The sequence below is a fragment of the Oryza sativa genome, chromosome 7 (genome assembly GCF_034140825.1).
Source record: "Oryza sativa Japonica Group chromosome 7, ASM3414082v1".
NCBI classification, from domain to species: Eukaryota; Viridiplantae; Streptophyta; class Magnoliopsida; order Poales; family Poaceae; genus Oryza; species Oryza sativa.
The window spans coordinates 4,966,786-5,027,733 of record NC_089041.1 but is presented as its reverse complement, the minus strand read 5'-3'; the positions used below and the strand labels follow the sequence as shown (position 1 = coordinate 5,027,733).

General features: G+C 42.2%; 6 protein-coding genes and 1 long non-coding RNA gene across 8 annotated transcripts; 1 reads left to right on the top strand and 6 right to left on the bottom strand.

Annotated features, from left to right (window-relative positions):
• Positions 1 to 3,410: 3,410 nt before the first annotated feature.
• Positions 3,411 to 16,745, bottom strand: LOC4342624 (tRNA ligase 1). The gene is made up of 27 exons (XM_015791934.3): positions 16,474 to 16,745; positions 16,002 to 16,385; positions 15,176 to 15,226; positions 14,984 to 15,066; positions 14,808 to 14,907; positions 14,237 to 14,315; positions 13,645 to 13,768; positions 13,014 to 13,120; positions 12,787 to 12,915; positions 11,636 to 11,700; positions 11,358 to 11,525; positions 11,088 to 11,248; positions 10,973 to 11,004; positions 10,678 to 10,859; positions 10,260 to 10,339; positions 9,775 to 9,840; positions 9,376 to 9,665; positions 8,185 to 8,292; positions 7,107 to 7,204; positions 6,943 to 7,003; positions 6,380 to 6,456; positions 6,205 to 6,276; positions 6,055 to 6,131; positions 5,736 to 5,816; positions 5,333 to 5,435; positions 4,233 to 4,391; positions 3,411 to 4,029 (listed from the first exon to the last, which is right to left on the bottom strand). Exons 1-27 carry the CDS (start codon positions 16,633 to 16,635, stop codon positions 3,640 to 3,642), a joined length of 3,489 nt encoding a protein of 1,162 aa, XP_015647420.1. The 5' UTR covers positions 16,636 to 16,745; the 3' UTR covers positions 3,411 to 3,639.
• Positions 16,746 to 17,926: 1,181 nt separating this feature from the next.
• On the bottom strand, positions 17,927 to 19,163 carry LOC9268037 (protein CYSTEINE-RICH TRANSMEMBRANE MODULE 11). Its single transcript, XM_015790243.3, has 3 exons — positions 18,794 to 19,163; positions 18,565 to 18,685; positions 17,927 to 18,403 (listed from the first exon to the last, which is right to left on the bottom strand). Exons 1-3 carry the CDS (start codon positions 18,831 to 18,833, stop codon positions 18,331 to 18,333), a joined length of 234 nt encoding a protein of 77 aa, XP_015645729.1. The 5' UTR covers positions 18,834 to 19,163; the 3' UTR covers positions 17,927 to 18,330.
• Positions 19,164 to 19,966: 803 nt separating this feature from the next.
• Positions 19,967 to 23,646, bottom strand: LOC107275309 (ABC transporter G family member STR2). The gene is made up of 2 exons (XM_015789468.3): positions 21,037 to 23,646; positions 19,967 to 20,542 (listed from the first exon to the last, which is right to left on the bottom strand). The coding sequence occupies exons 1-2, from the start codon at positions 22,773 to 22,775 to the stop codon at positions 20,197 to 20,199; spliced, it is 2,085 nt and encodes a 694-aa protein (XP_015644954.1). The 5' UTR covers positions 22,776 to 23,646; the 3' UTR covers positions 19,967 to 20,196.
• Positions 23,647 to 23,853: 207 nt separating this feature from the next.
• LOC9272142 (uncharacterized) lies at positions 23,854 to 25,984 on the bottom strand. Its single transcript, XM_015789473.3, has 3 exons — positions 25,080 to 25,984; positions 24,679 to 24,967; positions 23,854 to 24,094 (listed from the first exon to the last, which is right to left on the bottom strand). The coding sequence occupies exons 1-3, from the start codon at positions 25,770 to 25,772 to the stop codon at positions 24,075 to 24,077; spliced, it is 1,002 nt and encodes a 333-aa protein (XP_015644959.1). The 5' UTR covers positions 25,773 to 25,984; the 3' UTR covers positions 23,854 to 24,074.
• A 2,704-nt stretch (positions 25,985 to 28,688) lies between these two features.
• LOC4342622 (pentatricopeptide repeat-containing protein At1g59720, chloroplastic/mitochondrial) lies at positions 28,689 to 30,758 on the bottom strand. The gene has a single exon (XM_015789472.3). The coding sequence runs from the start codon at positions 30,634 to 30,636 to the stop codon at positions 28,984 to 28,986; it is 1,653 nt and encodes a 550-aa protein (XP_015644958.1). The 5' UTR covers positions 30,637 to 30,758; the 3' UTR covers positions 28,689 to 28,983.
• An 8,824-nt stretch (positions 30,759 to 39,582) lies between these two features.
• On the top strand, positions 39,583 to 41,413 carry LOC112939615 (uncharacterized). Of its 2 annotated transcripts, XR_003243383.2 has the most exons (4): positions 39,583 to 39,846; positions 40,068 to 40,150; positions 40,245 to 40,397; positions 40,489 to 41,413. It is a non-coding gene; the product is annotated as an uncharacterized lncRNA (long non-coding RNA). The 2 variants fall into 2 exon arrangements; XR_003243384.2 differs by lacking the exon at positions 40,489 to 41,413 and having other exon boundaries at positions 39,590 to 39,846; positions 40,030 to 40,150; positions 40,245 to 40,458.
• A 4,506-nt stretch (positions 41,414 to 45,919) lies between these two features.
• LOC4342621 (plasma membrane ATPase 1) lies at positions 45,920 to 51,917 on the bottom strand. The gene is made up of 21 exons (XM_015791529.2): positions 51,735 to 51,917; positions 51,027 to 51,146; positions 50,807 to 50,905; positions 50,550 to 50,687; positions 50,323 to 50,457; positions 50,045 to 50,224; positions 49,749 to 49,955; positions 49,545 to 49,664; positions 49,334 to 49,453; positions 49,126 to 49,248; positions 48,913 to 49,017; positions 48,685 to 48,829; positions 48,224 to 48,388; positions 47,866 to 48,104; positions 47,754 to 47,786; positions 47,562 to 47,643; positions 47,251 to 47,411; positions 46,974 to 47,159; positions 46,666 to 46,848; positions 46,378 to 46,559; positions 45,920 to 46,264 (listed from the first exon to the last, which is right to left on the bottom strand). The coding sequence occupies exons 1-21, from the start codon at positions 51,786 to 51,788 to the stop codon at positions 46,168 to 46,170; spliced, it is 2,874 nt and encodes a 957-aa protein (XP_015647015.1). The 5' UTR covers positions 51,789 to 51,917; the 3' UTR covers positions 45,920 to 46,167.
• Positions 51,918 to 60,948: the final 9,031 nt, after the last annotated feature.

The window sequence follows — 60,948 nt, the reverse complement described above, 5'->3', positions numbered from 1 at the left end:
GAGAAATAAATATATCTTTGAAGAATTTAACCTCCCTATAAAAGGAATCCACAAAGAAAAAATGTTGTATGATTTAGTTCAACTGGACGCGAGTGTATTTGAACATTGTTGCTCTCTGGATCAATGATATGGGTGTAGTATGTCAATTTCTCGTTAAGTGACACCTTTCACCTTTTTTTTTTGTCTTTTAAATGAAACTATTTTTTGTTGTAATATGCTTTTGAAGTATCATCAATCATAATATGGTGAATTACCAAAGTATATTTGGAGACGAAAACCTATAATCATATAACAGCTTGCCTATGCGTAAATCAAAAAATTAGTTGAATATGACAGTTATATGTATGTGTTACAAACAAATCCAAATCTCAAAGTGATGCCCTTCTCTTTTCTTTATTTGCCACTAATTATCTATTTTCCCTCGTTGTACCATTATATCCTTGTCGACGAGAGAAACCAACTCCACCTACCACCCTCGCTACTTCTGTTTTCCGCAATCTATAAGCTTTGTCGAATTCACCTCCACCACCCATGTCGTAATCATCATCTGCCTCTCAAATGAAATGGAAATGGTAATATTGGTCGTAATAGTGATGACACCTTGGAGAAGAAGAAAAAGAAGAGGAGACTGAGCACATGGTAGAAGAACAAGAATAAACTTTTTATGAAAGGGGAAACAAGCAGACAAAATAATAAGAAAAAAGAGGGTGGTTTGAAGACCAAGTGGAATCCACGCAGATGATGTGCATCCATGCATGCTTTGGATATTTCAGGAGGATAAAACAATGTGACAGTTGGATCGGCATGGAAAAGGTGCTGTGTACTTCGCATGGAAGATTGGTTCGGATGCTAAATGTTTTTTGTCACGGACTCACGGTTAATTAACTTTTTCATTCATAAGATAATCTCATGGATCGTAGCTTACTTTGCACGCGTCGTTTTCTGCTAAACACCTTTTCTTTGCTTTAGTTTTGTCAGGATACAACAAACCCCAGCAAGCTCTCCTGCATCTTTCCCAGAAAAAAATAATTTATTTTCTTTTCAGTTGGAATACGATGCCTGAAGAAATGTTACTCGAGAGGGTTGCCAGGTAGCACCACAAATGCATTAGCGCAATTCAAAACTTCACACAATTTTTCATCGTCGTGATATTACTCTACTATTTTTCACCCATAGGGCGTGTTTGGAAAATAAGTTAGGGGAGGTGGGATTGAGAAATAGAAATAAATGAAGAGATATAATGAAATGGGGTGAGAAAAATGAATGGCTAAGATTAAAACTTACCCTTTGAGAAGTGGGAAATCATATCCCAAACCCATTTTTCAAATACAACCATAGTATCTCAACTGTCGTCTACCACCTCCAACATTCCAGCTTTCCTGCATAATCCCCCATGTCTTTGTCCTTCTATTCTATTTCCTTCGTCCTAAAATATAAGAAATATTTTTTTTAGTACTACGAATCTGGATAGACAGTCTAAGAAATATTTCACTTGATTCTAAGTTATTATATTTTAGAATTTAGAGAGTACATTAGTTAGAAAGTAAAGCGAGTAGCAACCACCATGCAAACAAATGAGGAGAGGAAGAAGGGTAGAAAGACAATTTGATGTGCGATCATGGAGATGATATTTTCACACACATGCATCGTCATCGACCACCTTAATTAGCCATTTCATCGGCGTGTCACGTCCTCGACCTATACATACAAAATGGTCGGACTTTCGTGGAAAGGTGATACTCTGTAGTGTACTTTCTCCGAAGCGATCTCAATCAAGTCTATTTCAGTCTGCATTCTCCGTCAAAAGGGTCGGCTCACACTTTCAGATTCGGTCTTGGCCAATGACCGGTAATTGGGGTTTAGCCATGTGATTATAGACAGATGACATGATTAAACTATACGGTGGTGGCCATGGACGCGTATATGGTGTCACTGTACACGTCAACTAAACCTTGATTATCTGCTCTTCTTTCTGCTTGCTTTTGTCAGGCTAGTCGTGTGGGTCGACAAACTATCCCGTTCTTTTCCATTTAATATGTAAATTTCTTTTCTCGATTTTCGTTAGCAAGTTTTTTAAACTGTTAAACGGTATATATTTTAGAGAAAAATATCAAATAAATCTATTTTTAAGTTTGTAAAAAATAAAACAAATTAATTATACATTAATAATTTTCTTGTTTTATGTGCCCTTACTTAATCCTCTTCTTCATCAATTTCAAGCACGGCCATCTTAACTTGTGATCTTTGCAGTTTCCTCCGAAATTTCTGCTTGTCAAATAGAAAATTGGTGGATGTAGTTTCTTTTTCTCGTTATATCACACCCAAGGGTGTGGCCTAGTATGGTTCATGGGTACTCGTATATAACATAGGAGTATGCATTAGCCCCGGAAAAAAAAAGTATGCATTAGGTATTTATGTCATTATTGGATCTAAATATAGCTTTGTTTCCATACCAAATCAGCAATTTCGACCAATTCAAAGCACGTATGGTACTTCAATTTTCACTACATGAACATTCACATCTTCAACGAGTCTAAGCACTCGTATACGAACTTTGGCTGTATCTCTCCTTTTATAAGGGGCTGAATCTAAGAACTATTATAGTTTGGTTGGTTGTGTACATCTGTCTCATGATGTAGAGGCCAGTTATCCTATTTTCTAAAAAAAAAAACTGAACGATAGTATGTGCTCGGAATAAAAAAGAAAAACAATAGCGATAGTATCATATATTTGTCCTAGATGATAGTATATGAACACATCAGCGATTGTGTTTCTAACACGCGTTTAGCATAGAGGATAAATTACCACTAAAATACACCCATACGGGGCTCCAACCTTATCTTCTGTTTACATGTCCCACACTCCCATGTGCCTACCGATACTCACATAATCGAAATTTAATCACTCACACAGTCACACCTCACACGTCGCATTAGCTCCTGAACGCGCATGTAATGGCTGGTGTCACCATGTCGCTTACTTAGTCCCACATCGAGATTGTAAATTAGGAGTACAAAAGCCATATACAACTGCAGTTTGGCGGATTTTGCATTAGGAAACCGAAAGTGCAGTTGCTGTACCTCCATGGCTCCATCCATGATCCATAAATGTGTAGTTAAATCTTCAACTATTAAGCCACTAAATAAATATATGAAGAATATTAAGATTTGATATGCAACGCAAAGAAAAATAAATACTAGTAGATGTAGTACATTTTATATTTTCTACGAATTTATGACTAGAAAATGATCACACATGTGCATCAGAAACCGTGTTTAAGATGGCAGGTAGCGAAAGAACATCTCGATACTTTAAATGCTGAGTCACGCATGATCAATCATCAACTACTGAGATTAGATCTTGTGCCCTTGCCTATCCATGTCTACTCAGTAATTAAGCTAGCTCGGATATGCCCGTAGACAGCAGTTAAATAATTTTATTTATACTGCAGCATATACTCCTATATTTCATTTTTCACCAAATTCAAACATAAAAAACAATACCTCGACCTGTCCTGTAATCCCCGAAAAAACAAGAGCCCTCCAACTCGATGCATCTACAAAGCTATCGCCGTTACCACTTGTTAGTAATGTTCAACCTCTAGGCCACCAGAAAATAAAGAAAAAAGAGGGTGGTCGGTCAGTAGAAGTCCAGCACTCCTGATATGGTGATGGGAGGGTCTATGGCCACCCGCTTCGCCTTCCCTTCCGTGACTAGCTGCGGCAGCGTGTTTGCCTCCTTCGGCGCAACGCCTGGGGCGGTCCACAGGGTGGCGTGCGGCCAGTCGTTCCGGGACGCGATCTTCTCGCCGTTCACCGTCCCGAGCTCCACCTCGAGGGCGGCCATCTTGTCGGAGAAGAGGAAGGCGTTGAAGATGACAGGGACTTGATGGTTCTGGTAGACACCGTAGCTTGAGACCGCGGCTACGCCATGGGCTCTTTTGTGGGCAAGGGTGACATGAGCCTTGGTCAGGTTATCCGCGAGTTTTGTGTTGTTGAGGAACTTGTTGGCGTCGGTGTCCTCTGCTAGCTGTTACAATTATGGAATGTACAGGGAATGATTTAGAATTATAAAATTGTTCAAGTCTGCTTCATAATGAAAATTAAGCACCACTGCAGCAGGAGAAAGCATTGCTACCAGTGGAGATTCAACCAAATACGCCTCATGGGAGTCCTCGAATTCAACTGAAACTGGATTTTTTTAAAGACTGAGGCCGATTATAGAATTCTTACCTTTGGGAGAGCACCCAATATATCTGCTGGGGGTAACGTAACAGCAGCGAAGACAATATTGCCAAACTTCCGCTTCGCGGTATCAGGCGTTTTAAGATCACCTTTCGCAACAGACTTCAACTGCTCCAATACTTCTTTCACTGCAAAGTCAAATGGAACCTACAAAACAAATTTAGGTTTTATGCCTCATGTCCAGATACGTTGTCCTAGTATAGGTCTCATCCCATGACCCATCCTAGGTACTACATTATGGGACGGAGGGGGTAAATTAGAGGCTAGATACGTAGAAATGCTCGATAGGTTGCCCATTGCCCTCTTGTTTGTTCACTCATACAAGAACTTTTGTTTAAATAAATAAATGCTAAAAAGGGACAATTTTACCATCATGAAGGCAAAATAGTGCTCACAGGGCAGAGGGCAGGACTGGGATTTGAGTTAAAATTCATCTTTGCTTAGTCTAGTAAGATATCATTTTTTTGCCTTCCCTTTATACATAGACCCTAACAGTCTAACAGATGCACGAAACTAGAAGTGTAGAACAATGTCCAAATTTATAAGACAAGCACATATTTCAAAATACAATATTTGCAAGTTTTGACCCAAGATTAATCTTATATTTATGTTAAGATGGTACCAATAGATCCATAGTTGAAAGTTCTCCGATCAGATATAGGTTTTATAGCTATTAACAACATATCATATCATAAATTAATGGTCAAAGTCTAATTTTGATGACCATGCTAAGACCGCGCCTTACAAAATATAGGAGGGGCTAAGGGGGCGTAACTATGTGTATATGGAATATAATATCTGATAGAATGGAGGCCAACTAAACTTATCACCTAACTGCCCCTGGCTAGGGAAAGCTTTCTAGGCTATGGCCCTTGTTCGCCATCACATGGGCCCCAATAGCTTACACATGATAGGTGCGTCATCTTTTAATGAGGTTGTATGATCAATGTAGTTCTTATTGTGGTTTGAAGTGGGAAGGATCAAGTGTATATCATAACATGTAATGCACACAGCATTAATGAACTATAAAATGTATCTTGTTGCTATTGTTAAATCAGACTATCAATGTACAAATGAATTATGATTACCTGGATAGAGTTGAGATAGTCTTTGTTCGCAAACAAAACCTGGCGCAACCTTTTCTCCCACTGTGCCCATTCTTTAGCATATGCACCTTTTGATGGCTCCGCTCTGATTTGGCATTGTTTTGTGAAAATTAGGTAGTATATGAGGAATTATGAAATTTAAAATACAATACTGATTATGCCACCAATGTCAGGCATAGCAACAGTGGAATTGAAATCAAATGTGTTTGTGGCTCAACTTCCTAAGTATGGCATGTCACACTCACTAAGCATTTGAGAAGTATGATGGAACAGGGTCCTTTTCATATCAATAGGGTTTCCTCCACAACTCATCATGAGATTCATTGTTCACAATATACTTAGAATGACGGAGGTAAAACATCAAAACTGGTTGGCAATTCCATACCTTCCATGTCTGCTTTGATGCAGTCTGAACAAGCTGATCCCTTCATCTAAAATAGCTTTCACTTCATCAGGCAGCGGGGCTCTGCAATTAGTAAAATTCAAGTACCATTTTTAGTGAATATAGCAAACAAATTTACGACATGTAAGACACTCCCAACTGCACAAAGCAGGAAAAAAAAAGAATTGAAAACCAGCCCCATCACACCGTGTTTGTGTTTTCCGCACATAATATGGAAGTTTGCAAAAAATTACTTTACATGTATTAAACATGATGATTCGTAAAATGGGGATGCAGTATAGCTATATGTGAAAAATCATACCTATCTGGCTTTAATAGTGGCATCTTAACCAAGGATCCAAAACGCTCATATAGTTCACTTTCAAATTCTCTTCGACTCTGAAGTGCATGCTTCTTCAATGAATGGCACATTTCAAAAGGGAGAAGAAATGTTCTCATGAAATGCACATACCTTGCCATCGTAGAGGTTGTAAAACATTAACAGAACATAGCCAGCATTTGGTGATGCCTTGTCCAGATTACCCTTTAGACGAAATTATAAAATGTTAGCCAGATTACAATAACAGTGATTAGCCAATTTAACAGTAACCATATACATTTCTGTCTAAGAGATATCACCAACATACAGGATGATTGTCCCGTTGAAGTACACGAAACATGAAGACAGCAAGAGCATCAAGAGAAAATGGATTTGAATCTGTGCCTACATATTCAAAACAAGAAAGAAAAATAAATATAACTTCAGGATACAAAAAAAAAGGGCATCAACACTCATAGATAAACATAAGTAGATGAACAAATCAGTTTAGAACCTGCACAATCTCCTCAACATATATAAACTTAACCTATTATTGCATGAAGTCAGAAAAGACATTGTACAACTTTGTACTGTCAAAGTAGCACATTCTTGAGATTTTTGTTAAGAGTGCCATGTTGGGTGTTTTATGCATTTCCTTGCATATAGTGGCTATTGGCCCATCTATAAATAGCTATAACCCAAGCTACCAGTATTCAAGCCTACATGTGCTCTAACTTGCGATCTTCAGATACTTACATTTGAGCATTTCTGTCATAAATACAAACAGTGACTTCTTTCCAAATATTTATTTGACGTTTTTCTTGTCTTGAACTCCTTGTGTAGTCAGGAAAAGGAACAACTAAAGATGAGAAACAATGGAGCATAGGTTACCTTCAGAATCAGGAATAACAGGAACAGCAGCAGCCTTTGTTGTCCTACACATATCCTCAATCTGGAAGAGATGATCTCTCAGTTTGTTATAAAACCTATAGGACTAAACAAGGGAAAAAGAGACAACGCAGGTTTTGTCAACCCATCAAATATAGTAACCTTACCTGCCTCCACACTTCTTCGTTTGGTGCATTTTTGTCAGCAAGGGTTATTCGAAATGGTTTCTTTTTTCGTTCATCCGCAACTTTTTGCCAGTACCTTCCTGTAAGGACAATTAATAAAATGGTCAAAACATGCTCACACGAGAAGCTTATAAGCACCGAAGTTATAGTTTTATACTTATGGACTTAAAAAATATTGTGGATGAAAAAACATGCTAGAACATGTATGTGCACCTGCAACATCTTATGCAAAAATATGGTCATCTATAAACAGTACATAAAAGACAGGTTGTACACAAAAAAAAAAAACTCCCTCATTCCCTAAATGTTTGACGCTGTTGACTTTTTTAAACATGTTTGACCGTTCGTCTTATTCAAAAACCTTTGTGAAATGTGTAAAACTATATGTATACATAAAAGTATATTTAACAATAAATCAAATGATAAGAAAAGAATTAATACTTACTTAAATTTTTTAAATAAGACAAACAGTCAAACATTTTTAAAAAAAGTCAACGGCGCCAAACATTTTGGGATGGAGGGAGTAACATATTGTAATGTAATTGCCTTTAATAACAATGGAGATATGAGATCATCTTTTCATACAGACTTCTATGGAGGCACATGTTCTAACTTCTAACATGTTATACATCTATGCTTTCATCAATTACTGAAACAGAAGTACAGAACCTTTACATTTAAAAACCAAACCTAAAAACAATTTTAGCAATGGAAAGCAAAATGGTACTAGCACAATGTACTGGCATAGTCCTTCGAAATATAATATAACGCCAAAAGAAAAGTTCATATCAGTTGCTATCCCAAAGCAGCGTATAGTAATGCTCAGACACAACTTAGTGGGAGCAAGTCAATTATTATGTCTGTGAACAACAGAAAGATATAAAGATCAAATGAATGACTACATCCTACAGGTGTATTTTCATACATGTAAATTGCATGAATTCCTTTTTTCATTGTGTAGGTGGAAAAGATCTAAGCAAAATGCCTTACTGTTGAAGTGTTGTTTGGCCCAATGAACACTACCACAAAAAAGTTACTGAACGTGCCTAATGTTCCATACCTTTAATAAGATCTCCCATCAAACTATGAAGAGGACGATTATCACCTAGGCCACCAGGAGTGGTTAATATCTCCTTACATAGAGCTGACTTTGCACAGCCAGGTATACCTGTAAAAAGAAGTAAGCATGATGAAGTGCAGAACATGAAGGGAACCAGGAATCCAAGTTAAAAATAATAATAATAGGATGAAGATTTACAGCAACTTTATTATGTGGTGAAGTCTATAGTGTCAGAATATGATAATGGGATTGACACACGAAGTATAATCACATCCCCTTGTTTGCTGTAGAGAAGGCATAGATTTGGGATTGGAGAAAAAAAATAAAATGCCTTTTGTAACAGGTGTATAATAATTTATGATGGCCAGGCACCCTTGTGGCCTTGTTGTTTGTCTCATTACCTTTCTGACCTCATATCCATGGGTCTGCTCTCGATAGTAAGGAATACAATACGTTTACGGTACAGGTGCAGTAACCACTGAGTATCTGTGCATCATGTAATCCACTCATATGACCATTTGGTAGTCCGCCCAGAGTGGCACCTTAGTTGCTAGTTAGAAATCAAGGATATATAAGTGCTAAACAAGTGTAGGTGGGTTACTGGGTTCTTTGTTGATTTTCAGGGATTTGATCCTGTGACACCTGGATTTGTTTTTTCAATTTTTCCTGTGCCCATTATGGCAATCTCTATCTGTGCTACTGTGTTTAGATGCTTTGGTGATCCAATTATAAGATTATTGCATTCCAAAACGATGTAAACATTGTGAGATGCAGCAGTTAGCATATTTTTTTCTAAGCTCAAATTGATTTTAAAACAGACTATAATGATCATATATTTACATGTCTACAGAAGCTCCAAGCAATAAGCACAGTAACTGCAAACTGAACCTTAATACAGCTGTATTATTAACCGATTCTCCCTACTCCAACTCCATGTAAATGCTGAGATCAGGATAAAAAATCTGGGTACGTACATAACAGTAGATATCAGATAATTTAAGAAAAATGAATGTTCTAGCATCTGATAAATACCCCTTATGTCTTCTGACAACTTTTAACATTCCCAAGTAACAGCGAAACACCAAATTTTATCACACATTATAACCATGAACAGAGAAAAATATCATCAGCGTCTCAGTTATTCTAATGCTGAAAGGCAACTCCAATCATGTGAACAGAAGAAAAAATTACCAGGAAAGAAGACAATCAAGCCTTCGGCTTTCGGAACTACATCCAAGGATGTTGATGTAGGACTAGGTGGTGCAGTACCACGTTCAGCCTGAAGATCACCCTCTTCATCTCTCTTTGCCTCAAGTATCGCCAAGAAATTTTCTGTCTGAACCAAGTCACCAGCTGCCCCTATCAAAGCCTGGTTTTCAGGGCTGCGCTTAGCATACTGTTCAAGGAAAGGCTCAGCTTCACTAAGATATGTTGAGGATGAAAGTGGCTTATTCCCATACTTCCTTCTAATATAGACAGCCCTGGAATGGGAAATCCAAATTAAATTGGAAGAAGGGACATACACAGTTTCATAAAGAAGAAACTAAAAGATAGCTCCTGTCAAGAGAGAAACAAATTGTTATAATATACCATTCATCCAGCAATTTGCTAAGTTCTTTCTGTTTACTTGCTGATGTTCCCCAGTTCTTCATCTGCCTAATTACATATTCAACAAGATTAATACAGCAGCACCAACAAAAGAAGAATAGTCATATACAAGTGTCAACTCAACCATGTTAAACTTAAATCATCATTGGATGTAAGAGAACATCAGGTCAGAAAAGGTTATCCTACACCTGTATGGACACTTTTAAAAATTGTTCATTGATATTTAGACATACATAACTAATATATTACAACCTTGATAGAGATCTATAGGAAGTTATAACACTGCTTTTCCTAATGCCATATAAATTCTGGATAAGACTTAACTAAAGAATTAAAATCATTAATAATGCAAAGTTGGGAAAGTAAAGATTCTCTTGTTCGAATTCTCCTTAATTACCCAATTAATTACTGAAAAATAGTGTGAAAACTGAAGCTTGAGAACATAAGATTGGGATTAGACGTCATACCTCAGGTAGTAAGTTTTATAAGCAGAAGGACCGTCTTTGAAAAGTGTAGACAGACCATTTCGAATTAAAAAAGTGCGTAGCTGTCAGGTTGATATAGGAAAATTGTTAGAGATACATATTCATCAAAGTTAAAACTGCATGGTCCTAGTCCTTTCCCTCATGCAAGAATACAATAGCTTCAACAGAAAAGGAAATCCATGCAGTGATACCAAATAAATAATAAATGGAAGTAGCAAGAACATTGTACTGTAACAAAAAAAAACTTAAGAGCACACCAAAATGAAAGTAACTACAGAGTAAATAGTATTACCATTGGATATTCAACACAGATTAAATAGTGTTACCATTGGAAATTCAAACAGTGACCAATGAACACATATATATAGCTGGAAGACAGGGAATAATGGTAGTGAAGTACCTTATATGTCAGGAATTTTAGCTTCACCATCAGATTTGAATCCTCATCAGCCAGACCATCCTTAGCTGACGAATTTGAATCCAAGGCACCATTGATATTTTTCAGTGAGGTGTCAATGTCTTCCGAAGGTATGGAAGATTTCATATTATTAACCTTGAACAGGTTTACATCAACAAAGAAACCTAACAATGAAACATAGGTCAGTCTATGGTGTCATAATAAATGTATGAATAGTAAGAAATATGACCTTATTATTTTGAGGGAAGATAATTGAGTAACAGAAGGCTAATCTCACCCCTATACAGTGGCCACAACCCTTGATTTCTCCTGAAAATAATGCGGCATTCTTTTAGAGCTAACAAATTAGGGAAACATAAAAGTGAGACATAAGGTCGACTTTACATGCTCACCTCATCTCTTGCTGATAGCGTCTAAAAACAGAATCACTGAGCACATGGATGACCATTTTGTAATACAAGCTGTCATTCGATAGAGAGTCAATTTTGTGGTAGTTCCAATAACATTTAAAAGCTGCAGGGAAATTCCTCTGCTTCATCACACGAATCATCTCCTGTAACAATACGTTGGGACTAAATTATCCTCTGACAAAAGCAGATACAGAAGTATTACAGCATAAAAAAAAATCTATTGCTGACCAAGAACCAATCAAAGATGCCAACCTGCAGTTTCTTAGTTGTGTAGTCTGTAGGATGTGCTTGCAAAAACTTAGTGACGACCGATCTGTTAGCACTTGGAGACTGATGATCATCAAGGCCACTACATCCAAACCAATCAGAATGGTCTGGACACATTGAAGGTCCAACATTTTCAAGAAGTGCTTTAATTTGCTGGCCATGTCAAAGTAGTTAGATGTTTAAATAAACAGGATGAGAACAATGCAAAGTCAAGGAAAATAAAAAACGATCAAAAAATAAAACTTAACAACATTGAATTATACCTGCTTTTCATCTGATCTATTAGCAGCACATATTTCTCGCAGACTTGGTCCTAAATCAGAGCCAACTGCATAGGAAAAAAGAACTTCTGAATAAATGATAAAAGATGCAGTATTTACCACTTCACAACTCAAACATATCCAAAAAGAAAACCTAGGACATACTTCCTCCAGCCCTAAATACATTCCTAGCATGCAAAGCACATAATAGTAGGGATTGAATGTAAAATGTTGCTTATACCCCTTATTAAATGAGTGCCAGTTGGGAGTGAAAAAGTAGTTAAGGGTAAAATGGGAAGAAATTTGAAAGGAATGTGGTTGGAGGGAAAGGTAGCAGGCTAGAAATGCACTCTTTGTGGGACAAAAGTAGTAAGTAGGCTAGAAGTGTGCCTATTATGGAACAGAGGTAGTACTTAAATGCACCCAAAAGAATTTGAATAAAAGCAAATTATACCAACATCATGGTTCACAGATCTATACACAATTGCAAAAGTGAATGTTCTCCTTTTTATGTAATCCATGTGGTTGGGCACGATTCAAGAAAAAATGCTTTACTTGTGGGTTTATATGACATTCTAAATGAGAAAAAGTCCCAAACGCGTCCAAAGTTATCATAACCAAAGAATATAATTGCAGTATTTTTCAATTCCGCCTTCTGTCATTTTTCTAATACAAGTGCATAAAAATAATTTTCTTATGATTCTCTTACAATGATATGGTTCGATCATTCACTTACCGAGAGGTTAGCAACAGAATAACACGAGTAGTATTTCCATAGTTTCTTGTCCAAAAAAAAAAGTATTTCCATAGTAGAAGTATGAAAATAATTGGTCCATTTGTTCTAATGAGAATATCTTAGTATGCATATTCGAAAAAAAAAAAGAAGAAAAGAATACTTATTAGTATTAGGGATGGGTCTGGGTCTGGATCAAACAATACTCTAGTGGGTAACCCACCGTAGTTCAACTAAATCAACTTTGCAGCTTTTCTAGTTCATGCTGGGTAAGTAGTTCATTTCGTTGAATTTAAATGGGCCTATGGGTACCGGTAGATTGGCACATAGCACCACAGCTCACTCCCATCCCCACTTAGTATTGATATGTATACTGATCATTAAAGTAAACTGAAACAACTCATTTATTTTAGCAACTTACCTCCATCTAATGGAGGCAGGGGATAGTTCCTCAAGACTTCTTCTATTTGCACTGAACTTTCACGGCTAACAATACGGGCAACCAGGCCTTCAAGTATCTCACCCTGCACCTTTACATGATCCTTTGACCCTAGAAATTACATAATAGTAAGTACTATGAGGAAACGAGATGAAAGGATACCAGTTCAGTCTACAAAGCAGTAAGACAATGATTCAAGATAAGTATACCTGGTACAGCTACATCAGCTATCTCATCTAGGGCTTTGCAAACAGATGTTGCTGTCCCCTCTTCACATAGAGCGTCATATGCAGCAAAAAATGACGAGGCAGATTTCCTAGTAAAAGATACATCAAACATAGTAATGTTACGATCATCAGACCCAATCACGGATATATATGCATGCTCTGAGGTTGAGTGAAAAATAATATATACAAGTCTGATGGATAGGAGTTGAACAGAAAATGAACACAGAGTAGCTTCAAAGCTACGATTATCTACACCATAGGGATGCAAATCAATGAATATAAGACGTTCTTAGAATGGAGACATCAATTTCTGTACAAGCATACATTGGCATAAGCCTAGTGATCAAATCAACTCAGTGATCAGTTGATATCAGAAATAAAAAATAAATAACACAAAAAATGGATATATTTCTGACGAGGGAAATAGTTTCAATAAAATAGAAGTCATGGTTGGTAATTTTACCATCAGGAGTTTAGGAATTTTAGTCCTATGTAAAGCTCTACAGATCTATTATATTAAACTGATGGCACCAAAACCTTTCACATTTAATATGAATGTAGAACACACAAGTATGATGGAATGCAAGGCTTCCAAATATCATCAGATGAGCACCTTGTCGAAAATAGCCAGACATGGTTTGTAGGTAGACGCCATTTCCGACAAAACTCAATTACCTCTGGAGTAGAATAAAATTTTGGCTTGCCATGACCCAACTCAGTCACAGCAGTAATCACAGCTGCACAAATGCCAAATAAGATGATAAATAATGCATTTCATATATACAATAAATAATGCTGAAAGTGAAAATTGGAGTGAACACAGCTAGTGAACTCAAAGTACAGTGGCAAAAGTAGTTTCCTCCAAATTATACCATCCAAGTATCAGCACTACCATGGCAAGTAGAGTAACAAAAAAAAGGGCATATCAAAGCAGGCTGGTTCACATTTAATAATTAGAATTTCCCAAACATATCATGGATAAAATGTAATTTCAGGATCCAGAATATGAGATGGCTAGGCTGTATAATAAACACAGCCTACAGAATTTTGGTGTACAAAATGCGAGCCACTTGCCAGAAAAGTTGTCAAAAAATCAATGTTCATAAGAAGACCTTCTAGACATACTTTTTTATGGCACTGGAACAAATAGCAATTACAAGGGTGCAAATGAAACAGAACGAAGGTCAGAAAAGGAAATGACGTACCATAATCATCCTTTGGCCTTTGACCATGGTCTCCTAACACAGCAGTGACAAGTTCCATTGAAATGCTTATGCATTTTTTCTATAAGGGCAGCGCAAAACAGGATGGTATCAGTACTCTCAAGAAAATGCAGATCCAGACACCCTCTACTAGTGAAACCACAATGCATCGAGCACGCTTGATGTGTGCTTAATTCCAGCAAAGTATGACTTGGAAAGCAATTGAGCATAGCTACAAAGATTACCTTTAATGTGGTTGTAATTTAACTGGTGAACACTAGATAATAGCAAAAAGCCCTCCTTTGGGTTCCTAAGCTACTCTAATATATCCTAAAAGGCACAAGGGCATACCAAATTAAGGAGCTATGCTCAATAGGACTAAAATGCAACAGAGTAAAGGCAAAATAATATTCACTCACCTAGTTCCCTGCACAACTAGTATATCCTAAAGGAATACTTCAGGTACCAAGTACTAATAGCTGCATATATGATATACGACAAGCACAGAAACATGCATAATACAAAACTCAATGTAAGGAGTACCAAGAAAAGTTGTGCGGGGCATGGCATATACCTCAAGAAAAACATTGAATTCCTCTTGCATTCTAGGTGCTTCCTTCCCCCAAGCTTCACGAAACAATCGTCCCAGAACAAAAACGCCCACAGCTGTGTAACTACAGGCAGAAACTTGGCCTTCAGTCATAGCATAAATAGATTGAGAAAAATTCAACACAAATTACCACAACATACATATTTCCAAAGCTGTTCTTGGCATATGCACCACCATGGTGGCCAGCATACATGAAAAGAGACCCTGAATGTTTGAGCGTAACCTGGAGGAAACAAAAATATCTTAGAAGAAAAAACACAATAAACCATCAAACTAATTACTTATTGTGTTTCCTGCAATTAAAAGCCAAAAACCATGTATCAGCAATATACCTCCAAGGTAGCTAAGCCATGTGACACCATCTCAATCATCCGGGTTCTAGTCTGCCATCATGAAAGTGAGGGAAACACATCAGTAAAACTCTAAATAATTAAATTTATTGAAAGGAAATCCAAATTGACTAGAAAACTCCATTGCTACAAGCATTTACTGTATAGTCAATTCAATAACATATCTTTGTAAGAGCACCTAAATGAGGTACTATGAAACACATTAAGAGCTCATAGCTACCAAAAAAAACAAATGAGTAAAAACGCCAATGCATTGTCTCCAAGGAGAAAGGTAAGTCGCAAAATCATCCATCAAGTCAACTCATGTTAAAAGTCATGAAAAAAATTGTGAAATTACTCCAGAAGTTATAGTGCGATAACATGCTAACGCATCCAACGGTTAAATGTATTGCAAGTGCGCAGCAACTAATTCCACTCAATTTAACGAGTTATTACAGCCACAATGGATGGAAACATAGAGCAATTAAGCAATGGATTATTGGAAATTAGCCGTGCCTAGAAAAAGACATGGACGGCCTCACTGCCCCAAGGCCATTGACTGATTCGAATAGGATCAAACAATGGCTACCAAAAACTTCTTTAACTAACCATCTCACCCTACAATTATGACTCAAAATGTGGAAGTAACATCTAGACAATCAGATGATCATCAGTTCGGAAACAACCAAATTCCCCAAAACGATCATGGAGCATCGAGGGGTTAGGAACTCCCGCCAAAGTGATTCACATAACACTTGCATTGCCACAACGCGATCAAAACAACGAGCGATCGAATGACACGGGGGAAAGGGGGAAACCAAGCACGCACCTCCTGATCGGATTTCTCGTTCTCGAACTTGGGGTAGAAGGTGGCCCTGATCTGCGACTGGATGAACGTGTTGTTGTCCACCTCGAAGTTCGGGGCGGCCTTGAACACCCTGGAGAGCTTTTCAGCGTCGATGCGCTGCTCAGCCGCCGCCGCCGACGAGGAGGAGGAGGACGACGACGCCGAGGTCGCGTACCCCCTGGGCACCCACACCTGCGACGCCCCTCCCTGCGGGGACGGGGAGATGGTCATCCTCTCGACCCCCCCGGCGAAATCAGCGGAAGAGGACGTCGACGACGCGGGTGAGGATGCCGCCGCCACCACAGCCGGCGCCGCGGCCGCGGGGTCCGTGGCCTTGGGCTTCCACTGCTGCTGCGGCTGCTTGCCCTGCGAGAGAGAGAGAGAGACACACACACACACACTCGTGAGTCGTGGGCGATGATGCCGGAGAAGAGGAGAGGGGAGGAAGGCGTACGTGGTGGCGGTCGCGGCGGGGAGGCATTGCAGCGGCAGCGGCGGCGGCGGAGGAGGAGGAGGAGAGGCGGAGAGGGAGGAGGAGGGGGAGGAGGCGCCTAGGGTTGCCGCGTGGGGAGAGGAGGAGGAGGAGGGAGGAGGTGGAGGTGGAGGAGAGCGACATATAAGTGCGGGGGCGAGGCGGCGCCGGAGTTGGTGGGTTTAGAGGGGCGGCGCCGCCGTGCGTGGCACGGCGGAGTCTGGAGGGTTCGGCGGAGAGAGGGGAGAATGGGTAGGGAGGAGGGGGTTTGTGCGGGGTTTGGATTGGACCACAATGAGCGTGGGCCCCACGTCGCGCGGGTTCGGGTACTGGGCTTTGGGCCTACTGGAAGTGGGCTCCACGTCGTCCGGGTTGGGTGCTTGGGCTGGGCCGCTAATTTCTCTGGGCCTCGGTTTCGCATGGGCTTGGAGGTTGTGAGCCGCTACTAAAATTTTGAATTTTAAAGTTGATTTTAAGGTTTAATTATTGTAATTTATTTTCTATGTTGGATATAAAAAATATACCTATAAATTATTCTTTAAGCTGTTGATAAGTCGTTTTATGACTTGTCAGGTTTAGGCGAAACAATGGGCACTGCTGCTGCAGAATCCAGAGCTTGGAGGGAAAACAGGTGAAATGCATATTATACTTTTAAAACTTTTGTTACTAATTTGTTGGAAACATTTTTATAGTGGGCATATATGAATGGTTTAATATATCCATCATCGGAAGCGTTTGTCTAGAATACATGGTATCTATCATCAAAGAATTCAAAACATATCCTCTGTCGTTAGTGGTGCACTATGTAAAAAAAAAAGAATGTCAACATTTTAATATTTAGAGAAGAAGAATGCCAGGGGAAATGTATGTTTATTTAAGATACAAAAGAGAAGAATCTAGGAAACTATTTTGGTGGTAATATTTACTAGAATCAGCTGCTTGCGTATTGGCATTATAGGAAATATAGCATATGGAATATATGCTAATTCGTAGCCCATTGGAGTTATTATCTAACACTTATATCTTCCCCCCCAAAAATAAAAGTTATATATGTATTCTCCAATATATGCATAGGCATAATAATATTTTGCTGCGATATTATGCTCATAAATGGGCTATATGTTATGCTATCTAAATGGTCATTAGGAGTCACTTTCAGATAGTGTATATGAGTGCCAGCATCTGTGCTTCAAAATTAAAAATTGACTTGTAGAATTAAAATCCCTCCGTAACTTTATTCCTCATAAAGCTTCCACTTGCTTTATTCCTAGAACCAATCATATTATCCATTCTTCCTCATTAACTCGAGCTTTTGGATGAACTTTAAACAAAATTGACAGCATGAGTGAAAAAATGGGACACCCAAATCCCTCACCGAAGTTCGACCAAACTTCGCACCAAACACAATCTATCAGATTTCCTAAAAAATTGCAGCTCATCAAAACACCACCATACATGCTCACTTCCAAAAAAAAAACATACATGATCTCCATCTCATACAACTGCCACAATAGTATTGCTGAATCGATACACAAATTGATTTGTAGTAGTAAATACTCCCTCCGTCCAATAAAAAAACAACTTCTAGCTACGAATTTAAACTCGGACGTAGCCTAAGTCCAGATTCATACTTCAGAATTTAGTTTTTTATAGAACGGAGATAGTAGGCAAGAAGAAAGAAAAAAAATAGAGGAGAAAACAACTGAACAAAGATAGGCAAGCTACAAGCAACTGAACAACCAAGCATCAACTAATCGACCTTGTACACTGCAGACATATTAACATGGACGAAATCAGCTAAGCCTCCCATCTTCTTCTTCCTCGTCGCCGTCGTCGTCTTCAGGTGACGAATATGACGGAGGGGTCGCAGCAGCACTCGTCGAGCAAGCAGCAGCAGCAGAGGGCGGCGAGGCTGATGAAGAAATCAAGAAACACAAAACACGATCGATCAGCGAATATTCAGTCCGAGAAATTGCTGAATTCCAACTTTCCGAGACCTTGGCCATAGACGACGACGACGACGACGACATAGATAGATAGATAGATAGATAGATAGATAGATAGATACCGTACCATCCCTCGAGGAAGCCCGGCTGCCGCGGCGGCGGTGGCGGCTGCGCGTACTGGTACTGGTACTGCGCGTGCGGCGGCGCCATCACCGGCGGCCCCTGGTACGGCCCCTGGTTGTAATAACCTTCAAAACTCACACCAACCAATCAATCGAATTAAGCTATATATAATCCCATAATTCATTCATAGATCGATTCATGGATCGATCAGTAGCTCAGTGCTAGATGCTTACCTTGAGAAGGGTACGGGTAGGCGTACCTGGGATCGCTCATCTCGATCCCCCCAAGAACAGCTAGCTAGCTAGGTAGACCAAGCTCTCGCGCGCGAAGAAGAAGAAGAAGAAGAAGCTGAGTGGTAGTGGTAGTAGACGCAAGCACACAGCGCGGCGCGGGCGTATTTAGCTGGCAGCGCCATGGCTGGCAAAGTTGCAAGTTGCGCTAGGGAGTGTAGGGCTTACGCCTCCGCGGCTGGAAAAGCGGAGGATTTGATGAAAAACAATGGAACGCGGCAGAGCGGCAACCATGCAAAAGGAGAGGGAGAGATACTTTTGATCGAAATGCTTTCTCTTTGAAGATTTGAAGGAATAGGATTCCATGCTTTCAAGAGTTCAAAATGCATTATTAGTTAGCAGCAAACCGGTGTGTTCGTTTCAGAATATGCAAATTAATTGACAAGAGAACAATCCAGGAGGGCTAGCACAAGCACAACCAGAGCGGGCTTTAGTCGCTTTACGCTTAGGTTGTCAAAATCTCGACTCTGTTATACAATTTTATTGACCTAATTAGGTAGAATATATGATTTTACCATTAGGTAGAATATACGATTTTACCATTTTGATCCTACTTAGGATGACTGATATGATAGCGATATTAACTAATCCCTCCGTATTAAGTTATAAGAAGTCAAACTGCTTTAAGTTTGACCAAGTTTATAAAAAAATAGTAATATTTGCGATCCAAGATAAATTTATTATAAAAATATATTTAATTATTAACTTAATAAAACTTTGGTAAAATAAATATCACTATATTTATCTATAAACTTGGTTAAACTTAAAACAGTTTGGCTTTGACCAAAGTCCACATCTTATAATCTGAAACGAAGAAGTACCTTGCTTTAGACTATTTTTTTGGCACTTTTCCATATTATAATCCAAAGCAATTTTTATTTTTTAAGTTTGTTTTCGGATAATAGTTTTGGGCAGTACTTTTACTTCTCTTCTTAGTAGTATATTTTTAAAGAAAAATGAATTGGGTGACAAAAGTGATGAAGAAAATCCCTAAAACCATAAAAGATCAAAGCTTAAAATTTAAATTCAGCTCTGGATGGTGGATGAAACTGACTTTATGAAAATTATTGGACGGCACAAACGAGTAATCCATTAGCTGAAAAAGCACACTCTGAGTAAGGGTAAAATATTTCCAAAACTTATAAGAACAAATTCACAACATCCTCAGCTCAAATCTCGTGGTTAATCAAGTCTTGGGGGATGCTCCCGATCTATCCAAACATAAATTAAAATTTTAAAACATTCATTAACCAAATTTGAAGTGCGTCCTATATCCAGTTTAGTTTTGTAATCGACTAAATATAATCACCTCCACTTGCATTGCATAGCCTCCATGGGCATCATCATCACTTCCTCTTGTTCTTGGAGGCGAAGCGGAGGACGAGGTAGAAGAGGACACGGTAGAAGACGGCCCATCCCATGAGGTACAGCACCATCCACCACTTGCGATCCTCCGCCGTGCTGATCTTCAGGTGCTCGAGGATGACATCGCCGGTGAGCGGCGGCGCCGGCGGCGGGTGCGACGAGAACACCCTCCCTCCCTGGAACTCGTTCATCAGGAGCCCCTCGTAAGGGTACTTCATCGTGGAAATAGTGTTCATCCACTTCCACCCCACCGGGATGCTGTGGCTGTCCAGGAAGTAGCCGCAGAAGAGGAAGAATAGCGCCGTGAATGCGATCACCGCCGCATACCTGCACAAGTGTACACTGTTTAGAGAAGCTTATGATTCTAAGAAATTAGCTAGCTTCTAACAATCTAGGAAAGCTAGGAAACATTTCTCTTTTCTAGTTCATTTTTCTGAATTTTATAACTACAAATTCTCATAAGCCATATGAGAATCTGAAGTATTTAGGAAAGCTAGAGATTCTGGGAGAAGCCGCAACTTTTAGAAGCTCCTCTCCAGTAGGGCCTAGGTCAATTGTACTATGCCCTTACTTATCGGTTTAGAGCAATTTTAAGGCTCTTGAGGAGGTACCATGAGGTACCAAAAATTTAGTGTAAAATTTAATACCTCATAGTACCTCGATGTCAAGAGATACCAAATTTACAATAGAAAAAGTGGTACCTCATGGTACTTTCTTAAGAACTATAAAATTGCTCATCGGTTTAAGTTTTTGAGTTGAACTGGTTTGTACATGTGACTCGGTAGGATTGAGTGAGGTGAGGTGAGAGTTGTGTTGCTTACCCAAGGATGAAGTTGGGGACGACGGAGCTGATGAAGACGACGAAGGAGTTGGTGGAGAGGAGGGAGGCGTAGACCATGACGAGGAAGTAGAGGAACTGGCCGTGGAGGCGGAGGGCGAACCAGACGATGGCGGCGTAGGCGGCGGACTGGAGGAGGAGGAACGGGAGGTATGTGACGACGCCGGCGACGACGTAGGCCGAGGCGCGGTACGCGTTGTGCGACGTCTCCCTGATGAAGATGAACCTCTCCTGGATGAACGCCGGCACGGCGTCGTTGGAGGAGAAGAAGAGGACGCACACGGTGAAGACGAAGAAGCTCAGCCTCTCCGTCACCCCCTGGTCGTCGTCCCTCGGCTTGGTGAACATGGTCGCCATGAGGACGCCCATGGCGACGAGCACCATCAGCCGCGACAGGAACAGCTCCGGCGTGCGCCAGATGTTGGTGAAGTTGCGCCGCATCAGCACCCACACCTCGCCGCCGTAGGTGTTTGCGAACTTGCCGCGGTGGCCGCCGAGGGTGGTGACGGCGGCGGCGTGGCGTGGTGGTGGCGGCGTGCGGTAGTCGCCCTCGCTCAGCGTGTACGCGCTCATGCTCAGTGGCGTCGGCGTGCCCATCACGATCTCCGGGTGGTCCTTCTTGGGGCGGCGGGACGGCGTGAACTGGGTCGCGGCGGCGGCGGCAGCGGCGCTCCATGGCGACCTGGAGTGCTGGCTCCGGAGGCTATGGTCGAAGTCCTCCTCGCCGGCGAGGAGTGGCGTCGGAGGGATGCTGGAGACGGTGGAGATGCCGTCGGCGGCGAGCTTGGGCGGCTTGAGGCCGGTGAGGCAGAACTCGGCGAGGGCGGCGACGCCGAACTCGGACTGGTCGTACTCCTGGATGACGTCGAGGAGGTGTTCGATGGAGCTCTCCCCCTTGGGAACGCGGCGGCCCATGCGGCCGAGGTGGGCGGCGACCTCCCGTGGCGCGCCGCTGTACATGAGCTGCCCACGCGCGAGAATGACGAGGTGGTCGAGCAGCTGCAGGATGCGCGACGACGGCTGGTGGATGGTGAGCACGACGGTGCTCCCGGCGCAGGCGATGTCGCGCACCTTCTCGACCACGCTGTGCGCGCTCGTGGAGTCCAGACCGGACGTCGGCTCGTCGAGGAACAGCAGCGCGGGGCCATGGATGATGTCCACGCCGATCGACACACGCCGCCGCTCGCCGCCGGACACGCCCCGGGTCCCCTCGTCGCCGATGTACGTGTTCCCGGACGCCGCGAGGCCGAGCTGGTCGATGAGGGCGTCGACGCGGCGGCGCTTGTCGGCGGCGGGGACGGAGGCGCCGAGGCGGAGGTCGGCGGCGAACATGAGGGTCTCGCGGACGGTGAGCATGGGGAAGAGGCGGTCGTCCTGCATGACGTAGGCGGAGCAGCGCTTGACGAGGCCGGGGCTCACCTCCACGCCGTCGAGCGCGACGCGGCCGCCGAGGCGGGCGGCGATGCGGCCGGCGAGCGCGTCGAGGAGCGTCGACTTGCCGGCGCCGCTGGGGCCCATCACGGCGGTGACGCAGCCCTTGGGGGCGTACCCGGTGACCTCGTGCAGCAGGTCCACCTCCTTCTTCTCCCACTCGCCGCCGGCGCCGCGCTGCTTCTTGGTCACCGTGTACGTCAGCCCGGTGAACTCCAGGCCGCCGGTGAACCCGAACCGGCCGCCGCCGTACGCCGCCGCCTCCAGGTCGCCGACGTGCCGGTGCGCCATGGCGAGCAGTGGGTGAGTGTCTCTAGCTTGTGTGCAAATGCTTACGCATATAAAGTGGCTTTGTGATGTTATTGCATGGGACTAACAGCTTCGTGATTTTGGAAGGTTGGTAGATACAAGTGTTGGGGCGACAGAAATGAGGGTGAAGAGTGTAACGTGTCATCGGAGTGAACGTCTTGTAAGGTCAGTTTTTTTTGGTTGTTTTCTCCTACGTCTAGAAGCATAGAACAGCAGTGAACGAGCTCCAATATCCATGAATTTGGAGAAAGGAAATCCTAAGGATTATCCCATCTTGTTGGTAAAAGCAAAACGAATTGGGATTTCCCCCCATTGAATTCTATAAAATTTTGTGGGAAATCATTAGATCTGATTTGAAATAATTAATTGATGACTTCCATGATGGTAGAATTGATATTGCAAGGTTAAACTATGGTATCATTACCTTGATTCCGAAATGTAAAGATGCATCCACAATTCAAAAAATTCGGCCTATTTGTTTATTGAAGGTAAGTTTTTAAAAAAATCAGCTGAACTGTAAGGCCTTGCTTGTTGTGCCCCGGCACATTCGCCTATAGGAAAGGCTGGGTTCGGATCATTCCGAACAAGGCCTGAAAGCTTCATCAACATTGGATCGAATTTGCTATATATTTATCGACAAATTTTCTAATAAAAATTTGACAGATGTAATTATATGTAACTTGTAGTGTAATGACCGTTAAAATAAAAAAGGTCTCAAGCAAAATACCAGCATAGTCCCCTCAACAATTCTCATCGCGTACTGAGGAAGGTCGAGTTGAAGCCATGCATGTCAAAACAGACCCCATGGTCCCAGACCATTGAAATTGCCCCAGAAGTTAGATCGGTTGTTCATGCTAAGAACATATATGGGATTAATCTACAAATATGAAATAAGTTTCTGGTTTTTCTGCAGTAATATACCTTCACGGGTAATTAATTAACAATGACATTCTGATTTTATGTATTAAAATCAAAATGGAAAAGGAGAACAAGTGGATTTCCTAGAGAATAGTTTATTCTATAGAACTGAGGAATGACAGGATAGGCATTTTGAAGGGTCTTTAGCTACCAGAGATCACTCTACCTGTTGAATAAATGATAAAAAAGTTGACAGAAGCAAATACTTACAAGAATGAGATCTCCTGAAGATGGAAGAATAATACTTGATTATGGTAGCCAGTGGAACTGATAATAAACAGGGATTACAATATATACAACAGATGCACAGTTCTTGCTTGATTTGAGTCGCTGACACCACCCTCTTCAAATTTTACCACATGGTCATGGAAATGATTTTGCCACTGAAAGATAAAACATTTCTATCAGAGTAAGAAATAAGAACAAAATCGTAGTGTTAGTCACTAAAACGTCCTAACTTGAAAATTTTAACTTTACACAAAATCGATATCTTATCAATATGCATTTTAGCTTCCATTTTCCGCCAAGTATATTTGATGGTCAGTAAATATGATAAGGTCATGGCATGCCACAATATTATTGTGTTGCAGCTATTTCAATAAAGGAATTTAAACTAGCATCTACTATACAGGATTTAGCAAATGTTTAGGGGATGTTGGCTCAGTGTGCATTGACTAAATAACGACAAATATCTGCATAACCAAAAACTCAACTTAAAATGTTAGCATTCTGAATTAACCTATTTTTATGTTTGAAGTTCACCATTTTATACACAGTTGAGCACTTCAGCTAACACTGAAGAAAGGATGGTATATTGTGCTTATAGGAGGCCTATCAAGTATCAATCTAATGGTATATAGAAATTTAGTAGGTATCGTTAAATTCCATGATTCAACATATCATGTTCCACCGGTGTGAAATGTGAATCTAATGGTATGAGCAATAACTGATGAAAAGAAAAGCCCACCTTTTGATGACTCACGCACGAGCACGATATGCATGGCGGCGTTGTTGGGCGGCAGCTGCAAGCGGAGGGGCATGAGCTTCCCATTGATCGGGCTACGAGAGCAGATAATCACGTCGTTGAGCCCCGTCTCCTCCTGCAACCTCTCCAAAAGCTCCTCCAGGCTAGTCCCGTTGAACGTGAATGAGTGTCCTTCCTGATCATCGCCGATGTCGCCGTTGTCATCCCCAATGTGGTAGTGGATCGCCCGCCCATCCACCTTGTGCAGCGGCAGCGAGAAGGATTCTGTGGACTAAAATGGCAAAATGCGTCCGCAACAACAATAAGCACTTGGCATTTTCATCTAACATCCCTGTTGGGCTGTACAATTCGTCGAGCAGATGGCGGGCGTGGAAAGTACGGACCTCAATTCTCGCCAGGGTGGGCTCCGGTGGAGGTGGCTCGATGTATCCCTGTGGTGGCTCGATGTAGCCCGGTGGCGGCGGCGGTGGCCGCGCTAAGTACGAAGGTGGGCTCGCCGGACGGTGCCGCGGCGGCGAAGCAGGCGCCAGCGCCGGCGTCGGCACGGGAGAGGGCCCGCGAGAAGGTGTCTTGTAATGCGGCGCGGCGGGGTCGTCGTCGGAGGCGATGGGGGCGGGGACGAGGGATTCCGGGAGGACCTCGACGACCTCGACGGTCCAGAGGATCCACCCGGCGTGGCGGTGGGGGACGTCGTGGGTGACGGAGTTGCGCCACGGCGGGAGGCCGCCGTTGGCGCGGAGGTAGTTGCCGTAGCGGGTGCGGAGGCGGGCGTGGGCGCCGTCGCGGACGGGGACCCACTCGACGGAGGAGTCGAGGCGGTGGGGGAGGGCCTGGAGGACCTTGCGGCCGGTGACGCCGAGGAGGAAGGGCTCGTTGGAGGCGGAGAGGTAGCGGCCGTAGTGGCTGCGGAGGCGGAGGACGCCGGGGGCGTGGGGGACCGGCTCGACGGACCACCGCGCGTTCGGGGACGAGGCGCTCCGGTCCTGGGAGACGCGCGACTCGTCCTCCTCCGCGTACAGGTACTTGTCATGGTGGCCGCGCAGCCGCACCGTCCTCGCGCGCTCGAACAGCTCCATCGATCCGCCGCGGCGCGGGCGGGCGGCGAGGCGGGTGATCTCTCTCTCCCCCCGGGGCAGCCTCTCCTCCTTGCGTCGGCCTCGCGCGCGTGCGAGGCTTGGCGTTGCTTTTGTGTGTTGGGGGCTGGGGTGGCGCGCCGCGCGCGACGGCGCTGGTGCGCGCGACGGGCGGGCGTTGCGGCGTTGCGCGCGGGGTGGCTGTGGCTATTCTCGGACGCGCCGTGGCGCGCGGGGAGAGTTTTGCGTTGTTGGTGCCTTGGTGGTTGGGGTTTTAGAAGTGTCAGTAATATGAAATTATTTCCTTTTAACAAAGAGTGATGTGCTATGATATTTTGTTGGTGATATATTCGAAGAGTGTAGTACATGAACGGTCTCTAAAATTGTACGAGTGTGCTATAGGCTATCTTTAACATTTATTGTCGGATTACCGAAATTGTCATTAGTGTCATATGGAACAAACGGGTTTCAGCTCAACTGATGTGGCATGCCATGGTGATTGGTGACACCCATGAGTAAGTGAGACCCATATAGAAAGAATTTAAAACATCTTTTTATCCTCTGTCTCCTCTCTTTTTCATTTTGTTTTTTTAAAATTATTTCTTTTTTCTCATCTCTCTTTTTTTTTCTATATGACTGGCATGTGGGTCCCACTAACATGTAGGTACCACCGTGGAATACCATATTAATGTACGAAATCAGCTGAGGCCCATTTGAACCTATATGACATCCGGAATAAGTTCAAAGATCTAAAATGCATTTTGAGAGTTCATGAATCTAGGTGACACACCTACAAGTTTAGAGATCGTTGTGTGTTTCACTCTATATTTGAATTGAAAGCAGAAATGGATTCTAATCACTCCCCTCGTAGTTTTTTCCCTCTCAAATTCAATGTAAATAATTGTAAAAAAAATGACAATGTAGAGTGCAATGGCATCTATCACTCCACCAAATCAAGCTCAAATTCGATCTGCATATTGAGAAAAAAAAGATAAATTCAGTGTGAATAGTAACAATATTGTTTAGGCATTGGATTTGTCTTTTTTATTTTTAATGTGTCAGCTAAGTTTTGACTTAAGATTTTGTTGAGTGGCCACGCTGTCGGAGGGTGAACTCCTCAAGCGGGGGACAGTGAGGCCCCTCTCATTGGTTTGGCCGGGGGGCAGCGAGTGAGATTCGAGAACTTAGCGAAAAAAAACGAAGTAGAGAGGGTCGGGCCTCTCGAGAACGATGAGATAAAAGGGATTATACAGGTTCAGGCCGCTGAGAAGCGTAATACCCTACTCCTGTGCTATGCTAATCGGGTGAGAAATTACAAGATCTCCTTGTTGGAGTAGAAGATGTTGATGATGAGGGGCACCAAATTCGTCTAGTAAAAAAGGGCTCATCTTCCCCTAAGTAGGCATGGAACTCCTTTTATACCTCAAGGGGTTACCACATGGGCCCACTGAGCCTATTCAGGGAGGATAATCACATTAAATGCATGTCTTGTTGCTTGTCCTGGAAGTCTCTGGCACTCCTTGTTGTGGTGTGGGGCCTGTCAAATCCATCCGACTGACACGGGGGGACACACACGTCATTTGACATTTAATGGGAGAAGACCTTTGGGTCTTCTCTTGCGCTGGGAAATGGAAACCCTACCCTGACCAGGTTAGGCAAACCGTCTCCGGCTGTGATGAGGGGTTGAGCAGCCTCTCATCATCACGATGTGACAGGGGGTGCACGCCGCCTGACAAGCAACCAGTGTGCAAGCACACTACCTCGGTCACACTGGTCATTCGACCGGTTGCAGATCAGTCACAGACCGGTCAGGCGCACCACGCGCCGCATTTAATGCAGCGTGGCGTGCCCGCTCAAGCCGCCTTAAATGCGGTTAGGTGGGCGCTGGGGGCGCCCACCTAACGCAGCACATGCGGCACCGCGCGGAGGAGGTCGGGCGGGCATGTAGGGGGCGGCGCCGCCTTGCCTCAGGCCTAACCCCCCTCGGGGGGAGGGCCACGTGGCCACCGGGAGCAGTCTCCTCCCTATGGTCTTGATACCCCCGGGTTCATATCACCGACACATGCCGACTGATTTGTAACAAAATTGTGAAATTACCGGTCCTCTTGGATAGCCGGATTAGCTCAAAGTTCATGCAATATTTATCTTTACCTTTTTATTTACTGTTTGAGTGGAAATCAATCTAGTCTCTTCATCCAGAGTAAATAAAAATTACAGGCATGAGAGTGTAAAAACAATAAATAAAATAAAGACTAACTAGAATCTTAGCTGCTAGTTAATTATTTCTTTTCTCAATGATATGAGTTGTTGCAATTCCATACTTCCATATTGTAAGAAGAACTAGAATGTGCTTGGGTTCTCATGTTTTGATATCATCTTATCAGTTGTTGCCAAAGTTAAACAAAAACCTTGCAGTGCAAGGATATACTCCGTCCGTCCCAAAAAAAATCCATTCCTAGCATCCCAAGGTGGAATGGGTGGAGATGGAGAATGACAAAAATGCCCATAATCATTGAAAAAAGTAGTAAGAGTGATAGGTAGGTAAAGGGTTTTGAAGGGATAAAACTTCTCGTTTTAAGTGCCGAGGGAAAAGTAGTAAGAGTGATAAGTAAGCAAAGGGTTTTGAAGGGATAAAACTTCTCGTTTTAAGTGCCGAGGGTAGGTAGGATGATAGAAGTTGATTTTTTGTGGGACAAAATTCAAACTCTAGAAGTTGAATTATTTTGGAACGGAGGGAGTAGATCAGATCATACTGCAAAACTCGAAAATTCCACAAAAGAAACAATCAAATGGTTCTTACTTATTAGTTGTGCATAGCTTTGGTTGCATGTAATTTTCTGTTTGGTTAGATCATGACGAGCACAAGAAGTTACCCTGAACACAGAAGAATTGTCATTTATCTCAGATTTTTCTGCAAGATGAAGTGAACATAGTTGTTCATATAGACATAGTTGTTCATATAGACACAGTCGTGATTCAGAGTAATTAGAATATTTACCTTGATGGCTCAAGAAGAAAATGAGATTGAATATATTATACAATGTCCTGTTTCTCTAATCAATCTGCTAATGTTCATCTGTCCTAGAAAAAAAATATGAAAGGCTGTAGTCAGCATTGAACATCCCATTTCACCTTGGCTTGGAGGCAAGAGGCGCTTCTAACACACCAAAGGGATCTCTACTGGTAGCATCAGACGTTATGGCTCATGATGTGATCACCAGTAATCTTTGCAAGAACATGACCCATCCTTGAAATGATGGAATCGAATTCGATCCCTCACGATGATCTCCACGCCATAGAGCTTCGATATGAGCTTGCTGATTGTGTGACAGTCCTTGCAAACTCTCAGGTTCTTCAGAATCCGGATAGGTGCCCCAGGCGTCGCGTTGAGCAGACCAAACGATATGGCCAGACGCTCGCTGTGCAACCGGAGGGCGGCGCCCTTGGCATTGTCAATACTAGCAACCAAAGGAGCCTCTGATAAATCTGGCTTGTATCCAGCAGATGTGAGCTTCAGCTGAATTTCATCCAGTTTTTCATATATCGCCTCAGATTGTGGATGCGAAGTATCGCCCGCGACGAACTGATGAACCAAGCCATCCATTTCAATGGAACTGAACCCTGGCTCCTTCTTGACGCCCTCTTCCACCATCAACCGCCGCACCATGCCCACATCGTTCCACCGCTGCGCGGATGCATAAACCCTCGAAAGCAATACATACACACCGCTCACAGCATCATCAGGAACCTCCAGTGCTAGCTTGGCCATGGCCTCAGTAAGCTCCAATCCGGCATTCTTCTTGCAGCATGCATCAAGTAGGCTTCTCCAGATGATGGCGTCGGGCCGACAGTTCATTCCAGCCACGATATCGAGAGCTTCCTCGATGAACCCTGCTCGTGCCAAGAGATCGACCATGCACCCATAGTGTTCGATCCTAGGCTTGATTCTGTACTGATCAACCATCATTGCAAAATATCTCCTGCCCTCCTCCACTAGCCCACCATGGTTGCACGCGCTGAGCACCGCGACGAACGTGATGGCATTCGGAGCCATCTTCTCCACCTGAGTCATCCGATCGAACAGCTCCACCGACTCACAGACACGACCGTGGTTGGCCAGCGTGAGGATCATCACGTTCCAAGACGCGAGGTCCCGCGCGGGCATTCTGTCGAACACCTGCTGCGCGAGCTCCAGCGCCCCGCACTTCCCGTACAGATCCACCAGCGAGTTGTTGATCAGCATGTCGCGGGACACCGCCTCGCCGTCGCCGTCACCCCCGAGCTCCCTGAGCAGCAACGCGTGCGCGTAGACGCCGAGCGAGAGCGCGCCGGCGCCGGCGCACGCGCCGAGGACGCTCTGCACGGTGTACGCGTCGGGCGCGAGCTCCGTGTCCCGCTGCATCTCCCGGAAGAGGTCGAGCGCGGCGAGGTGGTCGCCGTTCCCGACGAGGGCGTCGACGGCGGTGTTCCACGACACGAGCGACCTGTCGGGGATGCGGCGGAAGAGGTCGAGCGCGGCGCCCGGGAGGCCGCAGGAGGAGTAGAGGTGGAGGAGCGAGTTGGCGACGACGGTGTGGGACGGGGCGAGTCCGAGCTTGGCGGCGAGCGCGTGCAGCTGGCGTCCCTCGGGGAGCGCCGAGAGGAAGGCCGCCGCGGAGAGCACGGCCGGCAGCGAGACGTGCGGCGGCGGCGGGGACGGGGTGGACTGGAGCGAGCGGAAGAGCAGGAGCGCCCGGTGCGCGAGGTCCGCGCGGCGGGACCGTGCGAGCGAGCGGAGGAGGCGGACGGAGGAGGAGGAGGAGTGCGAGGCGGCGTCCGGGCGGTGGGTCCGCGTGGAGGGGAGGGAGGAGGCGGCGAGCGAGAGCATGGCGGCGGCTGCGGCGGCGGCAACGGCGACGCGGGCATGGCGACGCCGCGGGGCGCGCGGGCGCGGGGATATGGGTGGCGGATGGCTCGGTTCGTGTGGACGGGAGCGCGTGGCCGTTGGTCACGATTTTTTTTTTTTGCTCATTTTTCCGACGGCGAAGGCCGATTTCCGCGTAGCGACCGAATTTCAGTCGGGCCATGGGCCCACTTTCTCGTAGCAGGGCCGTGCGTTGAGCAAATGGCCCAATGTGCAACAGGTCGCGTCGCCGCTAGCTATCCAATTTGTGGGAATAAGTTCACCTACCGTCTCTCAACTTTACGTCGAGCCTGTCTGAGGTCTCTAATCATCTTCACACAAAACCGTACAAGATAGGTCTCGTAGCAATATATATGTCTAATCAGCAATTTTGGCCCACATGTAAGTCTAGCAAACCAATTTGTGGCATCGTTTTGTGGGCCAACTCACGCCCCATAAATTTGGGCTGGGCTTGAGCCGCACTGACTGCTTGGCGCAAGTATGTTTGCAGCGCACAATATTTTATATGAAAGTTTCTATATAGAAGTATTTTTTAATGAAAGTATTTTTATATAAAAGATTTTCGATCGAAATTTTTTTTATATTTTATATGAAAGTTTCTATATAGAAGTATTTTTTTAATGAAAGTATTTTTACATTAAAGATTTTCGGTCAAAAGTTTTTTGAGAAAAAAATTGTGCATTGCGATAGCAGTTCCCCGGTTGAACAAGATATTCAGCGAGTATTACGGTATCTTCAGCAAGTATTACGAGCTGTAAGGATACACAGTATTAAAAAAATATTTTTTTAAAGAAATTTTTGTGTATATCCTTGTTTTCCCGAAACTAGCATGGTTCCATAGAGCGTGCAGCTCAATAAAATAGTTCCAGCAACAAAATTGTTATGAAACTATTATCTCCTGCCAAAGATAAATATGGGCTCATACCAAATATATGGGAACGTATCCTAATAGGATTCTTCCTATTATGGGTATATATACTGAGAGAGAGGGCTTGAGATGTTAGTTGATGTATTCGCATATGGTTAAAGCAATAAAGCTGTGATGCCCCTCCCTATATTCGTGTTCATCTACTATATGATTGTGTGCATGAGATCGTCGTCTTCTATTCAGATCAGCGAATATGCCACTAGTTATTCAACACGTTATCAACACGAGTTTGCTCGTTCCGTTGATCCGGGTAAGTATTTTTGCTAGATCAATTTGTTTTTGTATTAATCAGATTGATCTACTGTGTTTATGCATTGGTCTATCATCGGCCAAGACGATCGCCTCCAAGCGCAGCCGCGCACCGAGGCAGCCCACCAGGTGATGCGCATGCACGTCGCACTCCACGCGCGCGATAGCCGGAGGAGCAGCCCCGCCGCAGTCGTCCGCGCCGGAGCTCCTAAGCCGACGACACATGCGCGTGCACATGTGCAGATCGAAGCAAGCTTATGCCAATCACAAACATGGCGCATGCCCACGCATGGATCCATCCAAATTCAATTCACCAATATACATATGCATCCATATAGCTATATGATCTCATTTCTAATCACGGATTGATCTGCTCTTTGTTTGCATATACTGCTGCCGACCGATGATCATCATGGCGAGCTCCACGCGAGGCACCAGTGATCATCAAGCACCCGCTCCGCTCCTGCATGCGCCGACGATCAATCTCGGCTACCGGGAGCCACGTGCTGCCATGGTAATCACGCACTATGGCAACACGATCATGCGCATCAAACGATGAGACACACAAGTGTGTTACATGCATGCATCGTCAACCTGCCGGTATACGCTATGCAATTGCATATGCGGACCGGCTAACTTTACATGGGCCAAACGAGATAAGTTATCGATTTAATCTATTCTAATACTTAGCAGTAGCGAGATTAACAAGCTAGATCATATCTCTAATTGTTTTTAATTTCTCGCATGAATAGATGTATTTGTCCGGCCTTTTGCGCCGACTCTTCTCTTGTTATATCGCCGACTACAAAGTTCGGCACCACGTGCCCGAACACGCTTACCGTGCACACAAGAAGGTGCACATACATAATCCGTTGAATTGAACGACGAAGTGTTGTCCCGAACGATGACACCTCACACTCGGTAACACACGACACCACCTAGAACTTGTGGTCTATCTGGCTAGCATAGTCGTTGCTCTATGAATATATTAACACACTCATCATCGCCGATCTTATGGATAAGCGCGCTTGGGACACTTGTTGGTTGTGAATTGTATGTTAATAATCTGTCATATTGCTATCTGTATGAAGTAGATGGTAACAAATCCGAGTCATCGGCACCTGTATGCGCCGCTGCCGCCGCCGCCGCCGCCTGCACGTAGCGACACCTTGACGCCACCGCATGACGTCTTCCCCTTTGTCAATGGTTGCCGAATCAATCCAGAGACTTTCCTTCGTCGATCCGCCATCTGAAACGCCGACTCGACGGCCTTTCGAGGCCATCCGCAACGCAATTGACGGCCGCCGCCCGTAGCGACGCCGAGGAGCTTACGCCCGCCTCCCCTCGCCGCCGGTACGCACGGCATGCCTCCCGCGCTACCGCACGCGGCCGGGACAAGGGTCGAAGCCGCCGTGAGCGCCCGCCGCCGATAGCCGTCCGCCATGCCGGCCTGTATGCTGAGCCGAGTTTCGTCGACACGTAACATGGAGCTATGATTTTCGGACGCCGGTCACGGCCTGATGCCGATGAATCCCGGTGTCGGTGCTACTAGATGTTGCACCGCCGCTCCGCCTCTAACCATGGCAACTTGCCATAGTCATCCATCTCTACCAAGGGCTCACTAGCAAGTTTGCCATTGGTTCCATCCGTCGTCTCCATTGAAGAATGGCAATTGGATCATACCTCACCCACTTCTTGTGGGAGAAGGTCGTAATAGCCCATTGGGGAACATATGAGATGGGCTGGCCAGGTTTTCAAGCTAGCTAGTATAAGGAGGTGGGCCAAGTAGAAATTGGCCTATTAAAAGGAGTCGGGCACGAACCGTGATTTTGGTCCGAAAACGGCATTTTATTTCAAAAGTCCTTGGTTTCCAAAGCATTATGCAGAACTCGGAAATTATGCGGAAAAGTCCTATGGGACATTAGAAACTACGGGGAATATACATTCGCCATTTATACTTTGAACCTTCATGAATTGGGTTTACGCCAAATAGAGAAGAATTAAGGATTTATACCTTAGTCCCGTATTTCTAAGTATTTGCTTTAACTATTTAGTTAGTTTCTTGAATAACCATAATCAATCCTATAAACATTATTTTTAGGCAAAAGAGCTTCCATGAACTTGTGAAACCTTTGTTTTAGCACCCTTTTTGGAAGCATCATATTTTATGGTTTATTTCCTGGCAATTGTTTGTTTGGGGTAATTGATTGTTCTGTGGGTTAGTAGTTCTGTAAATTACACATACCTTTGAATAGCAGAAAATCATGTTAATTGCTAGGATTGTAATAAAAGGTGTGTATAGAAAACCATTCTTTACTATTTTGTACTCGTTTTGTGCACTTTATTTACTAGAAGTAAACCGGTAGAAAGTTGCATAAAAGGGCATCATGTAAGTAGTTGCATGTAGCAAATACATTTATTGGGCAAATGAGCAATAGAATTATTCATATATCTTCTCTTTGTCTAATTGTCGCCACATTTGTAGAACACACAATTATATATTCTCCGTATAGAACAAATGTATACACTCATCATGAAGAGAGTATATTATTGACTTAGAGATATTTATTAGTGCATGACTATCATAGAAGATAAGCTACAACTAATTTATATTAATTGTGTCCAAGTAGATACAATGTCATCGAATTTGCGAATATATAGACAAGAAGTCTATATGCCAATATGCCCTGCACCAAAATTATCTATCAAAATACTATGTACCTATGCAGTGTCTATAGTTAATTTCATTGATAATGTTATGTCCATCTTCCACGTATAAATGAATTTACAACTGAAGTATTGTTTTTATGGATGTATGCAAATTATTTTGAGTAAATTGGTCATTTGTATTTGAAGCAATTTTGGCCTAGATGCAACATGTTTAGTTGTTAGAATTGATACACAAGAAGTTGTATTACTGTCAACATGTGCATTTGCATGCACATATATGACTTGTACTGTTAATATGTTCATGAAGAACGTGCATACTCAAAATTTGTGGAAGGAAAGGAATTTGGTGTATTTGAATTTGATGTTCAACTCAGGGGGAGACGAATAGTAATGACAGTAATCTTGCATTCGTTCTTTTGAGATAGTATTTTACAATACACGAGTTACATTATAGTTTAGATTAAGTTCAATATGAAGAACATGGTTAAGCTCATGTAGAGCATCTTTATCTTTTGCTTTAGGCATAGAAGCTTCTGCATTAGATTACTGAATATTTTTTTATATAGGTCATCTCACCTTACCTATATTGCCTTTCTTTTATCTGTAGTAATTCTTTAACCTTTTGTGGAATAAAATTGTGAATTATATGTCTAACATTGATTGTAAATATTTGTCTTGCCTGTTATTTGAAGTATTTTTGGTGAATGTATTCATATTATCCACTAAGCCTCAATCAACCATGTAGGTTGATAGTTCTAAGTGCATTGACGCCACATTGGCATACATGTAAAGTTGTTTACTTATGTACATGAACAATTAGAATATTTATGTTTAAGCATTGAAGCTTAAATATATCCACCTGCAACCACATTATTTTTTTTAGAAAAGTTGTACCATGAAGTTACAATAAATATGTGGGTATCACGACAACTGTTTTGTAAATTTTTTTATGATTGGCGTGAAAAGGGGGAGGAATATGTTTATTTTGCAAATTAATTTCAGAATATTTGCAATAAAGAAGCATAAGAAATTGTGGATATGTGGCAGGCAAATTGGTGTGTTATAGGTCAAAATGCTAGAAGCAAAAATAGCCCAAACTATTAACGAATCTTATTTGGGATAACTATGAATTATTGTCACACAATGAAGTGTGTTATTTACTGGCCATTGAAAATTGCATATTTATACTAATATAAAAAGGAGAAGTTACCCCCTCCAATCCTACCAGCCAAATCATTCCATCTCATCTCATCTGTCCATCCGCTAGGTCAAATAATCTCATCCGTCAATCTTCCACCGAGTCCAGTGATTCTATCCTCGGCAATCCTATCCTCTCGAGTCTCGACCGCGCGATGACTCCGCCGCCTCCTCGCTCCGCTGAGCCCTCTTGCTCGCTGCCTCTGCGCCTCCTAGCTCGCTCGCTGCCTGCTAGAGGTGGCCAAATGGGCCGGGCCAAACGGGCGGCCCGGGGCACGGCCGAACCTGTAGCAGGCACGGCCCGGCACGGCCTGCTACAGTAACGGGCCGTGCCGGCACGGCACGAGTAGCCGTGCCGTGCTTGGGCCGCTGGCCGAGCCCGCGGGCCGGCACGGCACGGCACGGCTACTGTAGCGGGCCGGCACGGCACGGCCCGCGGCACGGCACGGCACGGCACGCCGGCGGCCCGTCAGGCGCGGACAGGGCGGGCGGCGGTCGAATGGGAAGGCGCCACGTGGCACTAACGGCTATTTGACCGTTCAAATTTGAAAATAACCGTTGGGAGGCTAAAAAATTCATAAAAATTTCGAAAAAATTCCAAAAAATCTCAAATTTCGCCCTATAAATAGGGCATGAGCCCCAGCCATTTCTCCTCATCCCACACTCCTCATCTTGTGCTCTCAAGTGTTTTAAGTGCTCTCTTTGTTCTCAAGTGTGCATTTTTTTTGATTTTGACAAAATTTGCTCAAATTTTGTCAAAAATCAAAATTAGTTTCGTAGTTCAACAGTTTGATCGCAGAGGTTTGAAGAGCTCGCAGTTGGAAAGATGTAAGTAATATTCAAATTTGTGTATTATTTGTATTGTGTTTGTGAATTCAATAAATATTCGAAAATTTGTTTATGTCGGTTTAAATTTTCAGAATGGATCCGAACTTTCCATACCAGTCGCCGTCGTTCACCTTGGGTGATTTCGACCCCAACTACATGTCGGGGTTTGACGGTACCTCCGGATCGGCTCCAACTCCACCATCTGTGGAGGAGGTACCGGTTCATACGGCTGTCGTTGAGGAGGTACCGGTTCAGGCGGAGACAGCTTCGGAAGGATTTTCCGGAACCGCGAGCGGAAGTGTTTCGACACACACCGGCTCGAAGAGATCGAGAACCTCCGGTGTGTGGCAAAGCTTCGACGAGATAAAGGAAACATGCCCCGACGGAAGGGAGGTATCGAAAGCCCGTTGTAGAATATGTAGGCAAATTTTATCTGCTCGTTCTTCTGGTGGTACAGGTCACCTCAAGCGCCATGCGGAGTCGTGTGCCAAGAAGCAAGGAATACAACTCCGGCAGCAGCAACTTATGGTAAACCCAGACGGTACGGTACACAGTTGGGAGTACGATCCCATGGTTGCTCGGGAATCTCTTGTCCGGTTAATCGCCAGGCAAGATTTACCCCTGAACTTTGGGGAGTCCCCTGCTTTTGAACATTACATTCAGCAATCTCATAACCCTAGGTTTAAAGCTGTGAGTAGGCAAACATCAACTAGAGATTTAGAGAATGTTTATCACAAGGAAGCAACTGCACTTAAGGAACTGTTTAGTACATGTACTTTCTCTGTTAGTGTTACTTCAGATATATGGAGTAGTAGAGCTAGAGAGGATTATCTTAGCGTAGTTGTTCATTTTGTTGATGATGATTGGCAATTACAAAAGAGAGTTTTAGGGCTTAGGTTAATAGATGTCTCACATACAGGAGAAAACATAGCTGAAAGAATTAGGGAAGTAATTAATGAATTTAATCTTGCTGATAAAATATTTGCTGTCACCCTAGATAATGCATCTGCTAATTCTAGGGCTATTGAAATATTGCAACCTTTATTTTGTGTGTATGCTCAATCTTTTCTACTCCATCAGCGTTGTGCATGTCATATAATTAATTTGATTGTTAAGACTGGCATGAAGAGGGTAGGTGACCACATCGATGCTGTTCGTCAAGCAATCGCGTGGTTAACTGCTTCTAACCCGCGGATTGCTGCATGGAAGAGGTTTTGCAATGCGGCCGGTGTGAAAGCTCGTAAGTTTGCCACCGATGCAGAGCATCGGTGGAATGCAACGTATTTAATGTTAAAAGTTGTTTTACCTTATAGTAGTTTACTTTCTGATTTTGTTCAGTCACGTGGTGGCCCAAGAAACAGTGACGGGTCTTCAGTACTGAACGAGCATGTTTGGGCAATTGTCCAAAAATTTTACCAATTTCTAGAAACTTTTTATGATTGTACTCTAACTTTGTCACAAGTTTATTATCCAACTGCTAATATAATTTTGCACAACCTTCTTGAAATTGCTACTTTATTTAAAGAATACGAAAATGATGACGTTCTAACTGAACCTGTCTTTCACATGAAACAAAAATATTTGAAATATTGGAAAAATATACCTATGTTGTATGCTCTTGCTTTTGTTTTAGATCCTAGGTGTAAATTAAGGGGATTGTCTGCTATTTTATCACTTGTTGGAGATACTATAGGTGTAGATTATAGTTCTTTTTATACTGAGGTTAGACGTAAATTATATGAGGTTTTTGGAAGATATGAAGTAAAGTTTCAGGAAGTTCGCCAGCAGAGACCCCCTCCTATCCCCACTACAGGTAAGAAGAAGATACAGTGGGGTAGGATTTGGGGTGGATCGTCTTCAAGTTCAATCCAAGGTGGTGGCAGTTCGTCGGCTACAAGTGGAGACGCCTCTTCGCATGTTGTGGCCGAAGAGTTGTCCGGTTATTTGGACAGCGACGCCATCCACCACGAAGCACAAGATTTCAACGTCCTCGGGTGGTGGAATGACCACAAGATAACATATCCTGTGCTTTCAAAACTAGCACGGGATGTGTTGACGGTGCCCGTGTCGACGGTGTCCTCCGAATCGGCCTTCAGTCTATGCGGCCGAATCATCGAAGACCGGAGGACGACTCTGCGCAGCGACCACGTCGAAATGCTACTAAGCGTTAAAGACTGGGAGCTTGCTCGACAACATGCCCAATACACTGCGGACAACCAAGAATTGGCCGCCCAGTTTGAGCAACTCTACCTGGATCCAGACCAACCCCAGTAGAATTTTGTTAGAAGTAGTTCTGACCTTTGAGCTGTACTCTTTTCTTTGTCATGGTTTTCTTATTTTCCCCTATGAGTTTTTACATGACAAAGTTTTTAACGAGGCAGCATGTATCATTGTATCCTGTAATGATATAAACATCAATAAAGGTCATTACTATTTTTAACAAATTCTTTTGCAATATTTTCGCAAGTGTGGATTTATCTTTAAATTATTTCAAAATAATGAATCACAATCTATATTTTTAAATTTTTCAACACAACAAAAAAATACCATTTTTTCTTTTTTTTAACATTAGCAAATCATTACTTTTTTAAAAAACTTTTATTTCCATTTTTTAAATACCATTTTTTCATTTTTTAACATTAGTAAATCATTACTTTTTTTTAAACATTTTATTTCCATTTTTAATTTTTTTTCCTTATACATTTCCTTTGCTTTTTTTTTTTAAAAAAAAACACTGTGCACTGCAGGCTGGCGGGCTGGCGGCCTGCCTTCACGGGCCGCCGTGCCCCGAACGGCCCGTGGGCCGCGGGCGTGCCGTGCCGGCACGGGCACGGCCCGGCCATCCACGGGCCGTGCTTGGGCCGGCGGCTCGGCACGTGGGCCGGCACGGCACGGCCCGTTTCATCAGCCGTGCCTAACGGGCCGTGCCGAAACGGGCCGTGCCGGAACCGTGCCCGTGCCGGGCCGGGCCGTGCCGCCCGTTTGGACACCTATACTGCCTGCTTGCGTGTCCTTGCCACCGGCGCACTCCACCACGGCCTGCCCCCGCCAGTGTTTGAGCCATCCTCCACTCCGGCCTCTCACCGTACAGTCCGCCGCAGCCCGGTCATCCTTAGTCGCACCATCGACACACGAAGACGAGGTCAGAGCCCCTGTTGCCGCCGCAAGCGAGAGGCGATTTGCCGTTGCGGCCGCGCCCGTCGCGCAAATACCGGAACGCAAGTGATCTCTTTCCTACCGCCACGATCGAGCGGTTGCATCGCTACATGCACCCCCAAGGTCTTCCTCCACCGATCTGTCCTGTAAGTACAACGATTGGCTACAGCTCTTGTTCATCGCAATTCCTTTTCTTGTTCCTTCTAGCTTTACAAATTTTGAGGGGGATTGAAGGCGACATGTCCGGGTTCAGGTTCTGCTTCGCGCATATGTTCTGCATGTATACAATACACACAACAAACTCATGATTGGTTCCTCGGCCTTGCTAGGAACATGCAAATGCTGATGTGATGTTTTGGTTGCTCAGATCCATCGGTGGGATTTCATCAACGACAAACATTGATAGTGGTTCTGACAAATATCCATATATAGTGGTTCGATCTACATCAGGTAGTACTCTGGATCGATTGAGTGCTCAATTAATTACTTTAATCAACAATTGTGATATGAATGTAATAAAGTTTATCATGACTCACCTTGGCAGCTCGGCCCGGTAATGCAGGAAGCTTTACATCACAATCGCTTGCAGTGACAAGTAAACAATACACATCATGTTCGCTTCTTTTTCAAAGCTGTTATGCCGCTGCCAGTTAATTGCTAATTGTATATCTCTGAAATTAATTTATACAGCTCGATGGTATGTAACAGCTTTTAAGCTTGTGAGTTCTTCACTATATATCATGTACTGTTTGAGTTAACTAATTTTAATTTACTGGCAAACACCATAGGGAATGGTCCGCATAATGATACCACTAATTTAAGTGCTCGTGTTGAAGAAGAAAGCAAGCTCGGATGAGGTACGCTTTGCTCAGTTGTAAGCAGAAGCAAACTAAGGTTCAACAGAACCATGAGTACAAGCTGCGGAAGAACGCATCAATCTAAAAGTGCCACAGGTGATGTAATGCTCTCGATTTTTTGCAAAAGAAAAAAAGAACTGAAGCGGTGCCACACACAATAACATCTGTGCACCAAGTATTTCACTACAATTTTACTGCACGATTCAGGATTTGCATTCTAGAAATTGGGGGTTTTGCCGTGGGGGAGGGGGCGAAAGAACCAAAATCACTGAAATTTTGTTACTTTTTTGGCCTAAATTATTTGAAAAATTGACAAATTTTGAACGATTTAGAATAAACTTTGACCAAATTCACAAAAAACATGAAAAAAGGGGAAATTTCAGGTGAGATATATGCTTGCCGGTGGGGGGCAAAATTTCGAAAATTTTGTTCCGAAATTGTAATCACTGGCAAGATTCCCTGATCGCAATTTCCCCATTGCAATGTTGAGCTTGCTTTTGGCTGTCACTCTAGCTGGTAATCACTTAATTTCTGGATTGTTTCAATGGTTGGTTTGACACGAGCCTATCAGGTTGAAATGTTCTCAAGCTTAAATGTAAGCGTCTCTTTCAATTTGTACCCAGATATGCACATATAACTCCATAGGTCAAGAGAGTTTTATTCGAGCAGAGTTAAATATTTGTTTTTTTTTTTGCTTCTGCTAAAATAGGTCCCTGGAAAGACTGATTTTAGTAATTTTGGTTCTATATATCATGCAGTGTACTCTACATTTGATCCACTTACATTTTGCATCTTGATGCATTCATTGTAAAACATGTACAATGCTTGCCCATACATCGATACAATTCATGACAGACATGTTATATGCTCTTCCTATCAATGTTGATATTATATGCTCAGCCAGTGTGCAGGTATAGCAGGAACAAATGTGTAAATATTAGATGCCTTGCCCATACAATCTCTTGAGATATAGCTGTTGGTACTTTCTTTTGTTCCATGGTGCCTGTGGTATGTTCTGCAACTTGAGCAAACAAGATTTTCCTTTTTCTTTTCCTCTTCTTTCATAGTTGCTAATAGTCATTTTCTGCACAAAGTTTTAATTGCATGCTACTCAAGAACCTAAGAAGTTCTGTCATGAAGCTGTCATTTTTCTGGTCCTTTTGGTAACATCTATTAGAGGACACCTGAGACCTCACCTATAAAAACAAGTATATTTTGATCACTGCTTGATATTAAGTGAATATCCCCTTTGTATATACCAATGATCAATTTTGGAGCTCAGGACAATGGAACCATGGCTTCATTTCCTTAAAAAGTGCATCAGTTGAATCCAGTGTATATTCTACAAGTTATAAGCATGGATTTTGATGTTTCTCCTCTGATAATTTCAAGTCAAGATGTGGCTTCATATGATTACTATATCTAATGTGGGAAACGTGCATTGCACGTGCACGATTACTAGTTCATCAAGGAAGTATGCAATTGCATATAGCTATTTGAAAACTATTGGTTTACTTGTAGTAAACAATATCCTAAATAATTAATGACCTTTTGGATTCGAATGATTCTGAATGATCAAATGACACCACATTTACTTTGGCGTAATGAATGAAAGTTAGACATATCACCCAATTAATTTATTGTCATATTCAAGAAGAATAAATATTCTCGTAGAATAATGTTTGGGTGATTTGAAAAGTTCCACGATGGTTAAACTATGTTCATAGATTAATGTTTTAGTGTTATAGTTATGTTCTTGAAGACATCATGAAGTTATATAATACTAACACATCCATCTTATGATCATATCTATGTTGCATAAATATAAACATGAAGTTTATTGATCCAACTTAATTCAAGAATTGAATATAGTATGAGTAATTGGATCAAGTCTTGGGCAAATAAAAAAAGCTAGAAAATAGAGTAATTTTGTCGACTAGTGGATATTTGTTTGGGCTTCATTGTCGCAGAATAATAACCCTCTATGAATTGGGATAACCTATAGTATTAGGGATGTGCAATTTTTCATGCCATTGCATTAATTTTTATGTTAGCTCACTGCATATAATATCTTTACCCCCTTTATTTTGTATAAGTGCGTGTTCAATGAATGAACATTTCCCTCATATATCACCACCATAGCATACATATATGGGCCTCCACATGAAGTTGGGGATACAAATGGACTGAATTCCATTAATCCAGTGCCTATGATAGGGGATTTTTGTGACATGCTATTAGATAAAAATCGAATATCGGCATCAGGGGGAGAAAAGCCCATGTGTTAAAGATGCCTTATATTTTCAAGAAGAAAAATATCTTTATAAGTAAGAATAACGCACAAGCCAAACTAAACTAGAAGGTTTAGTTTATTCTCCTGTAAGCCAGAAGCCGGAGCTTGCCAGATAATTATGAATTAAAGGAGTAATCAGAAGTTATGTTTACTTGTAGTAAATTTTTTGCTCACAGTGGTATACCCCGAGTTTTGAATAGTATATCCACAAATGCGGAGTGACATGTTAGTCAATGTTCTAAAATCTACAGGGACGCTTGCGGATTCTAAGATCTAACAACTATTGTCAATGTACCCATTAATAACTCCTTACAACTCTAGTAGAGTAATCACCATGAAGGTGAATTGCCTCATGAATAGGTTCATCATGAAGATGAAAACCCAGAATTAAAGTGCGCACATCTATCTAATTTTGGGATGTGGAACAATCATACATCTTATGTTTGGGAAATGACTAAGATATGGTTTATAATGAATTAACCTCACGGAATGAGTATGTGGAGAAAAGAATAGTTGTCGACAACATCGCCTCTATGATTGCTAATATTTCTCTAATGAGAATCCGGATCCGGACCAAAGTCCATGGCAGAGTTGCATAATAGCACTCATATCGGGTCTATTGAAGAAAGCAATGAGGTTGAACCATAGTCGCTAAATAAGTCTATGTGAACATGAAAGTTCAGACTTAATAGGAAATGAAGTGGTGAAAAGCGACGGTTCATATGGTCATGGAAAAGACTATATTCTCCTACTATGAATGTATTAAATTCCGCTATATATATCGCTGGCAAAAGGCATGAATGAATAAATGATATGCAGTTTATGGGTTATGAAAATCCATATGAAGTTTTCACTAGAAAGAAAACAATTTCGCAACATATATGTAAATCTCATACTAATTAGTGTCATGAAGCACACTATATTCTCATGAAGAGAATTGCAAGACTCGTAGAAGAGTTTATGATGACTCATGAAAAGTTTTTCTCCTAGAAGTGAGAATATTTCTCATAGCAGAGAAAATGACTTCCAGAAGAATAAGTTGATCCCCGTAGGACTACGCTAATGTATAAATTACCGGTTAATCTCCATATAACACCGATAACTCGTACTCCCATGAAGTGGACAGACCCGTTCAAATGAATGAATTGGAAAATCACATCCACTAGCATGCAAGTGGATCGGTAGTTTTCTACATACTAGGAAGGTGTAAGAATTTATATATCATGAAAATATACTTATTGATGGTATTTGGCAATCTTATTAATTTCTCTAATGCCAAAATATAGACCGGTTTATGTCACTCTAAGTGGTTTAAGCTAATTGTTGAAGATTAGTGAAACAATCAAATTGGTAATGATTGATAAATCCACTAAGAGAAAGTTGCATAATATTTAACCTCTTGTATTGAGCTAATTATTTTATACATACTGCATATGTGTATCGTTACAACTTATTTTCCCATAGTCCTCCGTAAGGATAAAACTTTGTTTGTATTGCACATTTGAATAAGTGGTTATATATATTGCTCCTATACGTTGATTTATTTCTCATGTTCATAGTAGAACTTATGAAATAAGTAAACGAAAGATTAAACATTGTGGTAATTTTATTATCATTGTTTTACATATTAATAAAAATGTGGTTATGACATTGGAATATGGAAGTTTCAACGGATGTCTTATTGAGGGGAGCATATATGCTAAACATTGATTATCATAGTTAAGACTTAGAAGTCTTATATTTGATTTACCAAGAATTAATCAAATTAATCATTGTTTTGATAATTTACCTTGAAGGTTACTACCGCTATATTGTTGTGTTAATCCAAGTTCATTAATATAATAAAGCATATAGATCATTAGCTATTTATGAAGAATAGTCGATTTTAAAGATTATACGATCAAGAAGATCGTGTGTTGTACTATTTTTCCCTTAGTGAGTTTTTACTTGAATATTTCTCATGCAAGGTTTTTACCGAGGCAACAAGTGCAATATAACTAGCGTGTACGATGTACTCTTTTCTCCTATCCTTTTCTCCCACTGGATTTTTGGATGGAGTTTTTAATGAGACATGTGTATAGCACGGTATTCGCCCAAGGGGGAGTGTTATGAAACTATTATCTCCTGCCAAAGATAAATATGGGCTCATACCAAATATATGTAAACGTATCCTAATAGGACTCTTCCTATTATAAGTATATATACTGAGAGAGAGGGCTTGAGATGTTAGTTGATGTATTCGCATATGGTTAAAGCAATAAAGCTGTGATGCCCCTCTCTATATTCGTGTTCATCTACTATATGATTGTGTGCATGAGATCGTCGTCTTCTATTCGGATCAGCGAATAGGCCACTAGTTATTCAACAAAAATAAACAAGAGATCTCGATAAACAAACACCGATATATATTTGAATTTCGAAATTTAAGTTTAGATATTTTTTTCTGGATGGTTTCCTGGGGTTCTTTTGAAACACATAATTTTTTTTTGAGAAACACAAAAAAAATTCCGAGGAAACCATCCAGAATCTTGAGTTGTCACAGTGGAATGGAAACATGGAACGGATCTTGATTGGCATGCGTTTGCTACTAAATAGCAGGTGGATATGATTAATTAGGCGCATCATCCACATGCTAATGGCATCACCTGCCAATTTCCCATCCCAATTCATTCCCAGATTCTCAACCTGTTCTTCAATGGCATGTGAGGCAGGCACACATTGACAGCATTGCACATGGCCATGTCTGCCTAACCAAATACTTAGACCCTATTTGGGGGAGCTTGTTTCAGCTGCAGCTTTTCCCAAAAGTTGCTTCTACCAGAAGCTGAAAAGCTGCTTCTACCAGAAGCTGCCCCAAACAGTCCACAACTTCTAAGAATCTGTAGTTATAGATTCTGAAAAAATAAACTAAAAAGCCAGAAGCTAGAGAAGTCGGGTTTCAGAGATTTTCCAGATTCTCAGAAGCTGGCTACCAAACATTTTTTTCTCAGAATCTAAAGCTCCCCAAACATACCCTTAATCATGATTCAGATGGCCAAGAACCAGAGACAAACAGCAGCAAAACCAGACTGACAAAACAAAATTGAACTATTATATCATCTAGTAGTAAAAAGAGTTTGTATATAGTATCTCAATGCAAGCCCATCTGCCGGGGGTGGTTAATGGACACAAGATAGATGGGGGATGAACTCTAGCGATTAGCACCGCACCGACACTGGAAATCCGCTCAATCATCATCATCCAGGTAAATTATTGTTGTGGCCTAGCACATTATAAATAGTATATAATAAATATATATATTGGAGATTCTCTGTTAATCACACGGTGTATGACTGCTGGATGGTCTCAAGATCCAAGCCCTTCTGCTTCACCACCGACTCCATCCGCCCCTTCAGGGTGGTCAGCTCTCTCAACCTGAGACGACGAAAATCCGAATTCAGATTTCAGCTAAGCTACTGCAGCAGGGAGGGTTGAGCTGTTGTTGATTGTTCAAGGTTGTCATGGGCAATGGCATTGCTTGTACATACCTTGCGATTTCGGCTCTCCTACGGGCCTCTTCTGCAAGCTGGTTGAGATCGTTGTAGCTTGTCATGTCGCGGAAGACAGCCGCGGTGGCGGCTGGCTGGAGCCCATGGATGGTCCTCTGAGCAGTCGCCCACTTGAGCTGGTTTTCTTGTGTGCCGAAATCCTTCTTCCTTGTGAAAGCAATCTGCGTGTGCACAACACCGATAACAGATGAGCACAATACAATATTTGCATCTTTTAGATAATGAATACAATGTTGCATGTCGAGAAATGTCAATTTATGTTCTTACCCTTTGCTCAAGAACAAGATCCCATGCCCTCCCACTCAACGCATAACGGATCAGGAACTTGATGATGTCCAGTGGCAAGTAAAAGACGATGTTGTAGAGCCAGATGACACCAGCCCAGCCCCATCCAATGCCCTTGATTGAAGCGAATCCCCAGTTGGCATATACAGCAATCAGAGTAGCAATCTGGTGGTAGCAAGGAAAAGAATGTGAGCAACAAAGTAGTAAACCACAAGAAGACGAATCGTATCAAGTAATATACACTAGTTAAGATGGACATGAATCTGATGGGAGATGGTGAAATCACTTACCAGTTGAGCTACAAAGAAAGCAAAAACCAACAAGAATCCTGGGCGCTCCACAAATGACCAGCTGCGAGACCGAGTTACGAAGATGAGGGCCTGGCTGATTGTGCTGACTTGAAGATAGACAGCAGATGCAAGCTTCTGAAAGTCATCCTGAGCAGTCTTTTCAAGGCTTTCAACGTGAAACACTCTCTGAAAATTAGTCAAGAAATCCAAGGATGAGCAAAACAAGTATGACCACAAACTATGCAATAAAAACACTCAGTACAGTACTGGCCAGTACCGGGAAGAAATCAGTCTTGTATGCTACCCAGAAGAAAATGACTGTCATCATGGCCAAGTAACTACCAAGGACGACCCCAGTTGCAAAAATCTCAGATAACTTCCAGCTATCAGGTTGTGGGGATGGTTTTACTCTGTCCTTTGAAATGGTCATTATGGTACCTGTTCATATCAAAAGGTACTGGTAGTTAGGTGACCTAATATAGTACTTATTAGATTTGAGATATTTATGCATATACATGAGCAAGACAAAAGAATGATCAACTGTAGCAGGTTTAAATCTTGTCATGAAATCAGCTGAAAGATACTAACCGTCATTGAGGATGGCAATGATCAGGACCATAAATGGTGGGAAATCGAACTTCCATATCAGAGCAAGAAGCATAAAACCAAGCTGTTACAAGAAAATGAGTCGCAATATAATGAGTTATTTGTCCATGCAGTCAATAAATAATAAGTACATGATTAAGAAAACAGTCGAACATATAAGGAACAAATACTTACCACAATACGAATTGTAATTGAAACAGCATAAATCTGCAAGCAGGAAAAAAAACAATTTAGAATCTGAAAAGACAATGACTTCATTGGCGAAGGAACTGCAGTAATGGCTTACAGTGTAATTCTTCATCCTCTGGAAAATTGCTCGACTTGTAAGCACAGCACTAATAATCACACTAAGGCCTGGCTCAGTTAGGACAATATCGGAGGCACTACGGGCTGCATCAGTCGAGTCGTCCACAGCAATGCCAATATCAGCCTTCTTCAAAGCGGGAGCATCATTCACACCATCTCCAGTCATACCACATATATGTTTTCTTGCTTGCAAGCGTTTCACAATCTCATACTTGTGCTCTGTTAGATGATAGTAAAGGCAAAACTACACATAAGTACTGAAAATAAATGTTGACAAATATAATTAAGCCAATGAAAAATAGTACGGTTCTAATAACATATTATCTCCAAAGTCGTACCAGGAAAGACTCCAGCAAAGCCATCAGCTTTCTCAATTAATTCATCAACTGGCAAAGCCACAATTGATTCATCCTTATCTTGTCCCAGTAAAGCAGATGAGGGATACATATTAGTACCCATTCCCAAGCGGCGTGCTGTTTCCTTGCCTATTGCAAGTTGGTCACCTGAAAAATATTACAAAAAACTTTGCACTTATGTAACTAGACCAACTCAAACTCAAGATAAAATCCCACTGAAATAGATGAGCTCCAAATAATTTACTTGGCTTTTCCTAGACCAATCAAAATAGCTAAAAACTAAAATTCAATCAGCATTCCAGTACTAGTCCAATCTGCAAACATGCATCACTAGATTCACTAATTTACAAACAACAGAATAGCAAGATTCCAGAGAAGCCAGAACAAGAACTCTTCATTTAAAATAATCAACAGAGAGCGCATTGAATTGAAATAGGACAGACCTGTAATCATTTTAACATTGACACCAAGGTTGAGTGCCCTCCTGATTGTTTCTGCACTATCGTGTCGAGGAGGGTCAAAAAGTGGCAAGAGCCCAACAAATTGCCATGGTCCTCCAGGACTTTCTTTCCTACCATCTGGCACTTGCTGTATAAAAATGTTCAGTCAGCCAAGTAAGAAGGTAAGTAACAGGCTAACTGTGTATATTACAAGGCGATGTGATCCCAGACCTGGTATGCCACACCAAGTGATCGCAAGCCACGCTCAGCAAATTTGTCAATTACAGCTCTGACTCTTCTTTCAATCTCAGTTTTGTTGTGTGCAAGATTAAGGATCTGTTGATGTTCCATAATCAGTAAGTCAAATTACCACAGTAAATTGATGAGATATAAGTTACATGTGGACAAACATGAAGCTCCCAATATATGTAAATGAATAAGTACCTGTTCTGGTGCTCCCTTGCTTACACGGTGCATTTTCCCCTCACCATCAATGTAGGTTAAAGCAGTCCTTTTGTCAGTTGGATTGAATGGCAGAAAATGAACCTCTTGAATACCAGCACGAGCCTTTTCACCAAACAAAGTAAGAAAAGAAGGAAAAATAAAAGAAGAAAAGCTGTACATAGCAAAACTGAAAATGCATCTGATATACCTCTTTTGGATCAGCAAGCATACCAACTATTGTGGCATCTATGGCATCCTGATTTTCGGTACGTGAAGCTCTGGCAGCCATTAGTATGACAGTATCCTGGTCAACACCTCTTTGGAAAACCTGATTCAGTCAAAAACGTTTTCAGATGAGTGTGATTATCAGAAATAATCAAAGAGCTAGATTATGTAAATAAATATATCAAATTCCTAACCTCAATAAGACTCTTATCCACAGTCAACTTGTTCAAGGTTAGTGTTCCTGTTTTGTCACTGCAAAGAACATCCATACCAGCCATTTCCTCAATAGCTGTCATCCTCTTTGTAATTGCTCCCTACACCAATATGCAATATTGTAATGCTGAAACAGACCAAGAAACATATATTTTCACTTCAGAGAGAATTGTCCAGATATATACCTGCTGAGCCAAGCGGTGTGACCCGATTGCCATAGTCACAGAAAGAACAGTGGGCATGGCAATGGGAATTCCTCCAATCAGAAGCACCAAAAGATTGTCAATCCCTGGTCGGTAATCCCTGTGTTGGATGGGGTACATGACAATAATCTCTACAACCATTCCAATAGCAATTGAACAGATGCAGAAGTTCCCGATGGCAGTCAGAACCTGGACAGCGAAACAGATGCTTATCACATTATAAACTTGCAAAATACAAGACAGTAGGCGAGTACTGGAAACAGAAACTAGAAGCTTGCCTTCTGGAAATGGCCAACTTGGTTTGTCGAATCGACAAGATGTGCGGCCTTGCCGAAGAACGTGTGCACACCGGTTGCAATGACAACAGCCTCGATTTCACCCTGCTTGCATGTGGAGCCAGAGTACACTCCATCTCCAGGGCCCTTGGTCACCGGAAGGGACTCACCGGTAAGCGCAGACTGCACAATAGAACCAAATCATAGGTCAGAACTCAAAAGATAAAAATAGTAAACTTATATGACCAAACCAATCAGGAGATTATCGCGATTGCAGTCACCTGATCAATCTTTAACGGATCACCCTCAAGGAGACGGGCATCAGCAGGGATGATATCTCCAAGCTTGACGCTGATGATGTCCCCCGGCACAAGGATGGCTGCTTCCTCTTCACTCCATCTTCCATTTCTAAGAACCTTCATCACCACAAACAAAAGTCAGTACTACTTGAGATTGTGTACACACAATCATCACAAACTGCACAAAAGACAAGATTGGCATCAAATACCTTGGCCTTGGGGGCGAGGCGAGCCATGAGAGCGGCGGCGGCATTGCCGGCATTGTTCTCCTCAATGAAACTGATTGTGGAGTTGATGATGAGCAGTGTAATGATGCCCACGAAATCCTGCCAGTCCGGCGGCTTCCCCTGAAACCCCAAACAAATCAACCCTCATCAATTCAATCCAACCTCTCACAATCACCTCACATGTCTCACAATCACCTCACATGCCATGTCCGAAACATCATGATTCATAGACTACTTACTCCTCCATTGGCGAGAGCGATGGCCATGATTGCGGCGGCCTCCATGACCCAGGACAGTGGGTTCCACATGAACCCCAAGAACTTCAAGAACTTGCTCTCCTGCACACACACACATAAAAAAACAAACAAACATGAAAAAAAAAACTTTGCATCATCGAACAGAAAATAAACTTTCTACTGAATCTTGGGAGAGAAACCACGGATTTGGTGGGTTGGTTACCTTCTTCTCCTCGAGCCTGTTGGGGCCGAAGAGGTTGAGGCGCTGCTCGGCATTGGCGGAGGTGAGGCCCTCGCGGTTGCATCGCAGGTGCTCGAACACCTCCTCCAACGGTATGTTCTCCTGCAGAAGGAAGGAAGGACAAGAAACACCCGTCAAAATCATGCATCAAAAGAAATCAATCCTGAGAAAAAAAAAAGAATCTCGAAACTTTTTTTTTCAGGAGAGAAACCGAATGAAAGATCACGAGATTTGCTCCGTTGAAAGCGAGAGACGAATCAGCGAGCGATACGCGGAGAAAAAGGGATGGACTTTCCATTGTTTATGGGATCATCAAAAGCAAGATGAAAAAAGAAAATCAAGAACTTGGGATGGAAGAAGAACCGAAACCTTAATGCCCTAACCGGCCAAGGCCATGATGCCTCCCAGATCGAAGAGATCAAACAAAGTTTCAGAAATCAAGAAGAAGAAGAAGAAAATCCATCAAGAAGATGATTCAAGGCGGAAAGATTACTACTACTGCCACCACTCCCCAACACTAACACCAACCCAAAACCCACCAAAACCACCTCCCAAAAAAAAACAAATCAAGAACACAAACAGCAAACAGCAAAGACCAAGAACACCATCAAAACCAAATCCACCTAAAAGAAACCCCCCAAAAACTCCGGAATCAAAACCAGAACATGAACAGAGGGGCAAAGAACGTACGAGATCGACGGACTCGTTGAGCACGGCCTCCAGATTGTCACCCTTCTCGGCCATCTCCCCCCTCCTCCGCCTCTGCGCTGCTGCTAGGGGGAGAGAGAAGAGAGAGACCACGAAGCCACCAGCCTCTCCAAGCCGGCGCCTTCGCCTGCTGCGTTTGCTGCTGCTGCTGCTGCTGCTGCCCTTGGACGGCCACAGCCTTTGCTGCCCTATATAGGAGGAGTACACTACGGCGGAGAAAAAGAAGGGAAAAAGGGATAAAAAGAGGTGGAAAGAAGAAAAAAAATCGCATCTTTGGGTCTTCTGTGGCTGTGTTTCCGTGGGGGATACAGCTGTGTCGCCAACCGTGTGGCTTCCAGGGTTTTAGTCCCCCCATTGATTTGTTTATTCATATATGTGTATCTGAAAATTGCTTATTGGTAAATAAATGACTATTTGTGAGTAAAAGTTTTATATAGTGTCCTTACTAGTGATTAAAAACAAATGCTATAATTTGATGATTTGATCAGATTTACTGTTTTGAATTTGAATGTGCTAAAAACCGTTCGAAATCCCTCTCGGAAATTGATATCGAGTCACGTCGAAATGTTCAAAAATCGTGGAAAAGATCTTTTTTTCCATCGGTGAAGTGAATCGTGCAGGCATCAAGGCACCGCCTCTTGGTGGGTTACTTATGTTGCCCCCCTTCCAAGGCAAAGGTTACGTACATATCCTATCTTCTGGATGTGGGTTTTTTTTTCCTCAGCGGTCAACTCTATCTCTTCGGTTATGTTTAGCTGGAGAGTGTGACGACATGATGAGCAACGTGTGAGATGATGATCGAGGTCGGGCATTGCGTGGTCGAAGGGCTACTTCGTCTCTCTGACTTTTGTTTTCGGTGCTTGTCTTAATTCCAATAAGTGTAGTGGGTGTGGTTGCATTACGTTTATATGCGGTGTGCACGTGGATCGGTGTCAAATTTGGTGTTTAGAGATGGAAGTAGGTGGGAGACTCATAAGGTACCAAATACGAGTTTAATGTACTAAACACACTAGTTTAATGTTTTCACAGCTGTAAGCATTAAGTGCAATGCATACTGCATATATTAAGAACTTAAATAATATATCTACTTTATATACAAGAAGTTGATGTATTTAAAGATGTAATACATATATATATGTTAAGTCGTCAATCAAATCCTTTTCTTCGAATACACGACTTAAGCATGTGTTAAATATAATTGAGGGTAATGAATTCAACTTCAAATATTCAATGTTGATATACGGAAACATTATTACTCCGTATCTTAGACCATGTAGGCATCATATATATACATTCAACTCATATTAGATTATCTTTCACGGTATATTGAATACTCCTTAATTTTTTAAGTTCATGTTAATAAGTTGACCACTCTGAGTCAGTAGCGATGGGCTGATCGATAGAGTTTTTCTTGGGAATCCAATGTATTTCCATCCCTATATGGCTTCCCCGCCTCTCCTCTTGGGGTTGCACGCAAACTCCTATCCGTGTTTTTCCTCTTTGTGGTCAATGGTCTTAATGTACGATGTTCTACGTGTACGCTGAGTTAGAGCTTACGATGACATGATGATCAATCTACGAGATATAGTGATGATGCATTGCATGGTTGGAGTATTGCTTCGTAAGCATCTTTCTTACTTTTTTCGGTGCTTGATTTCTTTAGTTTTGCTAGAAGTATATTGTGTGGTCACCCTGTACTTTTATGTTGACATACACGTGGATTAGTTCCTTGAGCGTTTCAAATATGGGATAATTTTTTGTGTTTAAAGATGGGAAATAGGTGGGAGGCTCGCGACATATGTCTCTTGTTTATTGTCTTAGGCCTGTCAATCTACTCTCTCGATAATGTATTGTGCATTATGTACAATGAAAACCTTGTTTAAGGATTAAGTTACATTTTTTTAATATAAGAGCTTAAAGGTGGAATACAAATGTGAGAGATGTAATGAACTAAATCTTTAACTTGAATGGACATAGTGTGGGTGTGTGATAAGTATTTATTCATAAGGTCACGGTGGACTCAACGTCAAATTTTCAATGTTGTTATATAAACATTACTACTCCGTATCTTAGAATGTGTAGCATCATATAGTCCTACACATTCAACTCACATTAGATTATCTTTCGTAGATATATTGAATATTTCTCCTCAATTTTTCAAGTTCATGTTAACAAGTCCACCACTGAGTCATTAGCAGTGGGCTGATCGACAAATTAAGTTTGTTCTTGGGGAATCCAGTGCATTTCCATTCCCTATATCATCCGATGTGCCCCCTCCCCTCTCGCCTCTTGGGGTTGCACACATGCAAACTCCTACCTGTGTTTTTCCTCTTTGCGGTCACCTGCTCTATGATGTTCTACATGTACGTCAAGTTACATCATACGATGATGTTATATATATGAAATATAGAGATGATGCATTGCATGGCAGGAGTATTGCCTCATATGCATCTTTCTAACTTCTTTCGGTGCTCGTCTTTTTTCTTGCTGGAAGTATATTGTGTGGCCGCCTTGCATTTTGTGTTGACATGCACTGTGTTGATGTTTCCAGTATAAGATAAATTTTGTTATTTAAATTTTGGGAGTAGGTAGAAGACTCGCGAGTTGATACGCACGTGTTTATTGCCCTAGGACGGTTAGTATGCTCTTTGGACAATGTGGGCACTATGTAATTTCTTTTTAAGGATTTAAGTTACGTATTTTTCAAATATAAGTGCTTAAAGGTGGAATACAAATGAAGGGTACAGAATACCAAAAATCCTCAAACTAGAACTGTGAGTGCGTGATAAGTATTTATTTGTGGTCGCGGCAGACCCATGGCCTTGTGGCCCTAGGCGATGCAAGGAAATGTGACTATGCAAGATTGGGTAGAGAGTTTTAGGTATCCGTTTCATATTAACTTATGTTTGTGCAGTTGTATTAGTTGAACTTTTCTTCGTGATGTTTGATACTAAAAAGTAGATCGATCATTTTGATGCATCAATGTTGGATCATTGGGCCGATCGAATAAGCCAAATTATTTTTTCAATACTTTAGTTTTCTCACTAAAGTTTGGCCTCCAAAGGCAAAAAAAATAGGTTATTCTATTTTAAAAAATACCTTCAAGAAATAAAACATTTTTCTCATAAATAACCTTTGACTCTAAAATTGCGAGTTGGAAGGAACACTCAACAATCTTTTTAAGGTAGGATTTCTAAAAACAACCTATTTTGGCTGATATTAATTTCCCTAATATATATATATTTAGTATGTTTATAAATGCATTAATTCTTCCTCTTTTTCTTCTTTCTTTTAGGAGGCAATGCATCTATTATTTACTCTTTTGTTAATCAACATTAAGCTGTAACCACTAAGATGGGAGGTTGGCATATCTTCTGTGCCAGTTGCCTTCCCACCATATTTGTGTTCAGCATTATATTATGGCTGTTTAATGTTGATTTTAGTCCGATTTTGAGCATCCAGTCATCCACCCCCCGTGGTTTTAAAATTCTTTTAAGTATTTCTGGCTCTCTGCTGGATCATCACAATTCACAAACACATACTATATTTGTGTAGATTAATTAAGCTTAGCTAGCGCTGCATGTGGAGCACTAGTAGCTGTAGCCAGGGTCCCCAAACGGTCACATTTAGTGCTTGATTAATCTAACTAATTAATCACTAAAGCCCCTGTACCTACATGCTACTCCTACACCTGTCCCAGTACATCATGCCACATTTTCCAATTAGAAAATGGCACATGAGCCCATATGATGCGATCATGTTAGGATTACAAGTTTGCAACCAGTATATTTTTTATGTATATATCCCTAGAGAAGAGAATATCTCGAAGTACGGTAATTTTGTGCGCTGAATCATTTTTCTGCATTGATTATTGCGAACTGAGAAACAAGATGTGCTAAGAGATTTCTAGCCAAGATGATTTCTAGATAAACTTGGTATCTTATATTTGTAGCTTGAAAATCGCCGCAAAAATAAACTGCGTGTAAAAATACTGATTCACAAATTCACAATTCACAATCTTGTGAGTTAGTTTGGTAGTTGCTTGGGCTTGGGCTTATCGACACGCAAATCACCGACTATCGAAAATCTTGTCGAAACAATTACCAATAACAAAGATAAGACAATTATTTATGGGTTAATTGGATCCATGCCACTGCAAATGTGGCAAATCAAAAAAATGCCACACATATTCGCGTTATCGGCTGGATGCCACTGCAAATTTTTAAAATAAGAACCATGCCACTCCATCACGATTTCCGTCCAATCCGTCACATTTTCCGCCGTCTCCGTCTTCGTCCTCTCGTCGTCCTCGTCTCGACGGCAGCACCAGCACGGCAGTACGAAGGCGGGCGCGGATGGCAGCACGGCGCACGGCGGCACGGCAGCACGGTGGTGGATGGCAGCATGGCACCGGCGACGGTCGTGCCCGTGTCCGCTCCCCGCGCCCCTCTGCGACCTCCTCGCCGACTTCCTCTCTCTCCACCGTTGCAGCCATCGTCGTTGACCATCTCCGTGGTGGACCTGCCGTCGTCGACCTCATCTGCGCGGGAGAGCTCGGGAGCCGCCGCCGCCGTTGCTGTCCTCGTCGTGGTCGTCGACGAGCCGCACCGCCTCCGCCCAGATCTGGCGAGGAGGGCCGCTCGTCGTTGCTGCCGATGGAGGAGGCGTCGAGCCTCGAACTCCGCCGCCGTTGGCCCCAAGCTTTGTCACTAGTGCTGCCGACGCCCATCTCCTCTCTCTACACGACCATCCTCGGCAGCAGCAGCGCCCCCTCCGCGACCTCCCCGCTAAGCGTCCTCGTCGGCGGCGGCGGCGGCCTCGCTCGCGACCGTCCTCGCCGGTAGCGGCTATGCCCGCGTCCGCCTCCACGGCCGTCCTCGGCAGCAGCTATGCCCCCTCCCCGACCTCCCCGCGAGCGTCCTCGCCGGCGGCCGCTACGCCCGCGCCCGCCTCCGTGACCTTCCTCGGCGGCGGCCATGCCCCTCCGCGACCGTGCTCGTCGGCAGCGGCAAAGATCGATGGTTGTATGTTGATTGGTTTAGTTAGCTAGCTAGCTAGCCTCGCGCGCTGCATCTGTAGCAGTTAGCTAGCTACTCCCTGAGCTCGTTGGGTATTTCTGCCTGAGCTCCGTTCCGCGCCGAACCCCGTCAGGCCCGACCGCGACCGCGCCGGGCTGTCCTCCGCCCGTGCCAGCCGTCGCGCCAGCTCCCCATCCTCTTCTCCATTTTGCCGCGTGAAGCCGATGCGCTTTGTCGCGTGCGCCTCATCGGCTTCGACTCCGGTGGTCGAGCTGCTCACACGCGTCCGGGGGCAGCAGACGTGAGAGAGAGAGAGGAGGACGGAAATCGTGATGGAGTGGCATGGTTCTTATTTTAAAAATTTGCAGTGGCATCCAGCCGATAACGCGAATATGTGTGACATTTTTTTGATTTGCCACATTTGCAGTGGCATGGATCCAATTAACCCATTATTTATCGTCTGAACTTAGAACTTAGATAATATCATTGGCTCCGCTATTATTATACACGAAATATCCCCTTCTCGTCACCCGTGACCAGTCCTTCTTGGTGATTGGCCTCATTGATACTCTCGCTAACATATTTTTTTTTCTGCTAATCGCAATTCACAAACAGGGACCAAATCAAGCAGCTACCTAGGTACGGTCACTTAATCACTTGTAGTTGTACGGACCAAAGGGGACAAAATGTGTACGGATCATGAGAGGATTAATTTGACTGTAATAATGTATTCATTTAACTGGTTGGGTTACAAATGCAGCTTAGTTTGCCGTTCATGTGATCTGCAGCTGAGTACAGACAAACAAGAAAATAGAACTGGCCGATGGATGGACGCTGCCATGTGTGACAGTGTTGATTAGCTGCCGGCTCAGGGCTGTACGTACTTGTGTACGGTTGTGCCCGTGATATAGGCCAACATTTGTATGAAGAATTAAATAGACTAAAAAAATAACTAATTACACAGATTGTGACTAATTTACGAGACAAATCTTATAAGTCTAATTACTCCATGATTTGACAATGTGGTGCTACAGTAAATATTTACTAATGATAGATTAATTAGGCTTAATAAATTCATCTCGTTGTTTACTTACGGATTTTGTAATTAGTTTTTTATTAATGCCCGAACACCCCATACGACACCCTATATAATACCCTATGTGACACGCCAAAACTTTACACCCCTGTATCTAAACACCCACATACTCTCTTTGTTCAAAAAAAAACATAAAACAACCTAATACTTAGATACGACACATTCTATTCAACGTATCTGGAAAATGGTATGTCTAAATTTGTAATATTAAGATGTGTCACATTCAGTACTATGTTGTTTTTTAATGGGACGGAGGGAGTACAATAATACTCCCTCAATCCTAATACAAGTGTAATATACTCCCTCCGTCCCAAACAAGCACATCCATAAGTTTATGTGTCCAACTTTAATTGTCTGTCTTATTATTTTTTTTGAAAAAAATAAAAAGCACAAGTCACGCATAAAGTGTACTATTCATGTTTTATAATCTAATAACAATAAAAATACAAATCATAAAAAAAATTCAAATAAGACGAATGATCAAAGTTGGACATGGAAACCTATGGTTGTGTTTACTTTGGGACGGAGGGAATACGAATAAATTTGTTGTACTAGATTATGTCTCATCACATACTCCGTACTAGGTTGAGTTTTTTTTATGGAGGAAGCAGTATAGACGTGACATATTGTAGGACTACTAGAGGGAGTATGATCAAGAGGGAGTATGATCAGATGATCAGCTGTGCTAGCCTAGAGATGAGATCTCATTCAGCTATAGATCTTCCAGACTGGCTGGGCGTGCTGGATTGATTGATTTTTTTTTAGAGAGTGCTGGAGTGATTAATCATGCAGCACTTGTCATTGTGAAGTTCTAGCTTGCTACTGACTAGTCCAGCACGGCAGATATATATGGAATATCTTTAGATTAGTTTCAATTTGAGGGGAAAAATGTTAAATAGGGTAATTGATTTGAGCTGGTTTATGGTGTGCCATTAGTTGGGGATCCCATATTTGGGAAGATGAAGAGGTCAAGATAAAGAAAGAGATTGCTCTTCCACACTGATTAGAAACAGGAAGGGCATAGCAATGATAGTTTAGGTTTTACAAGAAAGGTATTTTATTTCTACATTCCAAAGATTTTCTTTTTAGAAAATGGGTAAAATCCCACACAGTACAAACTTTTTGAGGTTCACAATTCTTTTCCCCTAATGAATTTTACGGTTTTCACATAAATTTGCATGTGTCCATATTCATTTAATCTAAAAAAAAATCATACGATACGCTTTTCTTTAAAATATATCGTGTGTGTTTATTAGTCTAACACCGGACGAAAGTGGATATATAACTCTATCGGCTATCAGCAACTTCTAATGAATACATGCGGAACAAGCAAACAAGGCTGTGTTTAGTTCACGCCAAATTAGAAATTTGGTTGAAATTAAAACGAAGTGACGGAAAAGTTGAAAGTTTATATGTGTAGGAAAGTTTTGATGTGATGAAAAAGTTGGAAGTTTGAAGAAATATTTTGGAACTAAACACAGCGCAAATAGGGTTACAGTTTATCCTGCCACAAAGGATCCGAAAGACGGTGTGGGGGCAGGTGAGGCGGGTACAAGTGGCTGTACGGTTCCGTAGCTACGGCCACACCTCCTCCCTGTTCGCCTCGTGCTCCAATGACCCAAAATCCCATCAGATCTTCTGTGGCTGGTTTCCCATGGTCGTACCAAGTACCAACTCATCCCAACGCAAAGACCAGAAGCCTCATCTTTTCGCTTATATTTATACTTATCAATCAAAATTTAAATATTCAACATTAAATTTGAAGTTGATTTTGAGTTTTTTTTTCATCGAAGTTTATTTTCCACCTTTTGCTTTTAAATCGGTAAAAATACATATACGAAAGTTTTATTCACAAATTATTTTTCGTTTATAAATATATCATTTCGTTTATTTCCTGAATAAGCTAAACAATGGGGCCACGGTACTTTCTGTTTTATCTTTTTTTTTTTCAAAAAACAGTACAAACACATACCTCAACGCTCATATACATGTACACATACTTAACTCTATATGAATGCATACAAATACCCTACCCTATGTATACCTCCGAATATTGGACGAAATATTATAGACATCTAGTTTTTGATGATACCACCGGAAAAACATTAGTTGCTCAGTTTTCAACCTCCATGTTTTATGTTGTTCGACTAATCAGATTTTAGTCTATTTGCAAAAAGTAAATGAAACAAATTTCACATCTAGTGGTTCAGAAAATAGTTCATAGTCGTAAACATAGTCGGCACGTGTACAAGTAGTCAAAGCAAGTACACTGATAATTTTAATTAGAGGCTGAAGATGTACGTCAAAATTGGATGTAGATCGTCTGCAAACAAGTCAAGATGGAATAGTATAGCTTTGTGGAAAAAAAATGGTTGGCTATCAAATCCCATTTTGTTGGAACCACAAGCGACTTTGGTTAATCCAGGAAGCTTCCTAGCTTGAACTTTGCTTAAACGCAAAAGTCCAACTCCTAGAATGTAGAGGAAAGTGATAGTTATAGAACCAAAGTGATAGGCTAATCAAAGTGAATATAGAGGGATTTTTAGGGACAGGTCCTTCTTTAGAGGATTTTTTATATATATGAACCCATGTCCTTGTTGTTAGATCATGGACCAAACTATTTATTCATAGGTTGGATAAGTCATTATCTCAATAAATCCTATAGGAGTACATCATATCTTATCTAAGGTGGCGTTTGAATCTTCTGAAGATGAAGATGAAGATGAAAATTAAGTGTTTTATATAAAACGATGTGGTAATAACTTGTGATTAATTGAGTTTTAATTATTATAAACTTGAAAATGTATTAATCTGATATTTTAGAACAACTTTTATATAGAAAACTTTCGTACGAAACACACTGTTTAACAGTTTGAAAAGAGTGCCACAAAAATCCAAAACTTTATCTCTCCTCTGTTGAGTTCTCAAACAGGGCCTTAAAGCATTTTGATAGGTTGATCTTCCTCGAAAACTTTTTTTTTTCAAGAACAACCTAATTTATTAATTTATTAGTAGGCCATAATTCACAGAAAAGAATTAAAGGTAGTTTCACCTTTTTAGAGCGCAAACCTAACGAAACTAT

What these genes read in the sequence shown, in the direction of transcription:
- LOC4342621 (XM_015791529.2), bottom strand. Translation starts at nt 51,788, where the DNA reads ATGGCCGAGAAGGGTGACAATCTGGAGGCCGTGCTCAACGAGTCCGTC. An exon ending in CACTTGGTGTGGCATACCAG is followed by an intron (nt 48,830 to 48,912) that starts GTCTGGGATCAC and finishes ATTTTTATACAG; the next exon opens with CAAGTGCCAGATGGTAGGAA. An exon ending in ACAAGACTGATTTCTTCCCG is followed by an intron (nt 47,160 to 47,250) that starts GTACTGGCCAGT and finishes ACTAATTTTCAG; the next exon opens with AGAGTGTTTCACGTTGAAAG.
- LOC107275309 (XM_015789468.3), bottom strand. Translation starts at nt 22,775, where the DNA reads ATGGCGCACCGGCACGTCGGCGACCTGGAGGCGGCGGCGTACGGCGGC. An exon ending in GTCCCCAACTTCATCCTTGG is followed by an intron (nt 20,543 to 21,036) that starts GTAAGCAACACA and finishes ACACTTGTGCAG; the next exon opens with GTATGCGGCGGTGATCGCAT.
- LOC4342622 (XM_015789472.3), bottom strand. Translation starts at nt 30,636, where the DNA reads ATGCTCTCGCTCGCCGCCTCCTCCCTCCCCTCCACGCGGACCCACCGC.
- LOC4342624 (XM_015791934.3), bottom strand. Translation starts at nt 16,635, where the DNA reads ATGTCGCTCTCCTCCACCTCCACCTCCTCCCTCCTCCTCCTCCTCTCC. An exon ending in AATTCAATGTTTTTCTTGAG is followed by an intron (nt 14,316 to 14,807) that starts GTATATGCCATG and finishes CTGCCCTTATAG; the next exon opens with AAAAAATGCATAAGCATTTC. An exon ending in CCACTATTAAAGCCAGATAG is followed by an intron (nt 5,817 to 6,054) that starts GTATGATTTTTC and finishes TACTAATTGCAG; the next exon opens with AGCCCCGCTGCCTGATGAAG.
- LOC9268037 (XM_015790243.3), bottom strand. Translation starts at nt 18,833, where the DNA reads ATGAGCGATCCCAGGTACGCCTACCCGTACCCTTCTCAAG. An exon ending in CTACCCGTACCCTTCTCAAG is followed by an intron (nt 18,686 to 18,793) that starts GTAAGCATCTAG and finishes TGAGTTTTGAAG; the next exon opens with GTTATTACAACCAGGGGCCG. An exon ending in CCGGGCTTCCTCGAGGGATG is followed by an intron (nt 18,404 to 18,564) that starts GTACGGTATCTA and finishes TTTCTTCATCAG; the next exon opens with CCTCGCCGCCCTCTGCTGCT.
- LOC9272142 (XM_015789473.3), bottom strand. Translation starts at nt 25,772, where the DNA reads ATGGAGCTGTTCGAGCGCGCGAGGACGGTGCGGCTGCGCGGCCACCAT. An exon ending in CCACCCTGGCGAGAATTGAG is followed by an intron (nt 24,968 to 25,079) that starts GTCCGTACTTTC and finishes TTGCCATTTTAG; the next exon opens with TCCACAGAATCCTTCTCGCT. An exon ending in CGTGCGTGAGTCATCAAAAG is followed by an intron (nt 24,095 to 24,678) that starts GTGGGCTTTTCT and finishes TTTATCTTTCAG; the next exon opens with TGGCAAAATCATTTCCATGA.